Below are 72,089 nucleotides of genomic sequence, written 5' to 3' on the forward strand. Positions count from 1 at the left end.
CAGTTTCGATGGTCGCGATGGTCACGACCATCGCGGCCATCAAACTGCACGCTCGTATAGGCTGTGGGTGGTGACCCACAGCTATACGAGCATCCAGGAGGACGCTCCATAGTTATGGAGGACGGCCCTCATTCAGAGCGTGCGCTCTGCTCAGAGCGTACGGCTCTGAATGAGGGCCTTTGTCCAGATCACATTTCCCATAACAATTATGGGAAATGTGATCTGCTTACTAAAAATAAGTGATCCTTAGGGGTTGGAGTAGAATTTTACGAATTCTGAGCCTGATTCAGAGCCGGACGCTCTGAAAGAGCGCTCGCTCTGAATCAGGGCGTTTTTTTTTTTGGGGATCGGCCTCCTGGCCACACGCATAGGTGTGGGTGACCACCCTCAGCTATAGCGAGCGGCCAGGTTGATGGTCGCGATCGTCAAGACCATCGTGACCATCGGGCTTGCGACAAGACCCTTGTGATAGGGTCTTGTGGCCGCAAGCACCAGAGAGCTTTCAGTCGGCTCCATCGTGCGCATGCCCAGTGGGCAAACATCGACCCGGTTGCTTGTGACCGGGTCTGAATCATACCCTCTACTGCAATTGCAGAAGCGGTGAGGGGATCTATTAATGAGTGTGTTTGTGTGTGGTCTATTAATGTGAATCTGTGTGTGTGTGGGATCTATTAATGTGAATGGGGAGATCTGTTAATGTGAATGTGGCAGGAGGAGATCTAATATTAATGTCAGTGTGGCAGAGCAGAGATATTAATGTCAGTGGGGGGGGGGGCTTTGGTGTCAGCGTATAGTAAGATGTGTTATTATATGATCACTTGTGCCGGTGACCACAACAAATGTCATCTGAAATGCTGTGTTCTCATCTATATATTACAAAAATGAAAGTTGAAGCATTTTAATTAGAATGGTTGTGGAGGGGCATATTCTTATTATTGTCCACATTTCCTTTTGCCCGTCTCCATATGGAAATGTACTGACACCAATTTGCCTCCATGTCAGTAATACAGAATATTTTGTTGACTTACAGTGTCACGTGTCAAGTGTTTACATAAAGTCATTGTAATTTAATTTGGTCTAGAACACACCCAATTGGCAATAGATATGCCCATAGGCAGATTTAGACACGGCTTTTGGGTGGTGCTGGCCACACCCCTCAATGGCGCGGCTTGCTACTTCCATAAATAATCTCCCTGAAACTACTTTTAAAAAGTAGGCAAGTATGATCTGCAGATATATCTGCTCATCATGCTGTGTGTACACTTGCTACAGTTTCTGCGTGTGACTGACATCACAGCTGGGCGGGCAAATTTAAATGCCCGCCCAGTTGTGACGTCAGGCACAACAAATCGGGCCGACGATTGGTAAGTGTGTATGCACTTACCAATCATTAGATAGGACGGCGGATTGGCTGGACAACTGATCCGTTGTCCTAGTGGGTACCCACATTTAGGATGCTCAGGTCAGTGCTCCACCTACTAGAGCCAGCTGCCCTACCACCTAGGCGTAATAGTTTGACATCACAGGTTTAGGGAGCGGGGTCAGCACAGGGTGCACTGCCGCCCTGTTACAGGGCTGTTATAGTGTGTGTATTAAGGGTCTATTTACTAAGCAGTGTTAGGAGACAGAGTGAAAAGTGATAAGGAAGTGATAAGGTGCCAGCCAATCAGCTCCCAACTCTCATCTCACAGGCTGTGTTTGAAAAATGACAGTTGGGAGCTGATTGGCTGGCACCTTATCACTTTCTTATCACTTTTCACTCTGTTGCTAACACTGCTTAGTAAATAGACCCCAAAGTCTCTTGGAAACATCTTAAAAAAGACACCTTCTTGTGTGGGATACACTGGTGATATCTAATTAAACATTAATGAACAACCTTTAAGAGTAAAAGGCACATACATGTCCCCGTATTTGTGTGTGTGTATGTTCTCATGCAGTAGGCAGTCTTGGCTGGGAATATCTCAAAGTACAATATATCAAGAAAGCTCTCCAAACACATAATCAGTATTTCAGGGAAGCCGCTCTCTAATCTTCAGTTAAAGATAAAATTCTGCTGCCAATTGTAGATAACACTGCTCCAGGAGTAATGGATCTATCATAAAATTGACAAGAACGATGAAACCTGAGAACCTTAAATGGATTTTAGGGATATATATATTACTATACAGAACAAGGCAATCTCCCTTTTAAAACGCATCAAGATATCACACACCACATTACTATTGATATACAAGATGCTAAACCTATAACTGTAGTACAGTATTATGGAAAACAGAGAATAGTACATATCTTTCCTTTATACTGATGATATTATTATGGAGTTTAGAGGATAACCCCACATTAAACCCAGAAAATATAGCTTTATCGAGAGCTAAAAGGGTAAAATGTAAATGCAGAATATAAATGTAGAATTTCACTACCTGGAGTACAGTGATTCACTCAATCATTAAAGTTCATATCTATGCCATAATCAGTGAAGTCTGCCCTTGATGGAAAACATGTCATACTATCTGCAAAATAAAACTGATTAAGCAGGAGTATAAAAAACATTATACAGAATGTAACATAGTGAAATTACAAATGATGCCAGTCAATTGAGATTTATTCTCCGACCCCTGTCCCAGTACACTTTTATGTCACCCTAAGGTGTCAGCGTACAATGTGGCTATAGGCTGTGACAGCATCATATAAGGTTAATGAAAAGCAAAAACAAATTTGATTATACTGCAAACATGGAACCTTGACATACCTCTGGCCACGAAACCATGTGCATGTGTAGCATATCCGCCTCATAAACATGCACAGGCTCTGGGTTTCAGCAACCCTTTTCCAGATTTTACTATAGCCATAGCGGTTAATTTACTAAGATGGGAGTTCTATTAAGAAGTGATGTTGCCCATAGCAACCAATCAGATTCTACTTCTCATTTATCTAGCACCTTCTTTAAGATAATACCTGGAATCTGATTGGTTGTTATGGGCAACATCACTTCTTAATAGAACTCCCATCTTAGTAACTTTACCCCATAGTGAGTGAAAATATACGACTACTTCACTGGCAAAAACTGGTGTCTTTCAGTTTTTAACGCAATACTAGGCTGCTGCAAATAGTTGTGTCTCAATATCAGACCCTATGAAGATGCCCGGCTTGCTCATTACAGTCCTGGATTTCTACCTCACAAAATTATTTGCAACTCATCCCCTCCTGCCCACCGCCATACAGTAACTCTTTATAGTAACCGTGCCCACGGCGTCCCATCTATAAACAAAGATAACTATAAATATTTAAGACTAAAGCTGGGTACACACTGTACAATTATTACTTTAGATCATACTTGCCGACAATCAGCTCCCTCCCTCCGGGAGGGAGCTGATTGTTGGCTAACAGCGGGGGACATGGCCGGTCACTGACATCACATTTGGGCGGAGCCGTGGTGGGGCCGCATGATCGCGTCATCGTGGCCCCGCACCCTCTACGCAATGCTGTTATTTTCGGCATTGTGAAGCAGGGGACGGGGCCATGATGACGCGATTCAGCACGAATCGCGTCACCGGCCCCCCTGCTGCGGGGGTTTCAAGTGTATTCTGGGGGGAGGTCGGGAGGGCTGGGGGATTCCAGGAGGCTTGCCTGCCTTTCCGGGGGGGCGGAAGCGGCACCCGAAAATCAGGAGGCTCCCAGCCAAATCGGGAGGGTAGGCAAGCCTGCTTTAGATACGATGAACTCACAATTTTTCCTTGCAAGGAAAACCTCCGATATTCATGCGCACAAACTATACAATTGTTTCTTCCAATACTAATATTTATCTGTCCTAATGATTAGATGGGAAGATCATGTCCGAGCACAAGCTGCACAGATATCGGTCATCAGTGTGTACACACTGCAAAATGTTTACAACACTGTGACCAGATTTTTGCATCTTATGAGCATCTACCAGTATGAAGATGCGCTCATGCGATGAGATCTCTTTATCTGCTATAAATGGGAATTGTACGTGCTCGTGCACAACCGAATGTCACTGGGTCAATTCTAGTTCGTTGGAGGTCTTCCTCCACTTCAAGGTCATTCTCTCTTACTCATGGCATCCCTCCCCGCGGTGTCACCTGGTGTGGGGAGGGACACTGTGCGCACGGTGGAGCCGCGCGCAGCAGAAAAGGGGTGTGGCCTCACGGGATAGGGTGTGGCCTAATGGGACGGGGCGTGGCCTCATGGCCCGAACCCCGGTGGTCCTGTTCTTGTTACTGCAGGAGGGTGCAGAAGGTGCCTTGTGGCAGTGCCAGCTCCCTTACAATGTCAGCAGCCGAGAGCTGCACTCAATGCTACAGTGCAGCACTCTGCTCCTGTCACTGAAGAGAAGTCTGCACCTTGGTGTCACCCTTCGTCATGTGACACCCGTGTGCGGGCCACACCCCCCTTGTGACGCCACTGCTCTTACTAGAATTCTGATTGAATTCACCCTCGTTAAGCAATTCTTCAAGTGTCCCATCTTTTCTCAGTCCTTCAATTCCTGCTGTCTCCTTGCTACATTCAGCACACGCCTTCACCTCCCTTCCTACCACTGACTTTGCCTCCATTTTCACTTCCAAAATATAGGCCATAAATCACAAAATCATCTCCTCCCTCGTTCTATCATACTATCCTCCAGTCTGCATAGCCTTAAACAGGTGCTGAAAACCCACCTTTTCATAAAAGTATATCTTTTCAACACGTAATCATATCACCCATAACCCACCTCACCTTCCTGCCTCCTCCATATCATCCACTCTTGCATCTTGCTATAAGCTCCCCTTACACTAGCTCACTTCTTGTGTCATCCTATCCCTTTAGATTGTAAGCTCTAATGAGTAGTGCCCTCTTCCCGCCTGTTCTCACTAACTACTTTGCTTACACACCAGCTTCACTCTACACCTCCTCCTTGGGCTCTCTGCCCCTGCACTCCACTCCACTGCATTGTTTTCCCACTCCCTTCAGAGGCTCTAAACCATACTTACCTACCTTTATTAATCTCTTCCCGGGAGAAGCCCGGGTAAGAGAAGCAGCAGGGGGCCGACGGGGGCGGGGCCTAACGATCCGCGTCATTAAGCCCCGCCCCCTCACAGTAAAACTGCCGCGATTGGGTAAAATTTACATAGGGGGCAGGGCCAAATGCTGTGATTCATGCAGAATCACATCTTAAGCCCCGCCCCCTTCACGGAGACCCGCGATCGCCGCGGATATTCTCCTCATTCTGCCCACTTCACTAGGAAGTGAGCAGAATGCAGGAGAAATGCCTACCCTTCCGGGGGTGCGGGGGGTTACCCGAAAAATCGGGAGCCTCCCGCGAAAACCGGGAGGGTAGGCATGTATGCTCTAAACCTGTTAGTTGCGCCCACGTTAATGGTACTGGATTCAGCTTACACTGAATATTCTCCTTGCATTCATTGCTTCCGTGCCTGTGTTTAGAGTTGTAGCATTGTTTTTACTGTAGTGTTTACTGTATTGTACTGTTTTGCCATGTACTGTCTTATTGTATGCCCTCTGCATGGTCTGCGGACCACATGTGGCTGCCTATAAATAAAGTATAATGAAGATGCTGATGATAATAATAATAATAATAATAATAATAATAATAATAATAATATTACAATCCACTGTCAGACCATAAAATTCTAAAATGATCTTACATATAATTCTATAATGTGGACCCAGCTTTAGTTGATCGCACATCAAATGTTTATTAATATATAAAATAGACATAAATAAAAACAATAACATTTCAAATGAGGGCTCAATTTGCATGAGTGCATCTGTTAGATTAATGTATGGATTCTAAAAGTATGTTTATTACTTTTTTATATGTCTAATAATTATAAGCAAACACAGAGGCAGGGACTGATAAGAATGGCCAAAATATTCTCTGTGAAGTACTGTAGAATATTTTGTACTATATAAATAACTTAATAAATGAATACATTTAAGTAAACTCTGTATGTAAATAACATATCTTGACATAGAATAATACAAGAATATGGATTGCTATTTCAGTGAGACATTTGTTTTTTTCCAAAGTAATTTTAAATTCAGTTTGTAAGTTCAGTTTGTAATTAATAAAACTGTTAAATATAGGAACACTGGGCCTGATTCAGAGCCGCTCGTAAGCGGCCACTCGTTCGCTCCGAGCGATGTTCGCACAACTGCGTATACGTATGGGTTGTAATACGCATGCACGAACCAGTCATTGCGGTCGGAAATTGTGTGCTCGCAAAATAGCGAATGCCTGCTAATTTGAGTGACAGAATGAGGCGTTTGTGGGTGATAACAGGGGAAGGTGCTTGAAAACGGGGAGAGGAGATCCGAACGCAGGCGTGCCAAAAGGTCAAAACGGGCGTTTTAAGGGTGTGCATAATTAACAAAGCAGCGTCATCGACCACGTCACTTGGTTGTTTCTTAGCCTGAACAGTTCGCATGATTGCGGTAGGAAAATCCTACCACAAGCACTGCGAGCAGTTCAGATGCCTTTCGATGTACTCGATTAATCAAATAAATAGCGGAGATGACGTAGGATGTGAGCAGCCAGGGGGCGTCTTTACAAAATAGCTAGCGCATATTTCATTCGCTCGCTCAGACATAGAGGCGTCAACAGACCGCAAAGAGCAAGCGCTCAATTTAAATAGCCGGCCCCTTTTACTGAACGAGCGAGCGCAAATAGCGTCCGGCTCTGAATCAGGCCCTTTGTAACTGTGACTTAAGTGCATGCCAGACCCAGCAGGGCACCAAACATTTGATGTCACAAGAGAGATGTTATATGTAATCAGTAACCATGGTTACATAGTTTAGTGAAGTGGAAGCAAGATATATATATATTATATTAGGGGTGTGCAACGGCCACTTTTCGTGTTTTTGTGTTTTGGTTTGGGATCTGGATCTTTCTTCGTGTTTTGGATCTGGATTGGTTTTGCTAAAACCACCCTTCCGTGTTTTGGGTTCTGGGTTTTGTGTTTTGGATCTGTATTTTTTTTTTAAAAAAGAATAAAAACAGCTAAAATCACAGAATGTGTTGTTTTTTCTGCTCCTATGCTATTATTAACCTCAATAACCTTAATTTCCACTCATTTCCAGTCTATTCTGAACACCTCACACCTCACAATAATGTTTTTATGTCCAAAAGACTATGCTAAGCGACACGAGTGGGTGGCACAAACATGTGGCCCATCTAGGAGTGGCACTGCAGTGGCAGACAGGATGGCAGTTTGAAAAACTAGGCGCCAAACAGTACATAATGCAAAGAAAAAAAAGAGGTGCAAGATGGAATTGTCCTTGGGCCCTCCCACCCACCCTTATGTTGTATAAACAGGACATGCACACTTTAACAAACCAATCATTTCAGCGGCAGGGTCTGCCACACGACTGTGGATGAAATGATTGGTTCGTTTGGGCCCCCACGAAACAAGCTGGCAATTAATCTGTCCCTGCACAAACTGGCTCTACGGAGGCAAGATGTCGTCCTCATCCTCCTCATCCACCGATTCCTCACCCTCTTCAGTGTTGTGTACATCCTCATCCTCACAGACTATTATCTCGTCCCCGCTGGAATCCACCACCACAGGTCCCTCTGTACGTTCTGGAGGCTGGTCTCCCTGGAAGAGTTGATAATTCATTTTTCTGAACATCATCTTCTCCACATTTTCTGGAAGCAACCTCCTACACCTTTTGCTGACAAGGTTCCCGGCTGCACTAAACACTCTTTCGGAGTACACACTGGAGGGGGGGCAACTCAGGTAGGTACGGGGGCCTCCAAATTGCCTCTTTTTCCTGCCAGTACATGTACGGACTGTCTGACATGCCTACTTGGATACTGTCACCGATGTAATCCTTTAACAGACAGACGCACGCTTGTCGCTGCTGCTTTGAGGATGCAGGTGTGGCTACAGCCCACACAATTCACAAAGACAGAAAAAAAATAATTTTTTATTTTTTGTGGAGCGCACTTTGAGGGTTACACCACCCTTTAACAGACAGACGCACGCTTGTCGCTGCTGCTTTGAGGATGCAGGTGTGGCTACTGCGCATACATTTCACACACAAACAGAAAAAAAGAAGATTATTTTATTTTGGTTGGAGCGCACTTTGGGCATTACACCACCCTTTAACAGACAGATGCACGCTTGTCGCTGCTGCTTTGAGGATGCAGGTGCGGCTACAGCCCACACATTTCACAAAGACAGAAAAAAAAAGAAGATTTTGTTTATTGTTTGTGGAGCGCACTTTGAGGGTTACACCACCCTTTAACAGACAGACGCACGCTTGTCGCTGCTGCTTTGAGGATGCAGGTGGAATCTAGACGGGATTTGGAACCGGGGACACACTACCTCCATCAATTGTCTAAATCCCACTGCACTAATGGCGGATACCGGACGCACGTCTAACACCAACATAGCAGTCAAGGCCTCAGTTATACGTTTTGCTTCAGGATGACTGCTGTCGTACTTCATCCTCCTCGCTAGGGACTGTTGGAGGGTCAATTGTTTAGTAAAAGTAGTGGTGTTCCTACTTCCTCTCTGGGATGATGAACAACTCCCAGCAGCAGCAACAGCACTAGGAGGAAGTGGTTCTTGATCTTTCCCTATTTTATTTTTAGCAGAGAAAGTTTGGTCCTCCATTTATGTTATATTGATATATACGTGCGACTAAGGCGCACACAAACACAGAAAATAATTTTTTATTTTTGATGGACACTAGTGCACTTTGTGGGTTACACCACCCTTTAAGAAATGAGCCAGCCGGCCCTTTACTTATGGGACACAGGCGCACGCTTGGCGCTGCTCCTTTGTTGATGCACGTGCAGCCACAGTGCACACAATTCACAAACATAGAAAATATTTTTTTATTTTGTTTGGAGTGCCCTTTGGGGGTTACAGCACCCTTTAACGGACAAGCCAGCCGGCCCTTTACTTATGGGACACAGGCGCACGCTTGGTGTTGCTCCTTTGTTGATACACGTGCAGCCACAGTGCACACAATTCACAAACACAGAAAATATTTTTTTAATTTGTTTGGAGTGCCCTTTGGGGGTTACAGCACCCTTTAACGGACAAGCCAGCCGGCCCTTTACTTATGACACAGGCGCACGCTTGGCACTACTTTGTTGATGCACGTGCTGCTACTGCGCACACAATTCACAAACACAAAAAAATATATTTTTTTATTTTGTTTGGAGTGCCCTTTGGGGGTTACAGCACCCCTTAAAGGACAAGCCAGCTGGCCCTTTACTTATGGGACACAGGCGCACGCTTGGCGCTGCTCCTTTGTTGATGAACGTGCAGCCACAGAGCACACAATTCACAAACACAGAACATATTTTTTAATTTTGTTTGGCGTGCCCTTTGGGGATTACAGCACCCTTTAATGGACAAGCCAGCCGGCCCTTTACTTATGACACAGGCGCACGCTTGGCACTACTTTGTTGATGCACGTGCTGCTACTGCGCACACAATTCACAAACACAAAAAAATATATTTTTTTATTTTGTTTGGAGTGCCCATTGGGGGTTACAGCACCCTTTAACGGACAAGCCAGTCGGCCCTTTACTTTTGGGACACAGGCGCACGCTTGGCGCTGCTCCTTTGTTGATGCACGTGCAGCCACAGTGCACACAATTCACAAACACAGAAAATATTTTTTTTATTTTGTTTGGAGTGCCCTTTGGGGGTTACAGCACCCTTTAATGGACAAGCCAGCCATCCCTTTACTTATGGGAAACAGGCGCATGCTTGGCGCTGCTCCTTTGTTGATGCACGTGCAGCCACAGTGCACACAATTCACAAACACAGAAAATATTTTTTTATTTTGTTTGGAGTGCCCTTTGGGGGTTACAGCACCCTTTAACGGTCAAGCCAGCCGGCCCTTTACTTATGACACAGGCGCACGCTTGGCACTACTTTATTGATGCACGTGCTGCTACTGCGCACACAATTCACAAACACAAAAAAAATATTTTTTTATTTTTTATGGAGTTCACTTTGGGGGTTACAGCACCCTTTAACGGTCAACCCAGCCAGCCCTTTACCTATTACACAGGCGCACGCTTGGTGCTACTTTGTTGATGCACGTGCGGCTACAGCGCACACAATTCACAAACACAGAAAAAATATTTATTTTTTTGCACTTGGGGGGAGCACCCCTGATGGACAGAGCACCCCCTGGACAACACTACAGCACCCCTTTAGGACTGGGACACTGCACAGGACTTTGGAGTGGACACAGCCCCTATGGACAACTGACTGCACAACACAGTCCAGCCAGCCCCTATGGACTTTGGAGGAGTGGACACAGCCCCTATGGACAACAGCAGCACAGCACAACACAGCCAGCCCCAATGGACTTTGGAGGAGTGGACACAGCCCCTATGGACAACAGCAGCATAGCGCAGCACAGCACAACACTACACTGCACAGCCCAGCCAGCCCTAACTCCCTCCCTCCCTCTTCACTGTCCACAGCCGAGTGAGAAAATGGCGCAGACGCGGGTACCTTATATAGAATCCAAAACCCGCGAGACACGGAAGGCGGGATGATGACGTTTTGCCTCGATTTCAGATCCGAGTCAGGCGGGAAAAGTCGAGCCTGACTCGGATCAGCCTCGGATCATGGGGGCTCGGGGGGGTTTGGATTTCAGAAATCCGAACCCGCTCACCCCTAATATATATATATATATATGTATATATATATATATATATATATATATATATATCACACACGAGACAACGTGTTTTCTTGTTATATTCTGTGCTTAGAATCAGAACTCGCTACTCATGTTACATTGAAGATTAAATACAAATATTTTTTACAAAAAATATAATACAAATTCTGGCTGTGTTGATCCAGCAGAATTTTAAACAAATTCCCAGTTAGGCACCTGTTAACCTCACAATGGGATGGGAGATCTTACTTGATCCCACAACATCTAATTTGTTTTCTTGGGTGAATCAGCCCAGTTTTGTTATGGTATGTAAATTACCTGGTTTATAAAACCATTGAAATTGTATTTTACAAAGGAATGACAGGCCTACTTTAAAAAGTTACATTTTCTCAGTCATTCATTTTCACCTGTAGTTAGCAATTGGAAAGTAATGGCCATTGGAAAATCAAACTAAAAACAATGCGTCTTTCTGGCATAAAAATCAATATGAGTTAGATGTAATGTCTCCTTATGATTTAGGATGGTGAATGGTAGACTTCTGTTTCAAGACTCAAATTAATTTTGAAAGACTTCCATTCATTAAGTGCACTGGAAAAGCTGTTACCGTGCATTGTACTCACTGTCACTTTACTAGGATGACGGAGAAATGCGCATATATTAAGTTGTACTGTTTCCGAATAATGATCCCTGAGTTTCTACATTAACAAGTTTGTAGAAAATACAAACAAAGGCCATTTAGAAAGGACTTATGTCAGCTTACTTGTTCCAGATTGAATCATGGCATTTAACAGCAAATATAAAAGGCATAAAGAATCAAGCTCGAGATTTAAAGGAGAAGTGCTTTAAATTATTATATGACAACATATGTAATTGACGGCTATGGGCCTAAGATGAGGTAGATCAGGTCTGGCCAACATGCGGCCCTTCAGCTGTTGTAAAACTACACATCCCAGCATGCCCTTCCACAATTTTAGCATTCCCTTATAGTAAAACTGTCAGGGCATGCTGGGATGTGTAGTTTCACAACAGCTGGAGAGCAACAGGTTCGCCAGGCCAGGCGTAGACAATGTTGGGTAAATGACAACAGCATCCCCTTGTGTGTCTGGAAAACAAATGGGAAATTGGTTCCTGGTCCCTCAATGCTGGAATACTGCCTTAACAGTACATCTGTGCTGGTCTAATTACTAATACTGTTGTGAAACTGATGGCATGTCATAACAACCATCCAATCAGAGGCCTTCAATCTACCCCATTTGGATATTGTGCTGGCACTGATGACTAGAGAATACACTTTTGGCTCAAGGGGTTGGAGCACCCTATGCCGGTACATTAAAGGGCGCCCTTACATCTCGCACGGCAAAGCCACGTGCGGCTGAAAATGGGGGCATGGCCTAATTACCATAGGCCACGCCCTCATGTGCCATAATGTAGGGGGCGTGCCCGCATGGCACGCCTCCAAATAATGTTAGGCTGGGGGAAGCCTCACTAGCTGGGCTTCCCCCAAGCCATCTCCCATCATGCGCGCAGCATCCATTCAGACTCTGGCACCGTTTTCTAACTCATAGGCTGGCTGCTGGCACTGACAGGTAGGCTGTATGTGGTGGGGTGCGGCATGCTGGCACATAGTCACACACAGCCTGCCCTGCTAGTACCAGCAGCCAGCCTTGGTGATGCATTCACTTACCGTCTCTCCTCCGCACGGCCGCCCTCGTCGCCTCGTCCAGGCCTCCACGACTGCCCAGTGCTGCTCAGCTTCAGGGTTGCTGATTGAGCCCCACTCGTGACTCGTTATCCAGTCACTTGTCGTCTCGTCCGTCCGTCCGCACGGCCGCGCTAGCTGGTGAGCCCGGCATGACAGTGACAGCCAGGGTCGGGCTAGCCAGGCAAAATGCCGGGAGAAAATCGTCGCGCCCTCTGTAGGTGGCGCCCTCATGCGGCCGCTCAGGTGGAACATGCCTGGACCTGGCCCTGGCTGCATCTCAGTAGTAAAATGTTTCTAATGAACCTTATGCTACTCAGGGGAGAGAGACATGTTAATTTCTGAGTATGTGTGACACAATAGGCTTACCTTGACAGGATACTGTTCTAGTCCATACACTGTACAGTACTTTCCAAGGATCCCACAGACTCTTTAAACAAATATATCACCTAAAACGCACATTCAATTCATTTAAAAATATGTTCATACATTTTGACAACTGCACACACACTGCTGGGTTTAAATGTAAACCCCTTTCAGCATGTTAAATCATGTTTGCAGGTTTTGCATTTGGTAAAATATAACTACTGTAAGTAAACGGCATTGGGGAAATCTTGCCATCACAATTTACTTTTTTGGAACTTTTTAGATACAGAGGTAGAGTTACTAAAGCTTCTTAAACAGACAAATGGTGTGTTGCCCATAGCAACCAATCAGATTATGTCTATCATTTTCTATAATGACATATAAAATGATAGCTATAATCTGGTTGGTTGCTATGGGTAAAACCAGTAGTTGTCTGTTTTAGAAGCTTTAGTAAATCTACCCCACAGTTCCTTATATTGTCACATTCATAGGCATGTTCATATATTTTTGACAGTTAATTCCACATGTCTTATATATTTATGTGAATATTTGACCTCTATAGAGGCAGTTGATACATGAATATAAAGTATATTGGTTTCCTATGAGCTATTACGGTTGATTATTCTACAGGAAAGTGTGTGCATGTGCATATATTACACTAACCTTACTTGCTGAGTTGTAACCTATGGCGATTTTATCCTGAGCACATACTGAGTGCATTCATTTCTAGCATCATTAATCACTTTGTTTGACACTTAATAAATCATTGGTGCTGTGATCCTAATGAGGCAGTTTTATGATTAGTAGAAAATATTGTATATATAAAATTGAATCTTTTTATCAAAAGGAGAAGACTTGTCTACTAAGTTTGCACCCAGAATTAATTTGCACTAAATTCACTTCACTTTAGTTTTTCATTTATTAAACAGGTACAGACAGTAAGTATTGGATAGTGCAATCAATGTATGGCAGAGTTATTTTTTAATTGATTGTCATAAATAAATCATTTAGTGTATGGAACAGAATACTATTTCAAAAGATCACTTTAGATTTCTGTAAACAGACACATTTTTCTGTCATACAAAGACACAAACACTGCCTTTAAAATCTAACATTTGTTATAAACTAGGGGTGAGCGGGTTCGGACTTCTGAAATCCGAACCCCCCCGAGCCCCCCCGATCCGAGTCCGATCCGAATCAGGCTCGACTTTTCCCGCCTGACTCGGATCTGAAATCGAGGCAAAACGTCATCATCCCGCCTTCCGAGTCTCGCGGGTTTTGGATCCTATATAAGGTACCCACGTCGGCGCCATTTTCTCACTCGGCTGTGGACAGTGAAGAGGGAGGGTGGGAGTTAGGGCTGTGTAGTGTAGTGTAGTGTAGTGCTGCTGTTGTCCACTACTTCAAAGTCCATAGGGGCTGGCTGTGTTGTGCTGTGCTGCTGTTGTTAATAGGGGCTGTGTCCACTACTTCAAAGTCCATAGGGGCTGGCTGGACTGTGTTGTGCAGTCAGTTCTCCATAGGGGCTGTGTCCACTCCAAAGTCCTGTGCAGTGTCCCAGTCCTAAAGGAGTGCTGCAGTGTTGTCCAGGGGGTGCTCTGTCCATCAGGGGTGCTCCCCCCAAGTGCTAAAAAAATAATATATTTTCTGTGTTTGTGAATTGTGTGCGCAGTAGCCGCACGTGCATCAACAAAGTAGTGCCAAGCGTGCGCCTGTGTCATAAGTAAAGGGCCGGCTGGCTTGACCATTAAGGGTGCTGTAACCCCCGAAAGTACACTCCAGTCCAAACCAAAAAAAAAATTATTTTCTGTGTTTGTGAATTGTGTGCGCAGTAGCCGCACGTGCATCAACAAAGTAGTGCCAAGCGTGCGCCTGTGTCATAAGTAAAGGGCCGGCTGGCTTGACCGTTAAGGGTGCTGTAACCCCCGAAAGTACACTCCAGTCCAAACCAAAAAAAAAATTATTTTCTGTGTTTGTGAATTGTGTGCGCAGTAGCCGCACGTGCATCAACAAAGTAGTGCCAAGCGTGCGCCTGTGTCATAAGTAAAGGGCCGGCTGGCTTGACCGTTAAGGGTGCTGTAACCCCCGAAAGTACACTCCAGTCCAAACCAAAAAAAAAATTATTTTCTGTGTTTGTGAATTGTGTGCGCAGTAGCCGCACGTGCATCAACAAAGTAGTGCCAAGCGTGCGCCTGTGTCATAAGTAAAGGGCCGGCTGGCTTGACCGTTAAGGGTGCTGTAACCCCCGAAAGTACACTCCAGTCCAAACCAAAAAAAAAATTATTTTCTGTGTTTGTGAATTGTGTGCGCAGTAGCCGCACGTGCATCAACAAAGTAGTGCCAAGCGTGCGCCTGTGTCATAAGTAAAGGGCCGGCTGGCTTGACCGTTAAGGGTGCTGTAACCCCCGAAAGTACACTCCAGTCCAAACCAAAAAAAAAATTATTTTCTGTGTTTGTGAATTGTGTGCGCAGTAGCCGCACGTGCATCAACAAAGTAGTGCCAAGCGTGCGCCTGTGTCATAAGTAAAGGGCCGGCTGGCTTGACCGTTAAGGGTGCTGTAACCCCCGAAAGTACACTCCAGTCCAAACCAAAAAAAAAATTATTTTCTGTGTTTGTGAATTGTGTGCGCAGTAGCCGCACGTGCATCAACAAAGTAGTGCCAAGCGTGCGCCTGTGTCATAAGTAAAGGGCCGGCTGGCTTGACCGTTAAGGGTGCTGTAACCCCCGAAAGTACACTCCAGTCCAAACCAAAAAAAGAATTATTTTCTGTGTTTGTGAATTGTGTGCGCAGTAGCCGCACGTGCATCAACAAAGTAGTGCCAAGCGTGCGCCTGTGTCATAAGTAAAGGGCCGGCTGGCTTGACCATTAAGGGTGCTGTAACCCCCGAAAGTACACTCCAGTCCAAACCAAAAAAAAAATTATTTTCTGTGTTTGTGAATTGTGTGCGCAGTAGCCGCACGTGCATCAACAAAGTAGTGCCAAGCGTGCGCCTGTGTCATAAGTAAAGGGCCGGCTGGCTTGACCGTTAAGGGTGCTGTAACCCCCGAAAGTACACTCCAGTCCAAACCAAAAAAAAAATTATTTTCTGTGTTTGTGAATTGTGTGCGCAGTAGCCGCACGTGCATCAACAAAGTAGTGCCAAGCGTGCGCCTGTGTCATAAGTAAAGGGCCGGCTGGCTTGACCGTTAAGGGTGCTGTAACCCCCGAAAGTACACTCCAGTCCAAACCAAAAAAAAAATTATTTTCTGTGTTTGTGAATTGTGTGCGCAGTAGCCGCACGTGCATCAACAAAGTAGTGCCAAGCGTGCGCCTGTGTCATAAGTAAAGGGCCGGCTGGCTTGACCATTAAGGGTGCTGTAACCCCCGAAAGTACACTCCAGTCCAAACCAAAAAAAAAATTATTTTCTGTGTTTGTGAATTGTGTGCGCAGTAGCCGCACGTGCATCAACAAAGTAGTGCCAAGCGTGCGCCTGTGTCATAAGTAAAGGGCCGGCTGGCTTGACCGTTAAGGGTGCTGTAACCCCCGAAAGTACACTCCAGTCCAAACCAAAAAAAAAATTATTTTCTGTGTTTGTGAATTGTGTGCGCAGTAGCCGCACGTGCATCAACAAAGTAGTGCCAAGCGTGCGCCTGTGTCATAAGTAAAGGGCCGGCTGGCTTGACCGTTAAGGGTGCTGTAACCCCCGAAAGTACACTCCAGTCCAAACCAAAAAAAAAATTATTTTCTGTGTTTGTGAATTGTGTGCGCAGTAGCCGCACGTGCATCAACAAAGTAGTGCCAAGCGTGCGCCTGTGTCATAAGTAAAGGGCCGGCTGGCTTGACCGTTAAGGGTGCTGTAACCCCCGAAAGTACACTCCAGTCCAAACCAAAAAAAAAATTATTTTCTGTGTTTGTGAATTGTGTGCGCAGTAGCCGCACGTGCATCAACAAAGTAGTGCCAAGCGTGCGCCTGTGTCATAAGTAAAGGGCCGGCTGGCTTGACCGTTAAGGGTGCTGTAACCCCCGAAAGTACACTCCAGTCCAAACCAAAAAAAGAATTATTTTCTGTGTTTGTGAATTGTGTGCGCAGTAGCCGCACGTGCATCAACAAAGTAGTGCCAAGCGTGCGCCTGTGTCATAAGTAAAGGGCCGGCTGGCTTGACCATTAAGGGTGCTGTAACCCCCGAAAGTACACTCCAGTCCAAACCAAAAAAAAAATTATTTTCTGTGTTTGTGAATTGTGTGCGCAGTAGCCGCACGTGCATCAACAAAGTAGTGCCAAGCGTGCGCCTGTGTCATAAGTAAAGGGCCGGCTGGCTTGACCGTTAAGGGTGCTGTAACCCCCGAAAGTACACTCCAGTCCAAACCAAAAAAAAATTATTTTCTGTGTTTGTGAATTGTGTGCGCAGTAGCCGCACGTGCATCAACAAAGTAGTGCCAAGCGTGCGCCTGTGTCATAAGTAAAGGGCCGGCTGGCTTGACCGTTAAGGGTGCTGTAACCCCCGAAAGTACACTCCAGTCCAAACCAAAAAAAAAATTATTTTCTGTGTTTGTGAATTGTGTGCGCAGTAGCCGCACGTGCATCAACAAAGTAGTGCCAAGCGTGCGCCTGTGTCATAAGTAAAGGGCCGGCTGGCTTGACCATTAAGGGTGCTGTAACCCCCGAAAGTACACTCCAGTCCAAACCAAAAAAAAAATTATTTTCTGTGTTTGTGAATTGTGTGCGCAGTAGCCGCACGTGCATCAACAAAGTAGTGCCAAGCGTGCGCCTGTGTCATAAGTAAAGGGCCGGCTGGCTTGACCGTTAAGGGTGCTGTAACCCCCGAAAGTACACTCCAGTCCAAACCAAAAAAAAAATTATTTTCTGTGTTTGTGAATTGTGTGCGCAGTAGCCGCACGTGCATCAACAAAGTAGTGCCAAGCGTGCGCCTGTGTCATAAGTAAAGGGCCGGCTGGCTTGACCGTTAAGGGTGCTGTAACCCCCGAAAGTACACTCCAGTCCAAACCAAAAAAAAAATTATTTTCTGTGTTTGTGAATTGTGTGCGCAGTAGCCGCACGTGCATCAACAAAGTAGTGCCAAGCGTGCGCCTGTGTCATAAGTAAAGGGCCGGCTGGCTTGACCGTTAAGGGTGCTGTAACCCCCGAAAGTACACTCCAGTCCAAACCAAAAAAAAAATTATTTTCTGTGTTTGTGAATTGTGTGCGCAGTAGCCGCACGTGCATCAACAAAGTAGTGCCAAGCGTGCGCCTGTGTCTTAAGTAAAGGGCCGGCTGGCTTGACCGTTAAGGGTGCTGTAACCCCCGAAAGTACACTCCAGTCCAAACCAAAAAAAAAATTATTTTCTGTGTTTGTGAATTGTGTGCGCAGTAGCCGCACATGCATCAACAAAGTAGTGCCAAGCGTGCGCCTGTGTCATAAGTAAAGGGCCGGCTGGCTTGACCGTTAAGGGTGCTGTAACCCCCGAAAGTACACTCCAGTCCAAACCAAAAAAAAAATTATTTTCTGTGTTTGTGAATTGTGTGCGCAGTAGCCGCACGTGCATCAACAAAGTAGTGCCAAGCGTGCGCCTGTGTCATAAGTAAAGGGCCGGCTGGCTTGACCGTTAAAGGGTGCTGTAACCCCCAAAGTACACTCCAGTCCAAACCAAAAAAAAAATTATTTTCTGTGTTTAGCCGCACGTATATATCAAATCGATATAACATAAATGGAGGACCAAACTTTCTCCGATAAAAATAAAATAGAGAAAGATCAAGAACCACTTCCTCCTAGTGCTGAAGCTGCTGCCACTAGTCATGACATAGACGATAACATGCCATCAACGTCGTCTGCCAAGGCCGATGCCCATTGTCATAGTAGAGGGCACATACAATCCCAAATGGCAAAGTTCAGGAAAATGACCTTGAAAAAGACATTTAAATCAGCTGAAGAGAAATGTAAACTTGCCAATATGCCATTTACGACACGGAGTGGCAAGGAACGGCTAAGGTCGATCCCTAGTATGTTCATGACTAGTGGTTCAGCTTCACATGACGATGGAAGCACTCCTCCCACTAAAAAAATCAAAAGAGTTAAGCTGGCAAAAGCACAGCGAAGAACTGTGCTTTCTAAGAAGATATCACAAATCCCCAAGGAGAGTCCAAGTGTGGTGGTGGTTGCGATGCCTGACCTTCCCAGCACTGGACGGGAAGAGGTGGCTCTTTCCACCATTTGCACGCCCCCTGCAAGTGCTGAAAGGAGCACCCACAGTCCACTTGCTGATATGCAAATTGAAGATGTCACTGTTGAAGTACAACAGGATGAGGATACTGGTGTAGCTGGCGCTGAGGAGGAAGTTGGCGAGGAGGATTCTGATGGTGATGTGGTTTGTTTAAATCAGGCTCCGGGGGAGACAGTTGTTGTCCGTGGGATGAAAAAGCCCATCACGGTCATGCCTGGGCAGAAGACCAAACATTCCACCTCTTTGGTCTGGCAATATTTCTATCCAAATCCGGACAACAACTGTCTTGCCATATGTACCATATGTAAAGGTGAAATAAGTAGGGGTAGGGACGTCAACCACCTAGGAACATCCTCCCTTATACGGCACCTGCAGCGCGTTCATAAAAAGTTACTGTCAAGTTCAGAAACTTTGGCTCAGACCGTAAGCAGTCCAGGGACACCTAAATCCCGTTGTCCTGTTGTATCCAAGCGCCTGCAAACCACACCGTCAACTCCCTCCTCGTCAATTTCCTCCTTAGTCAGGATCGGAAGTAGTCCTGCAGGCAATATCACTGGCATGACTGACTCTCCTATCCGGGATTCCTCCGGAGGATCCTGCATTGCTACGCCTACTGCTGCCGCTGCTGCTGTTGCTGCTGCTGGGAGTCGTTCATCATCCCAGAGAGGAAGTAGGAACACCACTACTTTTACTAAACAATTGACCCTCCAACAGTCCTTAGCGAGGAGGATGAAGTACGACAGCAGTCATCCTGAAGCAAAACGTATAACTGAGGCCTTGACTGCTATGTTGGTGTTAGACGTGCGTCCGGTATCCGCCATTAGTGCAGTGGGATTTAGACAATTGATGGAGGTAGTGTGTCCCCGGTTCCAAATCCCGTCTAGATTCCACTTCACTAGGCAGGCGATACCGAGACTGTACAGAAACGTCAGAAAAAGTGTCCTCAGTGTCCTGAAAAATGCCGTTGTACACAATGTCCACTTAACCACGGACATGTGGACAAGTGGAACAGGGCAGACTAAGGACTATATGACTGTGACAGCCCACTGGGTAGATGTATCACCTTACGCAGCAACAGCAGCAGCGTCACCAGTAGCAGCATCTCAGAAACGCCAGCTCGTTACAAGGCAGGCTACGCTGTGTATCACCGGTTTCAGTAAGAGGCACACCGCCGACAACCTCTTAGAGAAACTGAGGGAAATCATCGCCCAGTGGCTTACCCCACTTAGACTCTCCTGGGGATTTGTGATATCTGACAACGCCACCAATATTGTGCGGGCATTACATCTGGGCAAATTCCAGCACGTCCCATGTTTTGCTCACACAATAAACTTGGTGGTGCAGAATTTTCTGAAAAGCGACAGGGGCGTGCAGGAGACGCTTTGGGTGGCCCGAAAAATTTCTGGCCACTTTCGCCATTCAGCGACTGCGTGCCGAAGACTGGAGCGCCAGCAAACACTCTTGAACCTGCCCCGCCATCACCTGAAGCAAGAGGTTGTGACGCGGTGGAACTCAACCCTCTATATGCTTCAGAGGATGGAGGAGCAGCAAAAGGCCATACAAGCCTATACATCCACCTATGACATAGGCAAAGGAGGGGGTATGCACCTGACTCAAGCGCAGTGGAGAATGATTTCCGTGTTGTGCAAGGTTCTTCAGCCCTTCGAACTTGCCACACGTGAAGTCAGTTCAGACACTGCCAGCTTGAGTCAGGTCATTCCCCTCATCAGGCTTTTGCAGAAGCAGCTGGAGAAAGTGAAGGAGGAGCTAAGACGGAGCGATTCCGCTCGGCATGTGGGACTTGTGGATGAAGCCCTTTATTCGCTTTGCCAGGATTCCAGGGTGGTCAGTCTGTTGAAATCAGACCACTACATTTTGGCCACCGTGCTCGATCCTAGGTTTAAAGCCTATGTGGTGTCTCTCTTTCCGGTCGACACAAGCCTGCAGAGGTGCAAAGACCTGCTGGTGAACACACTGTCAGCTGAAGCGGAACGTGACACGTCAACGGCTCCTTCTTCATTTTCTCCCACAACTGGGGCTGCCAGGAAAAAACTTAGGTATCCTAAGCAACCCGCTGGTGGTGATGCAGGGCAGGCAGGACCAAGTTTGGACATCTGGTCCGGACTGAAGGACCTGGCAACAATTTCTGACATGTCTACTGTCACTGCATATGATACTGTCACCATTGACAGAATGGTGGAGGATTACATCGGTGACAGCATCCAAGTAGGCATGTCAGACAGTCCATACCTGTACTGGCAGGAAAAAGAGGCAATTTGGAGGCCCCTGTACAAACTGGCTCTATTTTACCTGAGTTGCCCCCCCTCCAGTGTGTACTCCGAAAGAGTGTTTAGTGCAGCCGGGAACCTTGTCAGCGAAAGGCGTAGGAGGTTGCTTCCACAGAATGTGGAGAAGATGATGTTCATCAAAATGAATTATCAGCTCTTCCAGGGAGACCAGCCTCCAGAAGGTACAGAGGGACCTGTGGTGGTGGATTCAAGTGGGGACTTGTTAATACTTTGTGAGGATGAGGATGTACACACTGAAGAGGGTGAGGAATCGGTGGATGAGGAGGATGAGGATGACATCTTGCCTCCGTAGAGCCAGTTTGTGCAGGGCCAGATTAATTGCCAGCTTGTTTTGTGGGGGCCCAAACGAACCAATCATTTCAGCCACAGTTGTGTGGCAGACCCTGGCTCTGAAATGATTGATTTGTTAAAGTGTGCATGTCCTGTTTATACAACATAAGGGTGGATGGGAGGGCCCAAGGACAATTCCATCTTGCACCTCTTTTTTTTCTTTGCATTATGTACAGTTTGGGGCCTAGTTTTTCTAACTGCCATCCTGTCTGCCACTGCAGTGTCACTCCTAGATGGGTCACGTGTTTGTGCCGCCCACTCGTGTCGCTTAGCATAGTCATCCAGCTACCTCGGTGCAACCTTTTGGACATAAAAACACTATTGTGAGGTGTGAGGTGTTCAGAATAGACTGGAAATGAGTGGAAATTAAGGTTATTGAGGTTAATAATAGCATAGGAGCAGAAAAACCTACAAATTCTGTGATTTTAGCTGTTTTTATGCTTTTTTTCAAAAAAATACAGATCCAAAACACAAAACCCAGAACCCAAAACACGGAAGGGTGGTTTTGGCAAAACCAATCCAGATCCAAAACACGAAGAAAGATCCAGATCCAAAACCAAAACACAAAACACGAAAAGTGGCCGGTGCACACCCCTATTATAAACCTTTGCTATCATCCACTGAACAAAGGGGGTCATTCAGACCCGCTCGCGAGCGACAGTATGCTCGCAAGCGGGTCGATGTTCCCCACTGCGCATGCGCATGACGGAGGGAGCTCCGTCATGCGCATGCGCGAGACCCGGACTGCGCAGCCAAGCTGTCGCTCCGGGTCTCGCACCGAAGGGGGCCTGCTGTCGATGTTGATTGACGCGCTTTGGTGGGCGTGCTGGGGGCGTGCCTGCCAGACGGAGGCGTTCCCATGGGAACGCCTACCGTCTGAAGCCGGCCCCACTGACATCACTAGTGATGTCAGTGGGAGTGATTTTGGCAGGGTCTCCGTCGCAAGCCCGATGGTTGCGATGGTCAAGACCATCGCGACCATCATCATGGACGCTTGCTATAGCTGTGGGTGGTAACCCACAGCTATGTGAGCGTCCATGAGGACGCTCCAAAAAAAGGTAGGAGGGCCCTGATTCAGAGCGAGCGCTCTGGTCAGAGCGTTCAGCTCTGAATCAGGCCCAAAGTTTTATGCATGAGACATACCTAAGGCTACAAATCCTAACATGGGCACACAGAGGGGAAAGTGGGTATGAATACATGGGCCCTGGTCTCCCTAGGGGATGAGGAGTGCAGGAGAGGCATAATCCCTGTGACCAGTATTGGTGGGGGCTACGGCCCCCACCAATACTGAAGGCCACCTGATGTCTTTGAGGCCCTGATCCATAGCCACAGACAAAAGGGTATTTCCTCTGAGGTTTACCTTCTTTTAAACTGGCCCTCCTTGGATGGGAAGGCAGTAAACATTAACTAGTTTTGTCCAGGCATATGGATTACTCAATCTAAAATACAAGTTCCCTCATATAAAACAGCTACTAATAACATTGACAAAAATGTATATAAAAACTATCGCCATCATCGTGCTTTATCTTATATATAAAATTCATGTTGGTCTGGTTATGCATTCGGACACCCCTGCATTAATTGGGATGAAACCAACGCGAGGGGGTCCAGTTGGATCCTAGCCATGTTTTAAGGGGGTTAGGGACCAGGTTGGACCTCCCATTGGTGTACGCTGGGTAGAACTTTGACCCGGGGAGTCTGTTAAGCCTTCCAGTGGATGGATTTGAACAAAAACTTCACAGAGTGTTAGCATTGAAGAGATACTAGGGGGTTAGGGTCCCAGTCGGACCTCCCGTTGGTGTACGCTGGACAGAACTCTGACCCAGGGAACCTGTTCTAGGCCTTACATTAGCTGGATTTGGATGAAAACTTCACAGAAGGGTGGCAGTTGATCTGAGATGTCCTCAGCAATCATCTCTTTTATGTATTCATATTTGCCTACTTTTATATCTGCCTTTTGGGGAGATGCAGATGCCTGGTGCCGTGCATTGACGTATCAATAATGGACATGTGCAGTAGACTCTGGCACAAAGCCAGAGTCTACTGCACTGCCAGAGAGGAGGGAGCCTGAACAGAGGCCATACACTGGCCACCCCCTCTCTTAAACTGCCCCTGTGGCAGTGCCATTTGCGTTATTAGGTGGGCAGGACAAGGCGTACAGAAGATTGGTATGTCCCTGAGCACTTTGGAAGCCAGTCAGATTTCTTCTAGTAGTCTGAGAGATTGACTAATTGTCAGTGAGTCTCCTGGGCAGGATGAGACTCTGGATAAAGTGCCAATAAAGATCATTTACTAACCCCAATATATGCGCAAGAGAAGGGTGTTTCCTTTTTGTGTAAATGTACCTATTTGACAGACTTCAATATAAGTACAGTAGGTGCTTGTTCACTTCCTGCATTTGGGAAATGTCTCTGTGCAAACCCTTTGCAGGCCACATCTCAGGCCTATGTATAGGCACCTCTCCAATATCCACGTTTTTTTAAGAATGTGTAAAAAACACAAGTAGCTTTGTGGGAGAGGAAGTTCTCGTGCTAATGTCTAGGGAATACTTCCCTGAAGATGGAATCTCCAGCTCTTTTCTGGCTGAAGGGACAAAGAAAGCAAGCATGCCAGACAGCCACATTAGGAGCTAACAGCAACAAGGTGCCACCTCAGTAATCTTTACTAGCCAAGCAATAGATGGGAGTGCACGGGCTGATATGTGGTGGTGGTGGTGGAGAGGAACAGCCAGGTACATGGTGGCGATGGAGAGGCACAGCCAGGCAGGGTCAGATTAAGAGGCACATGTGCCTGGGATTGAAAAAAATCAATTGCCTATTTTGAGAAGTGGAGTAAGTGTGACCAGTGATGTGTGGATGTGGTCAGTGCCATGTGGGCATCTACACCCCCGACTCTATCAATCCCAGTGTCTCCTACAGGTTAAGCAGAAGAATTTCATAATTTGTATGATTAAAATAGAAATACAATTTTAATACTTATGATTTATGCCTGATCGGGGGGCCAGCTTGGCGTCTAGTCATTATCATGATGTCATAATGATGGGCCTATTTTTATGTAGATGCCCGGGGCTGTAGTCCTATACATTGTTAATCTGGTCCTGGGACTTGGTGGTGGTGTAAAGGAACAGCCAGGTACATGGTGGTGGTGATGGAGAGGAACAGCCAGGTACATGGTGGCGATAGAGAGGAACAGCCAGGCACATGGTGGTGATGGAGAGGAACAGTCAGACACATGGTGGTGATAGAGAGGAACAGCCAGGCACATGGTGGTGATAGAGAGGAACAGACAGGTACATGGTGGTGGTGATGGAATGAAACAGCCAGGCAAACAGTGGTGATGGAGAGGTACAGCCAAGTACATGGTGGTGGTGATGGATAGGAACAGCTAGGTACATGGTGGTGATTGAGAGAAACAGCAAGGCACATGGTGGTGGTGGAGAGAAACAGCCAGGTATATTGTGGTGATGGAGAGGAACAGCCAGAAACAAGGTGGTGATGGAGAGGAACATCCAGGTACATGGTGGTGATGGAGAGGAACATCCAGGTACATGGTGGTGATGGAGAGGAACATCCAGGTACACGGTGGTGAAGGAGAGGAACAGCCAGGCACACGGTGGTGATGGAGAGGAACATCCAGGTACATGGTGGTGATGGAGAGGAACAGCCAGGCAAATGGTGGTGATGGAGAGGAACAGCCAGGCACATGGTGGTGGTGATGGAGAGGAACAGCCAGGCACATGGTGGTGGTGATGGAGAGGAACAGCCAGGCACAAGGTGGTGGTGATGGAGAGGTACAGCCAAGTACATGGTGGTGGTGATGGAGAGGAACAGCCAGGCACATGGTGGTGATGGAGAGGAACAGCCAGGCACTAGGTGGTGATGGAGGGGAACAGCCCAGGCACATGGTGGTGATAGAGAGGAACAGCCAGGTACAAGGTGGTGATAGAGAAGAACAGCCAGGCACATGGTGGTGATGGAGAGGAACAGCCAGGCACAAGGTGGTGATGGGGAGGAACAGCCAGGTACAAGGTGGTGATAGAGAAGAACAGCCAGGCACAAGGTGGTGATGGAGAGGAACAGCCAGGCACACGGTGGTGATGGAGAGGGATACAAAATGGTGCATGGTAGTGAAGAGATTACAGCTGGTACATGGAGTTGATAGGGACACAAGCAAGTACATGGCAGTAAAGGGGGCACAGGCTGATACAAAGTGACAAATAGGCGGCAACGTCTGGTGCAATGTAGTGCACAAGCTGATGCTTATTTGTACTATATTGTACTGGCAGATACGTGGGGTACAGACCTTTACTATTTAATTATGTGTCACAGGCAACTACAGTATGGTGATGGAAGTACAAGCTTGTTCAGTATGGTGATTGGGGCATAAACTGATGAAATTATGGACAGCAAAGACTAGTACAGAGTGACTAGGACGTAGGCTGGTATAATGTTTTTGGGGCACATGCTGGTACAATATAATGGCTGCACAGACTGGTATAATTTAAAATTACAGATCCTGCTGTATTGGTAGTTATCAGTATTATACAATAGGGTAAAGGTTTTTGGTCTCCGCTGTTGTATCCAAAATACCTACAGTAGTTCGAGCCCTGATGGTAGTATGTGGCAATACTAACTACACTCTCTAGAGGGAGTAATCCTGGCCCTAGATACTGGGTATTATACTGAACTACTGCATTACGGAACCTGGAAAAGGTGTGTTATATGCTGGACAAATGTGGTGCTGTTAGTTAGAAATGCTGTTTGATAAATCTACATTATAGTCTAGACAGTTGGGGGCTGCATAATATACTGATCTGGTTCAGTATTATGTTGGTATTATTTGCTGGCCATTTTTTAAATATGTTGCCTTCTGGGAAGAGCATATACATGGTACCAAGCTTCATACAGTACCATTGTGTACAGGGCCGTAGCTAGGGTAGTGCGGCCGGTGCAATCGCATAGGGCACCACAGGTCAGGGGGCGTTGTTTTGGCCTGTCAAATTTCTGTTTATTATCATTCTTGCATGTAGCTTCCTCTTATTTCATCCCCAGCATCTCCTGACCTATCCTATCTCTTCCCTGGCCCTTCCCCATGAGGCCATTCCCCTTTTTTGGGTGTATTATGTCCCTTTGAAAAATGAGGGGGGCGCCAATGCTCTTTCTGGCACAGGGCACCAAAAAGTCTAGCTACGGCTCTGATTGTGTACATTGCTGTTCCTCATATGAGATGTGGTGAGAACCTTCCAGCGATACAATAACTGATTGTAGGAAGAAGCACTGGGTGACACCAGCCTCCTGAGCACCTTCCTGCCTTCACTAAAATGGTCTGAAGGCTAAAAAAGAGAATTTTCATGGACACACCGACAATTTTGCATATAACCTCAAGCTCTGATTTAAAAATAGTTTCTCTACTGCAGTACTGTACTCTAGTAATATATTTGTATGTATGCATGTAGGAACAAATGTGAATGGTAAGATATTCTCTGTAAAGCGCTGCGGAATATGTGTGCGCTATATAAATAACGGGTAATAATAATAATGTATGTATGTATGTATGTATGGAGGTGGTGGTTGGATGGCTGGTATCGAATTTCGTCCTACCCTACCCACACCATGAAGCTCATGTGAAATTTCATTTCTGCCTGTACAAGGTGCAATCCTGCTCGTACATTTAGCAAGGAATGTACATATTTGCCCACTTCCTCACTGGAGCTTGAGCAATATTTTGCACATACCTGACTCCATACTTTATTCTATATTGCTAAGCAATGAACTTTCCCATACAAACAGATACAGTACAATCCTAAAAAAAGGAGCATGATGTCACACTAGAAGGATAATGTAATTTTCTCTGTGGGCCCATAGATTTATAAATGTCCTTTACAAAGTGTAATGACCAGTACATTTAGTTTAGCTCATATTATTTTCCAGTAGAGCAGAAAGAACAAATAGGTAAGCTATCTTCTGGAAATATGACCTAAATGGGTCAAAGAAAGTCGGTGGAATTGACAGTTATCCAAGAACTACTTCTCTTATTCCATTGATGCTCTTCATGCTCTCCAGGGTCTTTTTGAATATGATTAACTCATCAAGGTGAACCCAAAGTTCATGTCACACTATTTCCTCAGTCTTTCACAATTGTCTGGAGGTACGGATATACTGTACCTTGGAATGTCTGTTACAAGCTATAAATGCTAAAACTACAGATAAAAGCCCTGTATACCATATGCATTTATCAGTTGTAGGAATTTGATAAAAGCTTGTTAAAATGTACAGAGCTTGTCAACACTGCTATTCGTAACTATGGCAGTTCTGGATAGAAAGATTACAATGGGGAGAGGATGCAATTTTGCGAAGACCTGCTCTTTCCTCCACTGTGATTGGATGACCAGTGATATCTACCAATCAGTGTGCTACTGCTGCTGCACGCTGCATGTCTGTGTCTGAGAGCAGACAGAGCGTACTGTCCATCAGCCCTTGTACATGATGCATGACCAGTGGTAGCCGGATTGCACACCCCCTGAAAACTATGAGGCAATTATCTTACGTTCTTCACTTTTTTAAAGTGCTTCTGTCACTTAATACAATGAAGACAGCCATTTTGTGTTCTATTCATGAAGATAAAGTAACACTAAGAAATTAAGAATCATGTAACAAATTCCTGTAGTGATCTGCCTTGATCTGCCTAGACTTGAGCCTAGGTCCCCAAGTTAGACCCAATTCCAGCAGTCTCCAAGTTAGCCTTGATTCTGCTGATTTACAATTTAACACTGAAACTGATGGTCAACTAGATGCTATTTCTTTTAGGCCTTTGGTTGTCTTATGGACATTGCCCTTTTACAGTAATAAACCATGATGGAATCCGCTATGTAACTGTTGCCAAGCCTGGTAGGCTAATCTTTGTGACTGTAATTGATCCCTGTGGGTTCATTTTGTTGCAGTAGTCTACACTGATGGGTGCCATAATGTACCCAAACCTGACCCTGATGGCCAACATTTGTACCTATTAGCTGCTTGGGGCTCTGCTTCCAGGGTAGCCATTTACGATTGTGATTTTTTAATGTCTGTCTATGAGACAACTGTATCACTCATTGGCTGTTATAGTGATCTGACCTGAGCTTTGCTTGTGACCGAAATTTTATTGTATGCCACCTGCCAAGCCAAAACTGCCTGCGCCCAGATTATTCTCATTTGCTGCCTGATCTGGTCTATGACCTGACCATTCTTGGATTGCTATAACCCAGTATCCCTTGCTTGTTAGGGCATTAGCCTTCAATAGCTCTATGTCTGCACTCACTTCCATGAAGTCCCCTCTATGACATGCCCAAGACATGAGGGTACCAGAGAGTAAATTAAACTTCTACAAGCTTACTATGGGGACAGTCTGATGGATATTGGATCACTCATCCTTTTATTGCTGTCCAGACAGCAATCCAGCTCAAACATCACCCTGCTTTTACAGATATGTCCCAGCACAAAGAGAAATAGAGTTCTTGTACAGATGATGTGGTGTATATGGTTCCCTGTGCAACCTACCACCGGAATACATATACAGCAATGGGAACTATATACACCACAGATGAGAGCTACCCAATGCAGTACTTCTTCTTGCTGCCACTCCCTCAGCAGTACATCTGGAACAGTAAACGCCATCCATTATAGCACGGGTTCCTGTTGTTATACCAGCCCAGGTTCCACATTGGTATCTGCTGAATAAAAGTTGGGGTTATCCTCTCTGTCTACCTTGATTTGTGGCCTTTATCTCTATTTAGAAGTAGTTTCTTTCCCAGTTTAGCAGCTCTCAAGCAGTTCAAAATATTCACAAGTGGTGTGTGTTTCCATTTTAGCTACCTTTATCTCTTATAATAGTGTTTGGCCCAACCATGGTCATAACTTAATAATGAGAATAAGGCGATAGTCTTTATACATGTCACTTTTGTATGTGTGAATATTTTTATATTGTGTGTATTTGATCATTTTTTAATATATAGGATGCCCTCTGTCTACCTGAATTTCCTGATCACCGTTATAAAAAAACAAAAAACCTGTGCTCTTGCTAAATGAAAGAGGCAGCCTTAGCAGGGATTTCCCCTCTCCACCTCTTACATCGCACTGAGATATTTCATCCTTCAAAAATGAAATCTTTATTTTATGCATGTGGGCACAATATGACATGCATGAGTATGCCCAGACTGCTTTTAGGTAGAGGCTAAATAATTCCGAGAGGTCAATCCCTTGCGGCATGTGTAAATGCAGCTATATACTGCACTTATGGTACCTCAGAATTTGCTGAATTTTGGCCCTCATTCAGAGCCGGACGCTCTGAATGAGGGCCGTCCTCCATAATTATGGAGCGTCCTCCTGGACGCTCGTATAGCTGTGGGTCACCACCCACAGCCTATACGAGCGTGCAGGTTGATGGCCGCGATGGTCTTGACCATTGCGACCATCGCCACCGCAAGGCCCAGAGTGATTTTGGCTCTATCAGAGCCAACATCACTCCCACTGACATCACTAGTGATGTCAGTGGGCCGGCTTCTGACGGTAGGCGTTCCCTTGGGAACGCCTCCGTCTGGAAGGCACGCCCACCAAAGGGGGCGTGCTGTCAATCAACATCGACAGCACGCCCCCTTTGATCAGACACAACGAGCAAAGGAAAGTCCTTCGCTCGTCGCGTCTGGCCCTTGCGCACGACAGAGCTCCCGCCGTCGTGCGCATGCGCAGTGCACACCATCGACCCACTTGCGAGCGGACAGCTGCTTGCGAGCGGGTCTGAATCAGGCCCTTTGTTCACAGCCCCATGGGGCTACAGTATGTACAAAAATCTGCGAGTCCAGAGTGAGTTTGGGCAGCAATGGGCCATTGCTGGCATTTCTAAGCTGTTGCAATGTCAACTCGCCCCTCTCACAGTAATTGGATTGAACCCTAAGAATAATAGAATTCTTTATTGACTATACTGAGCCACCACTTCTCAGCAGACTTCTCTCTTAAAAAACATACTTAACTTTGATAAACCTGGGACCTGTAAAATCTGTCTCCCAATCTTGGTTTTAAATCTTTCTACATCTCTCAAAAGACAATGTTGACTTGCAATGCCATGACATTAGTGGATAATAAGACACCAGCTGATAAAACAGTATTATAATCCAACAGAAATTCAGTGGCTGAACTGATGGTTTATTGACTGGTAATTTTCTGAGTCAGCAAGGTTGTGGCAATCTATAAAGTCTCAGGTGTCCCACACTGTATAGACCATATACACACACAGACTGACGAGGCCCAGATCTAAACAGCTGAACAGAAGAGTGAGTCCTTGGTTACACCAATAGGTACTTTTCCGTGTCCACAACACTATATATATTAGGGATGAGTCCGAACCAGTCCAAACAGCGGGGATCCGAGTCCACCCTATCCGCGGCTCGGGTGTTCCCTTCTGACTCGGATCCCACTGCGAGGCCGAACGTCATCCTCCTGATGTCGGATTCCTGTGAGAGTTTGTGTCTACATAAGGCACCGAGACCGGGACTCAGCGCCATTTCACTCCCTTTTTCTGTATGCTGCGCACTGCTCTGCTGATAGCTGGCTGGGTAAAGGGACTCACAAGTGGCTGTGCTGGCAAAGTGATTGTGTAAGGGGGCACACTGCACGCTGATGTATGCTGCGCTATACTCTGCTGTTTAAGTAGCTGTGTCCAGAGACTCACAAGTAGAGTTGTGCACCGACCGCCGTGTTTTGGTTTTGGATCTGGATCTACCCTGGTTTTGGATCTGGATTGGTTTTGCCAAAACCTCACTTCCGTGTTTTGTTTTCATGTTTTTGGATCTGGATTTTTAATTAAAAAATCATAAAAACAGCTAAAATCACATAAAATGGGCCTGTTTTTGTTAATACAGTATAATTAACTTCAATAGCATTTATTTCCTGTAATTTCCAATCAATTTTGACCACCTCACAATATTATTTGCTTAATCTAGTTAAGTCCAAAAGGTTGCATCCAGCTAGCTGGCTAAGTGACACAGTGGGTGGCTGTAACATGTGGTAGTTCAGTTTCTAATTTCCAACATGGATACAGTGTGTTATACAGTGTGGGTTGGATACAATAGTGCACTTACTGTGACAGTAGTGTCGGCAGAGCGGGGTTGCTGAGGTGTCCTTAGTACATGGAATGGCAGTGCTGCTGTACTGGCAGTGTCCTCAGTGAAGAGTACTGGTGATGTCGGCAGTGCGGGGGTGCCAGCGGTGTCTTTAGTTCAGGTTTGCTGGCTGTGTCGGCAGTGCGGGGGTGCCAGCGGTGCCTTTAGTGCAGGTTTGCTGGCTGTGTCGGCAGTGCGGGGGTGCCAGCGGTGCCTTTAGTGCAGGTTTGCTGGCTGTGTCGGCAGTGCGGGGGTGCCAGCGGTGTCTTAGTGCAGGTTTGCTGGCTGTGTCGACAGTGTGGGGGTGCCAGCGGTGTCTTTAGTGCAGGTTTGTTGGCTGTGTCAGCAGTGCGAGATTGTTCTCAATGCAAGGTGCCGGCGGTGTCGGAAAAGCAGGGGTGCCACCAGTTTCCTCCGTGCAGGTTTGCTGACTGTGTCGGCAGTGCAGGGATGCTGGTGGTGTCATCACTGTGGGAATGTCGGCAGTGTCGACAGTGTGGGGGTCGCTGACGGTGTCATCGGTATGTTGGGCAGCAGTGCAGGAGTGTCGGCAGCGGGGGATGCTGCCAGTGGGGGTGCTGGCGGTGTCGGCAGCGGGGGGTGCCGGCGGTGTCAGGCGGCAGGGGATGGCGGGCGCCATCTTATTTTCTTCCTTTGTAGTGTTTTCAATGGGCTTAACGCTGATAGGCTGAGAGCCGTGACAGATGGCTCTCTCAGCCAATCAGCGTTAAGCCCCCTGAAAACAAAACCTGCGCTCGGATCGCCCCGGATCCCTGAAATTCGGGTGGGTCCGGTTCTCAGGGAACCAGACCCGCTCTTCTCTACTCACAAGTGGCTGTGCTGGCAAAGTGACTTGTAAGGGGGCACACTGCATGCTGATGTATGCTGTGCTATGGTCTGCTGATTACGTGGCTGTGTCCAGACTTACAAAAGGCTGTGCTGGCAAAGTGACTGTGTATAGGGGCACACTGCACACTCCCATTTTGAAAAAACAAAATTCTGACCCTAACTCTCTTTCAAATTACCGTCCTATCTCCCAGCTCCCTTGCCCCTCCAAGCTACTGGAGAGACTTGTCTACACTTGCCTCACACACTTTCTTAACATTCACAACTTATTGGACCCACTTCAGTCTGGCTTTCATTCCCAACACTCCACTGAGACAGCACTGCCTAAGGTAGTAAATTATCTGGTCACTGCCAAGGCTAAAGGCCATTACTCAGTTCTAATTCTTCTAGATCTCTCTGCTGCCTTTGACACTGTTAACCACTCTCTTCTCATACAAACACTACAATCCCTAGGTCTTCAAGACACAGCCCTTTCTTGGTTCTCATCCTACCTATCTAATCGCTCTTTCACTGTTCGCTTTTCTGATTCTACCTCCTCTTCGCTACCTCTATCAGTGGGAGTACCACAAGGCTCAGTCTTAGGTCCTCTGCTTTTCTCAATCTATACCACCTCTCTTTGCAAACTAATCAGCTCTTTTGGTTTTCACTATCATCTGTACGCGGACGATACTTAAATTTACCTATCCTCCCCTGATTTGTCACCATCTGTGCTGGTCCGTGTCATTGAATGTCTCTCTGCTATTTGATCTTGGATGTCATCTCGCTACCTCAAACTTAATATATCCAAAACAGAATTAATTATATTTCCACCAGCCAATAGTAGTTACCAAACTGATATCTCTATTATTGTTGACAACTCGACAATCAACCCCATCCCACAAGCTCGCTGCCTAGGTGTCAACCTTGACTCTTAACTGTCTTTTGTTCCCCACATTCAATCTGTCTCTAAATCCTGTTACATACATCTAAAAAACATAGCCAAAATTCGACCATATCTTACACAAGACACTGCAAAAACTCTAATACATGCACTCATTATTTTCCGCATTGACTATTGCAATAGTCTCCTTATTGGTCTTCCCAAAAACAGGCTCTCCCCACTACAATCCAATTTGAATGCAGCTGCGAGGCTGATCTTTCTCACCAAACATTCAGTGTCTGCTGATCCACTCTGTCAGTCCCTTCATTGGCTGCCGGTCTTCTACCGTATTCAATTTGAAATACTTACACTCACACATAAAGCTATTAACCAAACCACACCAACATACATCTCTTTACATATCTCAAAATATCTTCCAACCCGACATCTCTGCTCTGCACAAGATCTGCGTCTCTCATCCCCACGTATTACTTGTTCCCATGCACAGTTACAGGACTTTTTTTGGGCTGCACCCACCCTGTGGAATGCCCTCCCATGCACAATAAGACTTTCCACTAGTTTCCAAACATTCAAGCGTTTTCTGAAAACTCACCTCTTCAGACAAGCGTATCAGATTCCAGGACTACCAACATAACCTTTTACAGCTCCCTATCTAACTCTCTTCTTATAGTAAACACCTATTACATCTTCTTTCTTCAATTTAACATCCTCCTAACCCTAGGACAACTTTCCAGTGTGATCGGACTATACAGCCCACCAAGAACATCTGCAATCGGTCTGGGCCAATTTGCAATATATAGCATCGATCCTTGTGTATCAACACCTATTTGCCTACAGATTGTAAGCTTGCTAGCAGGGCCCTCTTAGCTTTATGCTTGTCTTTTACTTGTGTCTTTTATGTATGTCTGTCTGTCTTTAACAACCCAGTAAAATGTTAATGTTGATTCAAATTGTAAAGCGAAACGGAATTTGCTGCGCTATATAAGAAACTGTTAATAAATAAATAAATAATGTATACTGCGCTATACTCTGCTGATTAAAGTGTCGAGACTCACAAGTTGCTGTGTGTACAAAAAAAAAGTAAAAAAAAATAAACAAAACTTTAAGTTTAAAAAAGTTAAAAGTTAAAAAAAAAACTAAAAAAAACCCTTATTATTAGGTGCTGTACCCCATTGTGTATAGAGGCACCATGACTCCTTGGACCATAGTCCTCTGTGTATAAAGCACCGTGACTCCTTGTGCCTTAGCCCTCTGTGTATAAAAGCACCGTGACTCCTTGGGCTGTAGCCCACTGTGAATATAAGCACCTGTGATTCCTTGGGCAGTAGCCCTCTGTATATAAAAGCACCGTGACTCCTTGGGCCCTAGCCCTCTGTGTATAAAAGCACCGTTACTCCTTGGGCCTTAGCCCTCTGTGTATACAAGCACCGTGACTCCTTGGGCCATAGTCCTCTGTGTATACAAGAACAGTGACTCCTTGGGCCATAGCCCTCTGCTTATAAAAGCACTGTGACTGCTTGGGCTTTAGCCCACTGTGTATACAAGCACTGTGATCTCTTGGGCAGTAGCCCTCTGTGTATAAAAGCACCGTGACTCCTTGGGCCTTAGCCCTCTGTGTATACAAGCACCATGACTCCTTGGGCCTTAGCCCTCTGTGTATACAAGCACTGTGACTTCTTGGGCCTTAGCCCTCTGTGTATACAAACACTGTAACTCCTTGGGCCTTAGCCCACTTTGTATACAAGCACCATGACTCCTAGGGCAGTACCCCTCTGTGTATACAAGCACTGTGACTCCTTGGGCCGTAGCCCACTGTGTATACAAGTACTGTGACTCTGCTAGCTGTAGCCCACTTCCCATGGACAATTCCATCTTGCACTACCTTTCATTTCTGCCACTGCTGCGTGGCAATGTTTCATAGACGTGCTTTAAACTGTGGTGTCTATGCCGCTCACTGCAACCTTTTGGGCCTGATTCAGAGTTGGAAATAGAGAGAGAAATAGCAAATAACTGTGTACCTGGACAAACCATGTTGCAATGGGTGTAAATACATAATTTTTTTTTTGCATGTAGGGTAAGTACTGGCTGCTTTTACATGTAGCCCACAAATACTGCACAGCTTTATTATTACTCTATAATTAACATGTCAGTTTGGACACAAATGTAAATCTCTCTGCACATTTTAAATCTCACTCTATTTCCAAAGCTGAATCAGGCCCTTGATGAAAACAATATTGTAAGCTGTGAGGTGGTCTAAATTGACTGTAAATGACTGTAAATTAATAGAGGTTAATAATACTCTAGGAACAAAAAAAGCCCAAATTATGTGATTTTAGCTTTTTTTTTTTGTACATTTTTGTAAAAAATCCAAATCCGGACGACGAACGTCGGTGTTATTATGCTTTGATACTATGGACTAAAAGCCTTTTTTACTGCAATTCAAAGACTAGCGAGTGCACCCCTAATTATAGGAACTATGAACGTTGGATGTGGACGCGTCTACACCATACTTTGGTAAACACCCCGGCACATTGGCTGTATATATGAGTTGTGCGAACACACCATGAAATTATATATCTATATATATATACAATGCAGCAAAACAGCGGCACTCTGGAGACTTAAAAAAAGGTGCAAACAGGTGTCTTTTCTAATCAAACAATGGAACAGATTATATATATATGTATATATATATATATATATATATTAGGGGTGAGCGGGTTCGGTTTTACTCGGTTTTACTCGGTTCTTATCGCCACTTTACCGCAAATTTGGCTCGATTTTATTCGCTATCCAAAACACATGTTCGGCGACAGCCAATAAAAAGATCCGGGTAAAACCGAGTAAAACCGAACCCGCTCACCCCTAATATATATATATATATATACATTAGAGATGAGCAGTTCGGATTCTGTGGAACCGCTCCGAACATTGGGGATCCGAGTCCACCCGAACCCTGTTCGGGTGTTCACCGCCTCACTCGTATCCCCGTTCGGGGCCGAACGGCGGCTGCCTGATGTCGGATTCTCACTAGAGAATCCGACATCAGGTCTCCTCACGTGTAGGACAGACCGCTGTGATAGCGCTCTGCTCTACACAGAACAAACACACAGCCGCAAGCGGCAGCTGTGTGTTTGTTACAGCAGCCAATGAGAGTCACACAGACTTCCGGCTCCCTCCTCAGCGCGTGGCAGCAAAGCGGACGGCGTGGGAGCGGGGATTCAGGTAAGTTGTTTTTTTTTTTTACATGTGTAAGGGCCGGGGGCGCTACTGGGGGGGGTCTGCTACTGGGAGGGTCTGCTACTGGGGGTGCGGGGGCCCTGCTTCTGGGGGGGCCATACTACTGGGGGGGCCTGCTACTGGGGGGGGGGCATACTACTGGGGGGGGCTACTACTGGGAGGGCCTGCTACTGGGGGGCCTACTACTGGGGGGGCCTGCTACTGGGGCAGCCTACTACTGGGGGGGCCTGCTACTGGGACAGCCTACTACTGGGGGCCATACTACTGGGGGGGCCATACTACTGGGGGGCCTGCTACTGGGGGGGCCTGCTACTGGGGCAGCCTACTACTGGGGGGTCCATACTACTGGGGGGGCCTACTACTGGGGGGGCCTGCTACTGGGGCAGCCTACTACTGGGGGGCCATACTACTGGGGGGCCATACTACTGGGAGGGCCATACTACTGGGGGGGCCTGCTACAGGGGCGGCCTACTACTGGGGCAGCCTGCTACTGGGGTAGCCTACTACTGGGGGGGCCTGCTACTGGGGCAGCATACTACTGGGGGGGGCTGCTACTGGGGGCCATACTACTGGGGGGGCTACTACTGGGGGGGCTGCTAATGGGGGGCATACTACTGGGGGCCTGCTTATGGGGGCATACTACTGGGGGCATACTACTGGGGGCCTGCTAATGGGTGGCATACTACTGGGGGGGCCTGCTAGTGGGGGGCATACTACTGGGGGGCATTCTACTGGGGGGCATACTACTACTGGGGGCACTGCATAGGGGACCCTACTACTAAGGGGACTGCATAGGGGGCACCACTGCTGGGGGCATTGGGTAAGGGACACCACTACTGTGGGCATTGTGTAAAAGGGGCACTACTGTGGGCATTGTGTAAAAGGGGCACTACTGTGGGCATTGTGTAAAAGGGGCACTACTGTGTGTCGTAACATAAATAAGAGACACTACTTTATTGTGTAATGTGAATCAGGCACTATGTGCGGTGTAATGTGAATAAGATTGTGCACTGTGACTCCTTGGGCTGTAGCCCACTATGTAAACAAGTGCTGTGACTCTGCTGGCCGTACCCCACTGGGTGGGTGCACTACTTTTCATTTCTGCCACTGCTGTGTGGCGTGTGGCAATGTGTCATAGATGTGCTTTATACTGTGGTGTCTGTGTCATTGTGCCGCTGCTTTGTCGCTTAGTAACCAGTCAGCTCACTGAAACCTTTGGCCAATAATGTTGAAAACAATATTATAAGCTGTGAGGTGGCCTAAATTGACTGGAAATTAATGTTATTGAGGTTAATAATACTCTAGGAAGAAAAAAAGACCAATTTTTGTGATCTTAGCTTTTTTTGTCAACTTTTGTAAAAAAATCCAAATCCAAATCCAAAGCCAGTCACCGCAGTTTGGCAAATCCAAATCCAACGACGAATTAGAACCAAATCCAAACAATGGTCCGGCGCACATCCCTAATATATATATTTAAAATTCTAGCTCCAGTACCCAGAAGTCTGTGATCTGTCTCTCCCTAGGCAGCCGGCTCCCACCCTCAGTGGGCTGCGTTTTTGGACACCACTGAGCCACACCTTCTGTACAGGAACCACCACTAGGGACTTGTACTTGTCTTGGCCGGCTCCTCTGTTCTCTTTAGTGACTGCCCTCCAGTATTCTCGTTACTGAGGACAGTGCTGCAGCCTTCCCAGATGACAGGGAGCTCCGCCGATCACCGCACATAACGGGTCCCTGAACAGCAGGTACACCAGCACTTGTGTAATGGGTCTCCTCAGGTAGCAGCTTCCCTCTTTACTGCAGTCTCTGGACTCTTCTCATTGCTCACAGCAACAGCTCCTCTTTGGAGCATAAGGCTGAAAATAATTTAGACTTGCCAAGAACAGTGCGGGGGACACCGGTATGGAGCCCCGCTCACAACTCCTGGACGACCGATTGTGATGATCTTTAGCCTAAAATCTGCCTTGGAAAATTACCTATACAATGGTGAAAACAACATCACAATCAGTTTGGTAGTTGCAGAGCTTGTTGCAATCAGACAAACAAACTAACAATTAGACCTTTTAAATTCTAAGTATTATATAAGTATTATAGAAAGAAATAAATGGTCTGGGTTTGGCACTCCACTATGCATAGAACAGTTCTGACCCAGGTGCCCACCAAAATAATATCATAAAGGGCGGAATTCAATTCTTTATAGGCGCTATCGCGCCCGACGGAGCTATTCAATTCTTGCTCCCGTCGGGCACGATGAGCTGCCAGCGCTACATTTCAGCTCGCAGCCCCAGGGGGGTGAGAGCTGAAATGTGCGAAAACTGACATGTTTGGGTGCCCAAACCACTTTTCGCGATCGCGCCCAGCACTTTGGTCGGGTTTAGCTGCTTTACGCGGCTAAACCTGACCTCTATGTGTGCGTTCAGCACGAAAATCTTGGACAATTGTATAGCGGCCCGCGATCTCCTGTCACTTTAGACGGGAGATGCGGGCCCTGAATACAATTGAATTCCGCCCAAAGTGTAGATAGTCCAAAGTAGCGGCACTCATGGGACTGTTAATAAAGATACAGACACTCACGCCAATGTTTAGGATTGAATTTGACTTGAAGGAATGTGAGTGCCGCTATTTTGGACTATTATATATATATATATATATATATATAGATATATATATATATATATATATATATATACTGTATATGTGCACCAGACCATTTTTGCTGGATTTGAATGTGGCTCTGATTCGTCGTCCAGCTCTGGATTTGGATTTGCCATACCTGCCGTGAGTGGTTTTGGATTTAGATTTTTTACAAAAATTGACAAAAAAAGCTAAAATCACATCATTTGGGATATTTTTGTTCCTAGAGTATTATTAACCTCAATACAGTGCCTTTATACACAGAGGGCTAAGTCCCAAGGAGTTACGGTGCTTGTATACACAGAGGGCACAGGCCTAAGGAGTTACGGTGCTTGTATACAAAGAGGGCTAAGGCCCAAGGAGTTACAGTGCTTGTATACACAGAGCGCTACAGCCCAAGGAGTCACGGTGCTTGTATACACAGTGGGCTACGGTCTGCAGAGTCACAGTACTTGTATATGCAGTTGGATACGGCCCAAGGAGTCATAGTGCTTGTATACACAGTGTGCTAAGGTCAACAGAGTCACAGTACTGTGGGCTATGGCCCAAGGAGTCACAGTGCTTGTATACACAGTGGGCTATGGCCTGCAGAGTCACAGTGCTTGCATACGCAGAGGGCTAGGGCCCAAGGAATCACTGTGCTTGTATACACACAGGGCTAAGGCCCAATCAGTTATGATGCTTGTATACACAGTGGGTTAAGGCCCAAGGAGTCACGGTGTTTGTATACACAGAGGGCTAAGGACCAAGGAGTCATGGTGCTTGTATACATAGAGAGCTACGGCCCAAGGAGTTATGGTGCTTCTATACACAGAGGGCTATGGCCCTAGGAGTACAAGGTGCTTGTATACACAGTGGGCTACAGCCTGCTGAGTCACAGTACTTGTACACACAAGGAGTCACGGTGCCTGTATACACAGTGGGGTACAACACCAAAAAAAGATGTTTTTTTTTTTTTTTACTTCTTAAACTTTTAACTTTCTTGAAAGTTTTCTTTACTTTTTTAAACTTTTTTTTTTACACACAGCCACTTGTGAGTCTCTGGACACAGTCACTTTAATCAGCAGAGTATAGCGCAGCATACATCAGCATACAGTATGCTCCCTTACACAGTCACTTTGCCAGCACAGCCACTTGTGAGAGTGGGAGTGAAATGGCGCCAAGTCCCGGTCTCTGCATCTTATGTAGAGGCGAACTTTTGTGAGAATCCAACGTAAGGAGGATGACGTTTGGCCTCGCAGTGGGATCCGAGTCAGGCGGGAACACCTGAGCTGAGGCTCGGGTGGACTCGGATCCCCGCTGTTCGGAGTGGTTTCCGATTCTGAACACACCAGCCCTGGGTTCTGTGGAATTAGCCGAAGCTAGTTTATTGTGCACAAAAAGAAAAACATTAAATAAAATCCTAACCCATCTGGGCTCTAACTAAACACAGAGGTTCCCTCTCTCATCAGTGGTAGGACCTAATGCCCCTACCTCAAACAGAGCGGTCAATTAAATCACAATGGAGCCTATTTATTAACATTATTTTTACTAAAATAAAGTGAAAAAGGGTTTTCACACCCTTTCACATTATTTTAGTGTTACATAAATTTACTAAAGGGCAATTGGAGAATAGGAGTAGAATTCGTAAAATTCTACTCCAAACCCTAATTATCACATATTTTTAGCAAGCAGATCGCATTTCCCATAATTGTAATGGGAAATGTGATCTGGCCAAAGTTACTAAAAATATATTGGTAAAAAATACCAAGGGAAGCCTTGTGATAATAACCCCACCTGGAGATAGCGTTATCCAGGGATTCCACCAGATTCCTCAACTCGTGGTCTGTTCTAACAGGCAGAGCAGAGCCAGATACTGGATCTCAGTGATCAGCTGTTTGGTCTAAACAGACCACATGCTGATCACTGCAAAAAAAATATATATAGAAAAAAAAAAAAAAAACACCTGAGTAAGGGCAGGTGATCAGTGATCGGTGATGTCCTCCTGGGCTCCGGTCAGCTGGTCTCCCTGCTCCTACACTGTGCCCTGGTTAGCTGCTGCATAGAGCAGCTGTCCGGACACAGTGCAGGATGGGAGACTAGCTGATCAGAGCCCCGGAGGACATTGGAGATCACCAAAGGTAAGTGTGAGAAGCTGGGAGAAGGGGGGGTTGCGATCGTAGGTATGCGGTCACGTGGGGGAGATCGCGCGGGGGGGCTGGAGCAGTGGTCGATGGCGCATATGCATGGACACATACTCACTGTATTTTTTTCATGAAAATACAGTGAAAAGTATATGAAGGGGATTTGCAGGGACAGAGCTTTATCACAAGCTCCGTCCCTGCATGCGGATGTTAGTACATCCATGTGATATTTCCTAAATTCGTAGTTGGAAATATCACACTACAATCTTCATTTTAAATGCCGATTGTAGTAAATAGAGCTCAATGTCTCTTAACAGGCCTGCTGCCTCTTTTCCCTAGGTAGTGAGACATTGGAAAACCCCTGACACACTTTATCAGCTTCTTACAGGTGCAAGCGCTAATTAGCCTGTTCTCAGGCTAAAGACCTGAAGACCCAAAATGGGCCTAATGGATTGAACCTGCCCTCTCTCTCCAGCCACAACCCTGTTACCCTTCGGGCATGAGCCTGGCTGAGGTGGTTACTCGCGCCTATGGATTACATCACTCAGGAGTTTCTCAGAGGCACTGGGAAGCACTCCTGTCGTCAACGTGTTTCATATCACACTGGATACTTTTTCAAGGATGTTGCACTGCTCAGAGGTGGCCGTATTTATTTGAAATCAAATGGAAAAACTTTATTGTTCTTCATAAAATGGACACCCAGGTCCGGAAATTTAATTTAACATTGGTGGTAACCACATGGTTGTGGTTGCATGCATTGCTTTGTGAAAAAAAATGAATAAACTCAATGAATATAAATAATGTGAGGGTAATGTATTTTCAGGAGCTTAGCAGTATTGCGAATATACATTGGACATATTAATAAGATAAACTTGTTTATATAAATATATAAAAATATGTATAAAAGTAGATATAAAATATAAAATATAAAAAATTTGGATTTTATATAAAAAATTCATATATAGTAGTGGTTTATGTAAAAAATTAAATAAAGGAAGAGGAAGAAACATATGGAAATTTTCCAAGGGTTGTCGGGAATAGAAGGGTATGGATTATAAATATATTAAAGATTAAAGACATTTATCAACACATTTTACGTCAAAACCATCATTGGAGAAAGACCAAAGATTATTTACACAAAAGCAAGAACCTGAAGCAAGAACTAACAATGAGCTACATACCACTAGAAGATAAAAAGAAACAAGAAATAAATGGTTTTTCCAGTGTCTAACATACAAAGAATGCAAAAACCATGCTCAGCACTCAACAAAAAGAATAGAAGATTTCCAATCTAATAAAAATTTTAAGTGCATGCATTGTGACTTTTTAAGATAAATACATATTTACACATATTATACAGCGTTCGTTTATACACATTATTTAGCCACTATCTTTAACTGAGCCATTATTCATATAAAATCAGCGCGGATAATTCATTTTATTCTTTTTCTGTCTAGCACTATTGAACCTTAGGACTAGTACTAGAGTTGATCCTAGTTCCGCTTCAGCTAAATGACCTTGATGTGACGTCAACTGAGGGCAGAAGTGCGATTCCATGCCCTGACAGTGCTGTTATTTTATATTGTCTCAACTGTAGTATCGGCCACCAAAAGTAGAAATTTGTACCCCCGCGGGCCCACAGCGGGCTCACAGCGCTCGCCATTCATCGGGCAAGGTGGTTTGCTTCGCTCGCCACAGTTTACTATTCCCACTCTAAGGGAAGGATCCTATTAGCCGTTATTATCCTCGTTTTTCACCGATGTTTTCTTTCCCCCTATCCTATTATTTCAAACTAAATAATAGGAAATTTCTTCAGAAAATACATAGGATCCGTGAAATGTACACGGACCTATGTGTTTTCGCCATTCTCGAGACACATCAGGTCCCGAAAAAAAGCCCCAATAATGCTGGCGTCGGGAGGACTTCTGGACTAATTGGATTGCCCCGGGGGATCCATTAGAACCTGAACAATGCTAGGGGCTAATTGGATACAGCCCTATATCTATGTCTACATGGACATGAGGGTCCTGTAGCTGAAGGGACTAACCGCAACCCTAGTACTAGTATTGTAGCTAGCCTCCATTTTCTATACTGTGTATGACCTGCTGACAGGCTGCCCGTAGGGTGTTCTCAGTCCTGACAAAGCTTAGAAGAACTCAAAGATGAGCTTCTTATACCCCTTTCACATTGCCATGAAATAACCCGGGTTACTACACATGAACGCACAGAGTTACTGCGCAGTGTGAAAGGGGCCAGTTGAAATAAACCAGGTCGAGAGACCCCGCATCTCAACGGGTAACCCAGGTCACTGGTAGCCTGGGTTGAGGCGACCTGGGCTCCATTCACTGCATAGGGAGAGACGGTGCTTGGAGAGGAGATCATCTCCAAGCTGCGGCTCAGCAGAGATGGCAGTGACGTCATCAACACAGCATTAGTGCCAAGTCGGGACGCCAATCAGAAAGGGGTCTCAGGTGGGTCGCACCCAGGATCGTCGCGTGCACAAATCCCGGGTGCGACTATAGATGTGTGTCGACTCTCGTGTTTTTGGTTTTGGATCTGGATCGCCCCTCGTTTTGGATCTGGATTGGTTTTGCCAAAACCTCACCTCTGTGTTTTGTTTTTCGGTTTTGGATCTGGATTTTGTCTTAAAAAATCATAAAAACAGCTAAAATCACATAAAATGGGCCTGTTTTTGTTCCTACAGTATTATTAACCTCAATGACATTTATTTCCACTCATTTCCAGTCAATTTTGACCACCTCACAGCTCACAATATTGATTTTTTTCATCTAGTTAAGGGCCAAAAGGTTGCATCCAGCTAGCTGGCTCAAAACTGAGTGATAAATAGAGTTGAGGACTGTGCAAAGATGATGGTTGGGGTACTCCTTGAGGATTGAAGAATTGATAGTTGATAGTTGGCGCAGCCACTTGCTGAAGTAAGAAGAGTTGGCGCAGACACTGGCTGAAGTAAGAAGAGTTGATACTTTATAATTGGTGCAGCCACTGGTGGAAGAATTGATAGTTGGCGCAGACACTAGCTGAAGAATTGATAGTTGGTGCAGCCACTGTCTGAAAAATTGATAGTTGGTGCAGCCACTGGCTGAAGAATTGATAGTTGGTGCAGCCACTGACTGAAGTAAGAAGAGTTGATACTTGAGAATTGGTGCAGTCACTGGCTGAAGAATTGATAGTTGGCGCAGAGACTGGCTGAAGAATTGATACTTGATGCAGCCACTGACTGAAGAATTGATAGTTGGTGCAGCCACTGGCTGAAGTAAGAAGAGTTGATACTTGAGAATTGGTGCAGCCACTGGCTGAAGAATTGATAGTTGGCGCTGACACTGGCTGAAGTAAGAAGAGTTGATACTTGATAATTGGTACAGCCACTGGCTGAAGTAAGAATTGATAGTTGGTGCAGCCACTGGCTGAAGAATTGATAGTTGGCGCTGACACTGGCTGAAGTAAGAAGAGTTGATACTTGATAATTGGTGCAGCCACTGGCTTTTCCACATTTTGGGGAAGTAACCTCCTACGACGATCACTGATAAGGTTCCCGGCTGCGCTGAAAACTCTTTCAGAGTACACACTGGAGGGTGGGCAACTTACGTACAGCAAAGCCAGTTTGTGTACGGGACTCCAAATTGCCTCTTTTTCCTGCCAGTAGTGAAACGGACTGAGTGACATGCCTATTTGGATGCTATTCCTAAAATAATCATCCATCATTCTCAGAATGGTGACCGTATCAGACAAAGTCACAGTAGACATGTCACTCATTGTAGCCAGTTCTTTCAGACTCAACCAGATGTCATGAGATTTTGCTGACTGATCTGCATCACCACCAGCAGTGGGTCTCTTAGGAATATTTCGTTTTTTCCTGGCAGCTGTAGAAAATGAAGGAGGAGATGCTGCCGTGTCACTTTCCGCTTGAGCTGACATTTTTTTCACCACCAGCTCCTTGCAACTTTTCAGATTTATGTCCGTCGGAAAGAAAGACACAAGGTATGACTTAAACCTAGGATCATTTATGGTCGCCAAAATATAGTGATGTGATTCCAAGAGATTGACGACCCTTGGAGCCTGTCGTCGAAGTGAATGAAGGGCTAGATATACAAGTCCGACATACTTAGCGGAATCACACAGTTTCAGCTCCTCCTTCACTTTCTCCAGGTGCTTTTGCAAAAGTCGGATTAGGTAAATGACCTGACTCAAGCTGGCAGTGTCTGAACTAACTTCACGTGTGGCAAGTTGAAAGGGTTTGAGAACCTTGCACAACACGGAAATTATTCTCCACTGCGCTTGACTGAGGAGCATTCACCCTCCTCTTCCTATATCATAGGCTGCAGTGTAGCAGTGGATGGCCTTTTTCTGCTCCTCTATCCGCTGAAGCATATAGAGGGTAGAATTCCACCTAGTTACTACCTCTTGTTTCAGCTGATGGCAGGGCAAATTCAACAGTTCTTGCTGGTGCTGCAATCTTCGACATGCAGTTGCTGAATGTCGAAAATGTCCAGCAATCTTTCAGGCCACCGAGAGCTTCTCCTGCATGCCCCTGTCATTTTTAAAAAAAATGTTACACTATTAAATTCATTGTGTGAGTAAAACATGGGATGTGTTCGAATTTGCCCACATGTAATGCTGGCACAATATTGCTGGCATTGTCAGAAATCACAAATCCAGAGGAGAGTTCAAGTGGGGTAAGCCATTTTGCAATGATTTCCCTGAGTTTCTCTAAGAGGTTCTCAGCGGTATGCCTCTTAGTGAAACCGGTGATGCACAGAGTAGCCTGCCTCTGAATGAGCTGGCATTTGTTAGATGCTGCTGTTTGCACTGTTGGAGGCAATACACCTACCCAGTGGGCTGTCACAGTCATGTAATCTTTAGTTTGCCCTGTCCCGCTTGTCCACATATCTGTGGTTAAGTGGACAGTGGGCACAACGGCATTTTGGAGGACAATAATAAGGTTTTTTTTAATGTCCTTGTACAGTTTGGGAATTGCTATTCTGGAGAAGTGGACTCTAGAAGGGACACGGTAGCGGGGACACAGGACCTCCATTAACTGTCTAAAACCCACTGCATTAATGGACGCACATCTAATACCAGCATAGCTGTTATGGCGTCAATAATCTGTTGTGCAACTGGGTGTTTGCTGTCAAACTTGTTCGCCAATACAAAGGATTGTGTGACAGTCAATTGTTTGGTTGAACTTGAACTACTAAAAGTAGACTTCTTCCTGGTCCCCTTCTGGGATGAAGATCCACTTATAGCAACAGCAGCAGCAGGCGTAACACTCAAGGATCCTTCTGAGGAACAACAGATAGGAGTCAGTTCTTATGACAGGGGTCTTCAACCTTGGCCCTCCAGCTGCTGTGGAACTACACATCCCAGCATGCACTGCCATAGTTTTAGCATGCAGTTATATCTAAAAGGTGGTAGTGCATGCTGGGATGTGTAGTTCAAAAGCAGCTGGAGGGCCAAGGTTGAAGACCCCTGCCATATGATATTGGATGCTGGACTACTTCATGAATGAGGGTGTTGATGATGATGCAGGTGTTGGTGGTGGAGATTGCATATGCTTGGATCCAGATAGAAGGGAGCGGCTAGGTGACACTGGACTGATTGTTGTTTGTTTTTTCTTTCCAATTTGATGAATTTGCTGCAAGTGACGTAACAGGGACGAGGTTCCAAGACGGTTAAGGTCCTTACCTCTACTCACTGTTACATGGCAATGGTTACAAATGGCTTGGCAAAGGTTGTCTGGATTTGGGTGGAAATGATTCCACACATGAGATGTGGATTTTTGGTCCTTTGCCCAGGCATGGCAACATTGGGATTTTTCCCACCATGAGCAATCACTGTTGCCTAATTTACAATTTTTACACAAACATCCTCACCATCAACATCCTCATCATCCTTGTTGTTATCGCCAACTACATAAATATCTTCCTCATCCTCCTCGTGCAATTCCACAGAATCATCCTCTATTTCTACTTCAGCATATTGACTTGTGCTGCTCATCCCCACATTTGCAGAGGGCATGCAAATGGTGGAAGTAGGATCCTCTTCAAGCACAGTATTAAAAAGGTCAGGCTCACAAATGGCAACCGTGGACACACTTGGACTCTCCTTAGGGATTTGTGATTTTTCGGAGCACACAGTTGGTTCCGGTGTCTTACTCGTCTTAACAATTTTAATTTTTTTTGTACCTCTCCTACAAGCAGAGGGGCTTAAATCATCACTAGAACCACTAGTCATAAATAATAAAGGCCAAGGCCTTATCCTTTCCTTGCCACTTCATGTAGTGAATTGCATATTGCCAATTTTTTGTTTCTCTAAAGATGACAGCTTTAGATTTTTTTTCTTTAACAGGGTAAAAGTTTATTTTTTTAGCCTTATTTTTTGGCCTGACTTAAGCCCTGGAACATCGGCCTTCATAGATGACGTTGACGGCCTTGCATCGTCATCATGACTGCTGCCGGCAGCTACAAGACTGGTATGTGGATCCTGCTTTCCTGTCATGTGACTGTCCTCCATACTCACTGCGGTCTTACAGCAGTGTCACCACGCAATTATAGCGAGGCTAACGCACACAACCAACCACACACACAAAAAATTGTTTTTATTTTCTCACTGGTGGTGTGGCTAACACGCACACACAATTTTTTTTTCATTTTCACACTGGTGGTGTGGCTAGCACGCACACACAAAAAATTGTTTTTATTTTCTCACTTGTGGCGTGGCTAACAGCCACACGCACACACAAAAAATTGTTTTTATTCTTTCATTGGTGGTGTGGCTAACACGCACACACACAAAATTGTTTTTATCTTTACATTGGTGGTGTGGCAGACTAACACGCACACACCAAAAAATTGTTTTTATTTTTACACTGCTGGTGTGGCAGGCTAACACGCACACACAAAAATTTTTCTTATTTTCACACTGGTATTGTGGCAAATTAACACGCACACACCCAAAAAATTTTTTCACACTGGTGTGTGGCTAACACGCACACACAATTTTCTTTTTTTTTTACACTGGGGGTGAAGAAGGGCACCCCTGATGGACAGAGCACCCCCTGGACAACACAGCAGAACAGCCAGCCCCTATGGACCACAGCCAGCCAGCCCCTATGGACAGGACAACCAAACAGCCAGCCCCTATGTACTACAGCAGCCAGCCAGCCCCTATGGACAGGACAACCTCAAAACAGCCAGCCAGCCCATTTGGACAACAGCCAGTCCCTATGGACAACAGCCAGCCAGGCCCTATGGACAGAACAACGTCAAACAGCCAACCAGCCCCTATGGACAACAGCCAGCCAGCCCCTGTGGACAACAGCCAGCCAGCCCCTATGGACAGGATAACCTCAAACAGCCAGCTAGCCCCTATGGACAACAGCCAGCCCCTATGGACAGGACAACCTATTATGCACAGCAGTGTAGCACAGCTCCCAGCACAACCTCACTAATCACAATTATGCACAATTATGCACCCTCCCTCTCCACTTTCCACAGCCGGAATGAAAAATGGCGGCGATTGCGGGACCTTTATAGAATCCAATACCCACGAGAATCCGATAGGGGGATGATGACGTTTTACCTCGTTTTGAGATCCAAGTCAGGCGGGAGAACCCGTGCCGATTTGGATCTGCCCCGTATCTGCTAAGTTCGGGTGGGTTCGGTTCTCAAGGAACCGAACCCGCTCATCTCTAGGTGCGACCTGCCATTAGCGATGTGAAAGGGGTATTAGAGAGCTGTAACCTGTATTTTTTGCAGTTCATTAATATTATGAATATAAAACTTTTTCCATGATAACCCCTTTTTAATTGAAAATAAAATATTGCCACGTGTGACCTTTGTGAGAGCGACGTTAAGAGCTGTATCATCTCTCTTTCAGAGTATGCAGTAAAATAAATTCATGTATTTAAGGTTTCTGTGACACGTGCGGTGTCTTTGGCACTTTGTGAAGATTAAGTAGGTACATTATAAAATAACAGGATTTCCGTACTCCTAATCCCCTTTAATCTCCAATAATGTGACTTTAACACACATAAATAATTTTAGGGCTGATGATAGAGTAGTGAGCAGGGTTTTTTTCCGTATCAATCACTTACTTTAAAATACTTTAAATGATTGTTTTTATTTTATTTTTTTACTTTTTTTTTTTTCATTTAAAGCTTAAAGCGATCAGAATTATCGTCTGCCCGGAAGCTAATACTCAGTGACAATAAGCTGCAGATGCACAGCTCGGTGTCAGATGCAGTCACGCACTCCTTTTTGTAGTCAAAATAACACTGGGTTTTATAAAACGTATTAAATTATGATGGCAAGAGTCACAAAACTTTATTCTTCCAGCCTACTGATTTCAGTATATATGATGAACAATGAAGTTAAGCATTTTAGTTTTAATTGCATTTAAGAATTTGCATGTTAAGTACTATGCTTTGCAATGACAGAGTCGATATATCATACCTTGGGTACACATTAGAACGAGGTAATGAACGACGGAACGTTCCCTCGTTACGTCGTTCATTATCTGCAACGGGCGCTGCATGCAATATCGTCCCTGGACGCTTGGACGTGCAGCACGGCTGACCAGATGATACCGCATGTGACCACAGGAGCGCGCATATTGGCCATACACACTAAGCGATGTGTCCGATATTCGTTCCGATTCGTCCAGAAACTACATATCGTGCTGACATCGTCTCAGTGTGTACCCAGCTTTACAGTTTCTGAGCAAATGGGAAGGTTTGAAAAATAATATTTGACATTAGCAAGTTGCAGGCTACCAAATAATAGCAAGTATTTCTGAAAACTGGTGCACAGATAACTGAGCAAGGACGGTGTTGCAATCTAGCACTGGGAATGTGTCAGAAGACTGGCCATTGTGTGCTGCCTGGTGCCCTGGAGTTGCTCTGCATCGCTGCGTGCTCTCTATGGCATGACAACCCTGTGCGACCGCACTGTTTGAAATCAGATTGTGAATTTTATCTTTTTAGTGAAGGTTAGAAAATAAATGATTGGTGGCTATCATTTACACAACAGTGTAGTCAGAGAACCATGGATCCCAATGCAATTACTGTATTTTTATATGGTTTCCAACCATCCTGGAACTTCCACATAACCGTGTGAATAAAATAATAAAATACCCATCTACTGCAACCGCAGAGAAAAAAAAGGTAGCACCAAGATAACTTAAAAAAGATATACAATGTAATTATAAATTTCCTCTGTTGGCGCTGTGAATATAATGACTCCAAATGAACCTAAAAAATAGATATTACAAATAATAGTGCAATATGTTAAATATCAAAATACATCCCCCCCAAAAAAACAGACTTTACTAATTTGTCCTGAGTTTGGTCGAGAACAAAGTTATGCTGGGAATCGGGAGAGATTTGAAAAATGAAACTTGCAAATTTACTTAGAATCGAGTTTGGCTGAATCGATTTTTTCGATGGTGAATGAGATCGAGTTTTCTCTGGTGAGTCCCCTGTGTCTGACCACAGCCAAATATCAGTGAGATGGGATGGGTATGAGATCCCGGTGGTCAGAATCCAGATGCCGGCATCCAGACAGGGTTAGGATACCGATGCCTGTCGGTTAGTATCCTAACCCTCCCCCTTTCCCTACCCTAACCTTCCTTCCCCAGTACCTGAACCTAACCTCCCCCCTAGTGCCAAAACATAGCCATCCCCTCCCCCTAAACCTAACCCTCCCCCCTTTTGTGCCTAACCCTCTCCTTAGTGCATATCCCTAACCCTCCCCCTAGTGCCTAACGCTAACCCTCCCCCTTACCCCGATACTTTCCGGCACCGGTATTCTGAGCGCTCGGGATATTGACCGCATCTCCAGTGAGATACGTGTAGGCTGCATGTATTTTGTGTAAAAAAAAAAAAATTATTTTGAAAAAAAATTATGTAGGTTTCCCCTCCAAAAACAAAACCAGTCCTGGTTCTAAAAATACAGGGAACAAATGTGTAGGGGGTCCCCCGTATTTTATAAACCAGCACTGGTCTCTGTGAGCCGGTCCTGGTTTTAAAAATATGGGAAAAAAATGGCATGGGGGTCCCCGTATTTTTAAAAATAGCAACGGGCTCACACTGGCTGGAGTGTAATACAACAGCCAGGGGACACTTTCACTGGGTCAACCCAGAAAAACTATAAACACTCCAAACTAGTCAGCCCAGGCAGGGGATCCCAGGGGAGATGGGGACTCTCAATAAAGGGGTCCCCCCTCTCCTAAGCACCCCAGGGCTCTTCCCTGCACCCCTTGCCAGTGGGTGCAGGGTTAATAGTGTTAATAATAGATGTATGTTATTGTTTTTTACAGTGGGACTACAGGTGCCAGTGTGCCTGTCGTTTGGCACTTGTGGGTACCCCCACTGTAAAAAAAAGTTAAAAATAGACAGTACACACACACCGAAGATAGTATAGTTTGATTACACACAAAACACACACAAACACACTGCATACATACAAAAAAAAAAAAAACGAGTAGTCCGACCCACGGACATTGGAGAGATGTATGTGTTTCCACATACATCCCTTCCCTGGCAAATGACGGAGACCTCGTGGGTTACGTCAGTTGCCAGGCCACCAGTCAATCAGAGGGCGCTCTAGAGTAAACGCCCGCTGATTGGCTGTGAGCCACATGACTATCAATCAACAACCACAGTCAGGGCCAGACTGTCTATTTGGCACTTCTGGCAAATGCCAGAAGGGCAGATGGCCAGATGGACCGGGCCAGCGTCAAACCCTGGCTGAGCAGCTCCGCCTGCTGGCCCTCTGCTTGGCCGGGGATACTGAAAGACGGGGGTGTGCCGTGAGGCCAGGCCCTGCCTGAACTGCCCGGCTCAAGAAAATCCTGCCTTCTGCCGGGGATTGGGAATATGCTCGGGGGAGGGAAGGAGCGCGGCAGGATGGCGCTGGGCGCAGAGAAGCCTAGCACGGGCCCTGTAACCAATAGATGAGTCAAAACGTGCCACACACCCAACATGTGTATTAAATACTATTACTTTAACAAAGGAAATATAGGATCCTCTCAGTATCTTTTCAGACTTATTTTATCCATGTCTGAAAAAGAAAACATAAAACAATAATCAATGTTGTCCAGGCAATGTAGCAAAACAATCTTCAAATTTTCCAGGCAATGTAGTAATCTTGAAGATTACTTTACTATATTGCCTGGACAATTTATTGTAACTTCCGTTTGACATCAATAAGGAACGTATTGTATAACATTTGTGTATACTTTGAAGTTTGAGCCCACTTTTAATAGTAGCGCCCGGAAAAATAGATGGTTTCATAACTTTTTTTTTGTCTACTTAGCCTTGAGCCCGGCATCTCTAGCACCATGTGCCTTTTCGAATGGTTTTAACAACCATACATCACCACACATTGCCAACAGTTTGGGTTGTTCCCCTTCAGGTGCCCACACACATACCGTTGTGCACACGATCAGCCGATGTGTACGATTTCCCTTGAAACTCTCCCCGGCAGCTCTGCACACGATCTCCACACGATATGCACACAATTTGGTGTCCAATCTTCATACGATCTCTCCTGCAGTCAGACTTTTCACTGTGTATTGTATCCTAGATTGTCAGATCTGCCCTACAGCACGGTAGATCTGACAATGCGATGTGCGACCAGCGGGGACGCGCATCGCATCGTGATCGTGAGTGGGGACTCACGATTTCGTCCATATTTTACATGATCTGTCGTTCCAATGCGTCGGAATCGGCCAGATCGGGTATAATATCGCTATTTGTGTGGGCAGCTTTAGACTGGCAGTTTGGGCTTTCACCGCTGGGCACTAAATCCTGGGGCTTGGAGAGAGAGATTGTGGGCGTTGCGATGTGATGTTTGTTGGTTTCAAAAGCACACCAAAAATGAAACTTTAGTAATTTTACCATCTGGTGTAAATTGCAAACCAGGCCGTGAATATAGAGAGCTAGTTATTGTCATAAAAAGATAAAACATAGCACAAACAGAGATATAACAGGCTGCTATGGAAGTAATGCATTTAAGTAATGTAGACAGTAGTGTAATAATAAGACATTAGATACTGCTCGTCTTTTTTTTCAACCTCAGGAACCCTCTATAATCTGTTTGAGCGCCATCTTTCAAATATTGTAGGAAGCTCTCACACTTGGGTGTACATAGAAACACTTTAGCAGGCTGTATGCATTTGTGTCTTTCTAGTGGTGTTTAATGAGCCCATAAAGCTGAGTGTTTGTACCAAAGAAATTACCAGCTTCCCCGCGGCTGTCTGTCAGAGTAATGCTGTCAGACTGCAATAACCTAAATAAATCTTATAAACTATGTGTGCTACAGAGGTTCATAAATAGTAGTTTATATATATACAGTAACTGAAAGTGCTTGTTACATCCTTATTGTTACTTCAAGTTTTGGTGTTTCCTGTGAAGTCCAATCTTTCAGACAAGTCATTATTACAAGATAAAATAAACTAACATTATCCAGTTATCTGTTTACTGCCATGTACTAAATATATCATTTATGAGATGGCATTCAAAGAAAACAATTATCAAAATCTATATTTTAATGGTGTAATTTAAGATTAATGCAAAAGGAGCCCCCCCCAAGAATATATTTTTTTGTGTTGTAGAGAAAATTTCCTTTAATATGTTGTCAAATGGCTGTTTATTCATAAATTCCATCTGAAGTTTGTCACTGCACCTTGCCACATTTCTGCGACAGCTTCATTTCATATCCTGAGTTGTTAGTGTTAACAGCAATGTGACAGCAATGTATGTTACTGAATGGTATTTTACACATTTAAAAAACAAAGTTAGTTTTCCAAGAGCAGAAGTGAAGATTACTATATACTATACAATGCTTTCGTTTTTTTTTTTTACTGTGGACCTACACAGGGACGGAAACATTGATAACTGTAGGGCGGTCAACAACAATTGTCCCCACAATGCTGTTATAATTAGCTTTGCACCAGATTGAATCTGATACTGGTGAGAACTACAGATGTGCGCTGACTACCGTGTTTTGGTTTTGGATCTGGATTTATCTTCGTTTGTGTTTTGGTTTTGGCTTTGGATCTGGGGTTTTTTTTTTTCCAAATTGATAAAAAGTTTTTAAAAACAGCTAAAATCAGGTAATTTATGCAATCCAAAATCCAGAATTTGAACCGCAAAAAGATCAGAACCACGATTTATCCAGATTCACAAAATTTGTATGGATTTGGATTTCTGAAGAACCGAGCCACACTTCTCTAGTGAGAACATTTGAGTCATTGGTGCCTCATTTGAGTAAATGGCAGGTACTCCAATAGCAGATAACCCAGTCTGCTTTTTTTCGGGATACATTTGCTTTCATGCTCTAATTTATTTAGTACTAATATCTATTCCCTTTCAATAGATGTAGACAATGGTCTAATTCAGCATAAACTGCTACGGAGCACATGGGTTTCCACTAGGGGTGAGCGGGTTCGGATTTCTGAAATCCGAACCCCCCCGAGCCCCCCCGATCCGAGTCCGATCCGAATCAGGCTCGACTTTTCCCGCCTGACTCGGATCTGAAATCGAGGCAAAACGTCATCATCCCGCCTTCCGAGTCTCGCGGGTTTTGGATCCTATATAAGGTACCCGCGTCGGCGCCATTTTCTCACTCGGCTGTGGACAGTGAAGAGGGAGGGTGGGAGTTAGGGCTGTGTAGTGTAGTGTAGTGTAGTGTAGTGCTGCTGTTGTCCACTACTTCAAAGTCCATAGGGGCTGGCTGTGTTGTGCTGTGCTGCTGTTGTTAATAGGGGCTGTGTCCACTACTTCAAAGTCCATAGGGGCTGGCTGGACTGTGTTGTGCAGTCAGTTCTCCATAGGGGCTGTGTCCACTCCAAAGTCCTGTGCAGTGTCCCAGTCCTAAAGGAGTGCTGTAGTGTTGTCCAGGGGGTGCTCTGTCCATCAGGGGTGCTCCCCCCAAGTGCTAAAAAAATAATATATTTTCTGTGTTTGTGAATTGTGTGCGCAGTAGCCGCACGTGCATCAACAAAGTAGTGCCAAGCGTGCGCCTGTGTCATAAGTAAAGGGCCGGCTGGCTTGACCGTTAAAGGGTGCTGTAACCCCCGAAAGTACACTCCAGTCCAAACCAAAAAAAAAATATTTTCTGTGTTTGTGAATTGTGTGCGCAGTAGCCGCACGTGCATCAACAAAGTAGTGCCAAGCGTGCGCCTGTGTCATAAGTAAAGGGCCGGCTGGCTTGACCGTTAAGGGTGCTGTAACCCCCGAAAGTACACTCCAGTCCAAACCAAAAAAAAAATTATTTTCTGTGTTTGTGAATTGTGTGCGCAGTAGCCGCACGTGCATCAACAAAGTAGTGCCAAGCGTGCGCCTGTGTCATAAGTAAAGGGCCGGCTGGCTTGACCGTTAAGGGTGCTGTAACCCCCGAAAGTACACTCCAGTCCAAACCAAAAAAAAAATTATTTTCTGTGTTTGTGAATTGTGTGCGCAGTAGCCGCACGTGCATCAACAAAGTAGTGCCAAGCGTGCGCCTGTGTCATAAGTAAAGGGCCGGCTGGCTTGACCGTTAAGGGTGCTGTAACCCCCGAAAGTACACTCCAGTCCAAACCAAAAAAAAAATTATTTTCTGTGTTTGTGAATTGTGTGCGCAGTAGCCGCACGTGCATCAACAAAGTAGTGCCAAGCGTGCGCCTGTGTCATAAGTAAAGGGCCGGCTGGCTTGACCGTTAAGGGTGCTGTAACCCCCGAAAGTACACTCCAGTCCAAACCAAAAAAAAAATTATTTTCTGTGTTTGTGAATTGTGTGCGCAGTAGCCGCACGTGCATCAACAAAGTAGTGCCAAGCGTGCGCCTGTGTCATAAGTAAAGGGCCGGCTGGCTTGACCGTTAAGGGTGCTGTAACCCCCGAAAGTACACTCCAGTCCAAACCAAAAAAAAAATTATTTTCTGTGTTTGTGAATTGTGTGCGCAGTAGCCGCACGTGCATCAACAAAGTAGTGCCAAGCGTGCGCCTGTGTCATAAGTAAAGGGCCGGCTGGCTTGACCGTTAAGGGTGCTGTAACCCCCGAAAGTACACTCCAGTCCAAACCCCCCAAAAAATTATTTTCTGTGTTTGTGAATTGTGTGCGCAGTAGCCGCACGTGCATCAACAAAGTAGTGCCAAGCGTGCGCCTGTGTCATAAGTAAAGGGCCGGCTGGCTTGACCGTTAAGGGTGCTGTAACCCCCGAAAGTACACTCCAGTCCAAACCTAAAAAAAAATTATTTTCTGTGTTTGTGAATTGTGTGCGCAGTAGCCGCACGTGCATCAACAAAGTAGTGCCAAGCGTGCGCCTGTGTCATAAGTAAAGGGCCGGCTGGCTTGACCGTTAAAGGGTGCTGTAACCCCCGAAAGTACACTCCAGTCCAAACCAAAAAAAAATTATTTTCTGTGTTTGTGAATTGTGTGCGCAGTAGCCGCACGTGCATCAACAAAGTAGTGCCAAGCGTGCGCCTGTGTCATAAGTAAAGGGCCGGCTGGCTTGACCGTTAAGGGTGCTGTAACCCCCGAAAGTACACTCCAGTCCAAACCTAAAAAAAAATAATTTTCTGTGTTTGTGAATTGTGTGCGCAGTAGCCGCACGTGCATCAACATAGTAGTGCCAAGCGTGCGCCTGTGTCATAAGTAAAGGGCCGGCTGGCTTGACCGTTAAAGGGTGCTGTAACCCCCGAAAGTACACTCCAGTCCAAACCAAAAAAAAATAATTTTCTGTGTTTGTGAATTGTGTGCGCAGTAGCCGCACGTGCATCAACAAAGTAGTGCCAAGCGTGCACCTGTGTCATAAGTAAAGGGCCGGCTGGCTTGACCGTTAAGGGTGCTGTAACCCCCGAAAGTACACTCCAGTCCAAACCTAAAAAAAAATTATTTTCTGTGTTTGTGAATTGTGTGCGCAGTAGCCGCACGTGCATCAACAAAGTAGTGCCAAGCGTGCGCCTGTGTCATAAGTAAAGGGCCGGCTGGCTTGACCGTTAAGGGTGCTGTAACCCCCGAAAGTACACTCCAGTCCAAACCAAAAAAAAAATAATTTTCTGTGTTTGTGAATTGTGTGCACTGTGGCTGCACGTGCATCAACAAAGGAGCAGCGCCAAGCGTGCGCCTGTGTCCCATAAGTAAAGAGCCGGCTGGCTCATTTCTTAAAGGGTGGTGTAACCCACAAAGTGCACTACTCTCCAGCAAAAATAAAATAATATTTTCTGTGTTTGTGTGCGCTTTAGCCGCACGTATATATATCAATATAACATAAATGGAGGACCAAACTTTCTCCGATAAAAATAAAATAGGGAAAGATCAAGAACCTCTTCCTCCTAGTGCTGTTGCTGCTGCTGGGAGTTGTTCATCATCCCAGAGAGGAAGTAGGAACATCACTACTTTTACTAAACAATTGACCCTCCAACAGTCCCTAGCGATGAGGATGAAGTACGACAGCAGTCATCCTGAAGCAAAACGTATAACTGAGGCCTTGACTGCTATGTTGGTGTTAGACGTGCGTCCGGTATCCGACATTAGTGCAGTGGGATTTAGACAATTGATGGAGGTAGTGTGTCCTCGGTTCCAAATCCCGTCTAGATTCCACCTGCATCCTCAAAGCAGCAGCGACAAGCGTGCGTCTGTCTGTTAAAGGGTGGTGTAACTCTCAAAGTGTTCCAAAAAATAAAAAACTATTTTTTTAATGTGTTTGTGACTTGTGTGCGATGTAGCCACACTTGCATCCTCAAAGCAGCAGCGACAAGCGTGCGTCTGTCTGTTAAAGGGTGGTGACACCCTCAAAGTGTGCTACAGAAACAATTAAAATATTGTTCTTTTTTTTTCTGTCTATGTGAATTGTGTGGGCTGTAGCCGCACCTGCATCCTTAAAGCAGCAGCGACAAGCGTGCGTCTGTCTGTTAAAGGGTGATGACACCTCAAAGTGTTCTACACAAACAATTAAAATATTGTTCTTTTTTTTTTCGGTCTTTGTGAAATGTGTGGGCTGTAGCCGCACCTGCATCCTTAAAGCAGCAGCGACAAGCGTGCGTCTGTCTGTTAAAGGGTGGTGACACCTCAAAGTGTTCTACACAAACAATTAAAATATTCTTCTTCTTTTTTCTGTCTTTGTGAATTGTGTGGGCTGTAGCCGCACTTGCATCCTCAAAGCAGCAGCGACAAGCGTGCGTCTGTCTGTTAAAGGGTGGTGTAACCCTCAAAGTGTGCTCCACAAACAATAAAAATATTCTTTTTTTTTTTCTGTCTTTGTGAATTGTGTGGGCTGTAGCCGCACTTGAATCCTCAAAGCAGCAGCGACAAGCGTGCGTCTGTCTGTTAAAGGATTACATCGGTGACAGCATCCAAGTAGGCATGTCAGACAGTCCGTACCTGTACTGGCAGGAAAAAGAAGCAATTTGGAGGTCCCTGTACAAACTGGCTCTATTTTACCTGAGTTGCCCCCCCTCCAGTGTGTACTCCGAAAGAGTGTTTAGTGCAGCCGGGAACCTTGTCAGCGAAAGGCGTAGGAGGTTGCTTCCACAAAATGTGGAGAAGATGATGTTCATAAAATGAATTATCAACTCTTCCAGGGAGACCAGCCTCCAGAACGTACAGAGGGACCTGTGGTTCCAGCAGGGACGAATTAATACTCTGTGAGGATGAGGATGTACATAACACTGAAGAGGGTGAGGAATCTGTGGATGAGGAGGATGAGGACGACTTCTTGCCTCCGTAGAGCCAGTATGTGCAGGGACAGATTAATTGCCAGCTTGTTTTGTGGGGGCCCAAACGAACCAATCATTTCAGCCACAGTTGTGTGGCAGACCCTGGCGCTGAAATGATTGGTTTGTTAAAGTGTGCATGTCCTGTTTATACAACATAAGGGTGGGTGGGAGGGCCCAAGGACAATTCCATCTTGCACCTCTTTTTTTTCTTTGCATTATGTACAGTTTGGGGCCTAGTTTTTCAATGCCATCCTGTCTGCCACTGCAGTTTCACGCCTAGATGGGTCACGTGTTTGTGCCGCCCACTCGTGTCGCTTAGCATAGTCATCCAGCTACCTCGGTGCAACCTTTTGGACATAAAAACACTATTGTGAGGTGTGAGGTATTCAGAATAGACTGGAAATGAGTGGAAATTAAGGTTATTGAGGTTAATAATAGCATAGGAGCAGAAAAACCTACAAATTCTGTGATTTTAGCTGTTTTTATGCTTTTTTTCAAAAAAATACAGATCCAAAACACAAAACCCAGAACCCAAAACACGGAAGGGTGGTTTTGGCAAAACCAATCCAGATCCAAAACACGAAGAAAGATCCAGATCCAAAACCAAAACACAAAACACGAAAAGTGGCCGGTGCACACCCCTAGTTTCCACATCTCATTTATGCTCAATTAGTTCATGGCCAGATTTCTTCAGTTGTAACAAGTTAAATATGACAATTAGGAATATGCTGCCTTCAATCAGCTACAGACGATTTACTCCAGAAAAATAAAACTGCTCGTCTGCTTTCTTCTTCAGCAATCTAACGGTACTTATCCTCACAGCACGACAAGCTACGCAGTTCATGGGTATTTATCATCTCAGTGTAACTTTCCCTTCCAAAATAATTGCATATGCTTATAAAACTGTTCAGATTGATTATATATTTTTCACATTACTAATTACTAGCTCGCAGAGGAGTATGGGTAATGTGTTGAGCAGGAGCAATTCCTATAGACTCTTGTGACACCCTAGTAATTACACACAATTAAACAATAGTCAGCATTGGTTTAAATTCAGCCTCGGACCACCAGACAGATTTCTATTAAGCACATAGGAAAACTAATGTATCGCTAGAATGTTCTCTAGCACCAACATAATAATTTTTGGCACTATCCTCTTTTCAAAGGGAACAGTTACTTTACCATATTCGTCAGTTCATTTTTCATTCATCATGAAAAGAAAGCATCTCTGACTGTACAGGTGGGAGTGCTGCCTCTGTACCCCTAAGGACATAGTCTACTGAGCCTGATGCTATATCTCACCCTGATACAATATGTATGAAACTGCTTTGCATTGTGAGACTACAGTACAGCCAGTGAGACCAGTGTGGGTTACCAACAGCGATAGCACTGATATTCCAGCAGTGACAGGTTGATGTATAATCTCTACATTATCCCTTTAATAACTTCCCTGATATTCTAGTATAAAGTTGTACCCACTTCAGTTGGGTGTTACTTGCCCCTATACATAGACTAGATATGACCGGGTTCGGATCTCAGAGATTGGAACCCACCCGAATTTCGGGGATCCGGGGTGATCTGAGCGAAGCCGGCTATATCGTGTCTGTACGTGTCCATCGAGTTCCTGCCAATTGTGTTTCTGCATGTCTATGTCTGTTTCTGCCTCCGCTTCGTAGATAATCAGCCTGCACTCTCATTCCTCCATTTATAGTTCTGTAGTACTGTGAGCAATGGTGATCTCCGGGTCGAACTGTCCCTGCAGCCTTGCCGCTCATGCAGCCACAGCATGCTATCTCACAGCCTGAACACACTTCGGCTCTCAAGCCACACCTCGGCTCTCTTACAGCCTGAATTCACCTCCGTTCTCAAACGTACCTCGGCTCTCAAAGCCGCACCTTGGCTCTCAAGGACCCACCTCGGCTCTCAAGCCAACACCTCGGCATTCAAGGCCACACCTCAGCTCTCAAGGCCGCACATCACAGCGTGAATACCCATCAGCTTTTAAGTTGCACCTCGGCCCTCAAAGCCGCACCTTGGTCCTCAAGGCCGCAACTCAGCCCTCAAGGCCGCATCTCACAGCCTGAATACTCATTGGCTCTCAAGCTACACCTCGGCCCTCAGGCCGCATCTCACAGCCTGAATACATATCAGCTCTCAAACCGCATCCTGGCTCTCAAAGTCGCCCCTCAGCCCTCAAGACCGTACCTTGCAGTCAGAGTACTCATCAGCCCTCAAAGGCCACATCTCAGCTTCCAAAGACCCACCTCGGCACTGTAGGCCACATATCACAGCCTGAATACACATCGGCTCTCAAGCCACACCTCGGCTCACAAAGCCGTATCTCAGCCCTCAAGGCTGCATCTCACAGCCTGAATGCACATCGGCTCTCAAGCCACGCATCGGTTATCAAAGCCACACCTAAGCCCTCAAGACCGAACCTTGCAGTCAGAGTACTCATCAGCCCTCAAAGACCACATCTCAGCTTCCAAAGCCGCACCTTGACTCTGTTGTACAATCCTTGTCAGTGTCCACACCAGCTGCTTTAATGTCCTGTGGCCTTCAGGATAGCCATAGTTCTAAGACTCTTACACGGTGATTCCAAGGAGACAACTATTAGGACATTAAACTATGTGACATTTATCTTATACCTCCAATCAGCAGGCTCTTTCTATTTTTTTCTGGATTAGAGAGAGATTCTTTGTAAATATTTTGATCAAGCTACTTACTTCCAATTCCCTACATAAAGTACAGTAGTTCTATCACCCATCTCAACAATGGGGAGCCTGACACAAAGTTGTACAGAGCCTAAGGAGTATTCCATAAGAAAGCAAAAGAAAAAATGAACACTAGAGGACATGGTGATAGTAACAAGTTATGGTACAAAAAGAATTAGAGTGCACACTTACTGTACGGCGCTACTAGTGCAGGTATGCATTGGTACCATGTGCATGCTGGCGCTCTTAGTACTACAAACACCAGCATGCAAGTATACTCATGGACTGTCAGGGTTTGGTTCCACTTGTAGTGACATGTGCTTGTAATATGTCTGGACAATATCACCCAATGGCCATGGGTACCAGGAGGACCCCAGTTTTATGCAGCATTGGCCTGGTACTCTCTAGGTATGGGCTGATTTTTATGATCAGGAGTCTGTGATTCCCAATGCAGCTCATCAACTGAATGAGCTGCATTGTAGCAGAAGTCGAGCAAGGGAAATACAGTCACTCTTCAGGTAGTTAGATTTTGCTCCAGGAGTAGACACAAGAAACACCTACTGGACACTCTAAAAATAATTTTCAGGAACACACACTCACAGGTAAAGGGGATAATTTACTTGGCATGTTTATTAAGATCCAAGCCCTGTAGTCTATGGTCTAGAACATTGTGATTAGTGTGTGGAGTTTGTAAATTATTTCTCATAACATTGATTATGAAAAAGGGTATTGAATGAGTGGTAACATGGATGGGGAGGGGGGCTTTGTGCAAAGGCCTGAACTGTGCAGTAGATAACTTCTTTTTTAATGCTGTTTTCATTTTACATTATATACTGCAATTTTAGGCTGGTGCTACATTATAACCAGGATAGCTGGTATGGGCACATGCTCGTTAAGCTACACCCCTGATTGTCTCTTATAGTATAAATTATTAAAAATTAAATTTTTGGTGGAGTTTTTCCAAAACAAATGCAGCTGCTGAAATTAACTTTTCTATGATTAAAAAAAGCCTACTATACTACAGGCAAACAACATGTTTAGCATCTAGGCAAATTATTATTAGTCATAATCATTAGCAATCACAGTTAATTACCGTGAAAGAATAACTTGGAAACATTTCCATAATTGCTATGGAGTGTCGTTATATTAATTGTTTCAATATCGAAATATATATTTTTTAAAATTATAATTAGATACTAGGATGACACACGTTATGTCTAGAAATAAGCACTAACAGCCATTATCAACCTGGGTAAACAAATAAATACAAATAAATGTAATGAATATGACTGGCGGTTAATTTGAATAGTGTTATCTAGAAGGAATTAATAGTTAAAGGGAACGTAGACAATATAGATCTTTGTTTATTTATATAGCACCAATCATATTACGCAGCTCTGTATAGAGTATGAAGAATATTTTGCATTATACAACCCAGAAGAAACTCATGCAAAACACTGGAGTAGGGGATACAAACTCCATGCTGTTAGGGCTCTGGTTGATCATCATATTTAAATGATGTCAAAACATGTCAACATGGGCCTGTATATGGCAGTATATTATACCACTTCTCCTACTACTTTTAATTTTAATGTTATTCAATTGCATTCACTTACATTTTACATACTGCCACTTCTTAAAAAGTCTTTCAGTCTCTGCCACAGGGCAAACTGCAAGTGTTATAGCCCAATACGCATGAGTATGTAGTGTGAGCTTTCTCACCTCACATGGGGCCTGATTCAGAGGAGCGCGCTGTTTGCGAGCGCACGCTCTGAATCAGGGCAGGGATTTTTTGTCGGCCTCAATGCCGCTCGCTAAGCTGCGGGTGACCACCCACAGCTTTTACGAGCGGCCTGGCAATGGTCGCGATTATCGCAACCATCGGGCTTGCGAGGAGACCCTGTGGTAGGGTCTCTGCTCTCGCAAGCCTGAGTGGACCTCCTACTCTAATAGAGCATACAGACATTATGAGTGATGTTAGTAGGGCCGCCCACAAACGCCAGGCGTTCCTAAGGGAACACCAGCGTTTGTGCAGCCACCCCCCTCCTCGCCTACAAATTGGGGCGAGCTGTCAATCAACATCGACTGCCGCCCTGTCTTGTAGCGAGACCCGTTGCGACAGAGCTGCCGTCGCAGTACAGGTCTCGCGCATGCGAGACCTGTCAAGAATCAAAGAATCAAAAAGAAGCACACAATCACTAGCAATGCAAGATTTCAATGGTGACCTTGTAATCATAAGGGTCTACTCAGACTGAAATGTGTTAGGACCATCAGACAAGACACTAGGGGGTATATTTACTAAAGTGAGAGTTTTTAGAAGGGGAGATGTTGCCCCTAGCAACCAATCAGTTTCTAGATATTATCTTTTAAAATGTTCTAGTTAAATGTTAAGTAGAATCTGATTGGTTGCTATGGGCAACATCTCCACTTCTAAATGTGTAACTTTAGTAAAAATACCCCTAGGAGGTATATTAACTAAAATGCTGTTTTTTAGAACTGGAGATGTTGCCCATAGTCAGTATCAGATTATGGTCTACTTGGCCCTGGAGCTGAAATTTATGAAGGGCCTATTGTGTGCTGCTGCAGGGGGTGTGACCAGTGATGTGGGGGTGTGGTCTGCTTAGTGGTGGAGTCAGGGCGGTAGCAGTGAGGTAGTGGTTGCCACGGACGGGTTCATGAAGGTAATGCAAAGAGGCAGTGGTGGGCATGAAGGGGTCAGGAGGTAGTGCAGAGAGGTAGGGGTGGGCATAGAGGGGTCAGTGCAGAGAGGGTGGTTCAGGGGCTGGCTGGCAACTTTTAGCCTGGGGGGCAAATGCATGCAGGCGGCCCTGGCAGAGGAGTAGCGTGTGAGCCAGGGTGCCCGAAGAACGTGCGTGCTACGGCGCCCCCCCCTCAAATGTTTCAGGGAGGAGGTGGGTCCATATGGGATTAATGTAAGGTAAAAATAAAGATTAGGGGCAGCCCCCTGTCGTAGTGCCCATATGCAGTGCCCCCGTGTGCCACAGGAGAGAACACCCTTATGCAGGCCTCCAGTAGTGCCCCCAGTAGTGATCCCCCCCTATGCAGTGCCCCTTGTGCCCCCATTAGTAAGCCCCTTATATAGTGCCCCCAATAGTGGTCCCCCCTGTGCAGTGCCCCTTGTGCCCCAAGTAGTAAGCCCCTTATATAGTGCCCCCAATAGTGGTACCCCCTATGCAGTGCCCCTTATATAGTGCCCCCAGTAGCAGTCCACCCCCCCATGCAGTGCCCCCAATAGTGGTAACCCTTATGCAATGCCCCTTAAATAGTGGCCCCAGTTGTAGTCTCCCCCTATGCAGTACCCCCAGTATTGCCCTTTATATAGAGCCCCCAGCAGTGGTCCCTCAATGCAGTGCCCCCAGTGGTAGTCCCCTCCCCCTATGTAGTGCCCCTAGTAGTGGTCCCCTCCCCCCTATGCAGTGCCCCTAGTAGTAGTCCCCCCCTTGTAGTGCCCCCAGTAGTAGTAGTACCCCCTTGTAGTGCCCCCAGTAGTAGCCCCCCCTTGTAGTGCCCTCAGTAGTAGTAGTCCCCCCCTTGTAGTGCCCCCAGTAGTAGTAGTCCCCCCCTTGTAGTGCCCCCAGTAGTAGTAGTCCCCCCCCTTGTAGTGCCCCCAGTAGTAGTAGTCCCCCCCCTTTGTAGTGCCCCCAGTAGTAGTCCCCCCCTTTGTAGTTCCCCCAGTAGTAGCCCCCCTTGTAGTGCCCCCAGTAGTAATAGTCCCCCCTTTTAAGTACCCCCAGCAGTAGTAGTCCCCCCCTTGTAGTGCCCCCAGTAGTAATCCATCCCCCTGGTAGTGCCCCCAGTAGTAACCCCCCCCCAGTAGAGAGAGACTTAATATAAAAAAAAAAAATCACTTACCTGAAACTCCCGCTCCTGGTCCCGCCGCTAACAGCTCCTCTGGCCGCTTTGCGTGGGAGAGACGTCATTACTCATGGCGTCTCTCCCATTACCCACTGCGGGAGCCAGAAGATGGCTCCCGCAGTGGGAGCAGCAGCAGCCGATGAGAGTCTGACAGACTCTCAGCGGCTGCTGATTACAGTAAACACACAGCTGCCGGCTCTGGTGGCTGTGTGTTTGTGCTGTGTAGTGCTGACCGGACGGAGTCCGGTCAGCGCTACACACGTGGTGCAGTCTGTGTCACAGTGATACAGACTGCCCGCAGCCCGTATGACGCTGCGGCCCGGGTGGGGAACATGGCACCCTGCCCCCGGCCCAGCCCGCCACTGGGGTGGTTGACATGAAGGATTCAGGATGGTAGTGCAGAGAGGTAGTGGGCATGAAGGGTTCAGGGTGGTAATGCAGAGCGGTAGTCGTGGGCATGAAAGGTTCAGGGGGTAGTGCAGAGAGGTAGTGGTGGACATGAAGGGTTAAGGGTGATAGTGTAGAAAGGTAGTGGGGGGCATGGAGGGGCCAGGGGGTAGTGCAGAGAGGTATTGATGAACATGGAGGGGTCATTGCAGAGAGGTAATAGTGGCATGAAGTGTTTAAGGGTGGTAGTGTAGAAAGGTAGTAGTGGGAATGGAGGGGTCAGGTGGTAGTGCAGAGAGGCACTGGTGGGCATGGAGGGGTCGTGCAAAGAGGCAGTGGTGGGTATGGAGGGGTCAGGGGGGGTCGTGCCGAGAGGTAGTGGTGTGAATGGAGGCGTCAGGGAGTAGTGCCGAGAGGTAGTGGTGTGAATGGAGGCGTCAGGGAGTAGTGCCGAGAGGTAGTGGTATGAAAGGAGGCATCAGGGAGTAGTGCACAGAGGTAATGGTGAGTATGGAGGGGTCAAGGAGGTGGTGTAGGAAGGTAATGGTGAGTATGGAGGTGTAACACCCCCAATTTGGTGGGATGTCACTGAGTGGATCGTACCTGCTTTTCTTCTGGAACCTGCTTGGGCGTGGATCGGTGCAGTTCCTCTTTCAGGCTCCTCCTATCAGAGCAGAGAGACAGGAGACCCCGCAGAACCCAGCGCAGAAACCAGACCAATATAAAGAAATGGGGGTTTATTACTCTGGATCACTTTTCTACTAGGACAATTCTAAATCAACATTAGATCATGCAATATTGTCGCAATGCAAAAGGTACACATACAGGATATCACATTAATAAGCTTAGATTCACTCTATACATACTGTATACTTCTAATAAAACCCCAGACTAAACATATGAATGCCAACCTGCTCCCTCTATGTGTTAGAAGTAGTTAAACTAAATATAACAAGCTGTAGTTGGCAGAATCTCGAATGGTTCAACTATAAATTCAATAGAGCACAATATCCCTGGGAGTACTCAGAGGACCTCGTTCAGACCCACTCGCGAGCGGCTGTCCGCTCGCAAGTGGGTCGATGGTCCGCACTGCGCATGCGCACGACGGAGGGAGCTCCGTCGTGCGCATGCGCGAGACCCGACGAGCGAAGGACTTTCCTTCGCTCAGAGTGTCTCATCAAAGGGGGCGTGCTGTCGATATTGACTGACAGCACGCCCCCTTTGGTGGGCGTGTCGGGGGCGTGCCTGCCAGACGGAGGCGTTCCCAAGGGAACGTCCCCAAGGGAATGCCAACCGTCTGAAGCCGGGCCCACTGACATCACTAGTGATGTCAGTGGGAGTGATTTTGGCTCTGATAGAGCCAAAATCACTCCTGGCCTTGCGGTTGAAAAACTCAACCGCAGGCTTTTGCTCGCAGTTTCGATGGTCGCGATGGTCAAGACCATCGCGACCCTCATCCTGCACGCTCGTATATGCTGTGGGTGGTGACCCACAGCTATACGAGCGTCAAGGAGGACGCTCCATATTAATGGAGGTGGGCCCTGATTCAGAGCGAGCTCTCTGGTCAGAGCGTCCGGCTCTGAATCAGGGCCAGAATTCACTGTACAGCCTTTCGTTGGTGCACAAACTTTATAGATGACACTGAAGTGTACTACTGGTATCCAAAATGGTGTCACTGTCTCTGTCTGTGGGGTCACTGCACAGTTCTGTGTTATACACTACTGCTGTATATCCTGCTGCAGGCTCCTCTCACTGTACAGCAGTGTGCTGGCTGCCCTGAGATCACAGGCTTCTGTGTGCTGACTAGGGGTGAGCGGGTTCGGATTTCTGAAATCCGAACCCCCCCGAGCCCCCCCGATCCGAGTCCGATCCGAATCAGGCTCGACTTTTCCCGCCTGACTCGGATCTGAAATCGAGGCAAAACGTCATCATCCCGCCTTCCGAGTCTCGCGGGTTTTGGATCCTATATAAGGTACCCACGTCGGCGCCATTTTCTCACTCGGCTGTGGACAGTGAAGAGGGAGGGTGGGAGTTAGGGCTGTGTAGTGTAGCGTAGTGTAGTGCTGCTGTTGTCCACTACTTCAAAGTCCATAGGGGCTGGCTGTGTTGTGCTGTGCTGCTGTTGTTAATAGGGGCTGTGTCCACTACTTCAAAGTCCATAGGGGCTGGCTGGACTGTGTTGTGCAGTCAGTTCTCCACAGGGGCTGTGTCCACTCCAAAGTCCTGTGCAGTGTCCCAGTCCTAAAGAGGTGCTGTAGTGTTGTCCAGGGGGTGCTCTGTCCATCAGGGGTGCTCCCCCCAAGTGCTAAAAAAATAATATATTTTCTGTGTTTGTGAATTGTGTGCGCAGTAGCCGCACGTGCATCAACAAAGTAGTGCCAAGCGTGCGCCTGTGTCATAAGTAAAGGGCCGGCTGGCTTGACCGTTAAGGGTGCTGTAACCCCCGAAAGTACACTCCAGTCCAAACCCCCCAAAAAATTATTTTCTGTGTTTGTGAATTGTGTGCGCAGTAGCCGCACGTGCATCAACAAAGTAGTGCCAAGCGTGCGCCTGTGTCATAAGTAAAGGGCCGGCTGGCTTGACCGTTAAGGGTGCTGTAACCCCCGAAAGTACACTCCAGTCCAAACCAAAAAAAAAAATATTTTCTGTGTTTGTGAATTGTGTGCGCAGTAGCCGCACGTGCATCAACAAAGTAGTGCCAAGCGTGCGCCTGTGTCATAAGTAAAGGGCCGGCTGGCTTGACCGTTAAAGGGTGCTGTAACCCCCAAAGTACACTCCAGTCCAAACCAAAAAAAAAATTATTTTCTGTGTTTGTGAATTGTGTGCGCAGTAGCCGCACGTGCATCAACAAAGTAGTGCCAAGCGTGCGCCTGTGTCATAAGTAAAGGGCCAGCTGGCTTGACCGTTAAAGGGTGCTGTAACCCCCAAAGTACACTCCAGTCCAAACCAAAAAAAAATTTATTTTCTGTGTTTGTGAATTGAGTGCGCAGTAGCCGCACGTGCATCAACAAAGTAGTGCCAAGCGTGCGCCTGTGTCATAAGTAAAGGGCCGGCTGGCTTGACCGTTAAAGGGTGCTGTAACCCCCGAAAGTACACTCCAGTCCAAACCAAAAAAAAAATTATTTTCTGTGTTTGTGAATTGTGTGCGCAGTAGCCGCACGTGCATCAACAAAATAGTGCCAAGCGTGCGCCTGTGTCATAAGTAAAGGGCCGGCTGGCTTGACCGTTAAAGGGTGCTGTAACCCCCAAAGTACAATCCAGTCCAAACCGAAAAAAAAATATTTTCTGTGTTTGTGAATTGTGTGCGCAGTAGCCGCACGTGCATCAACAAAGTAGTGCCAAGTGTGCGCCTGTGTCATAAGTAAAGGGCCGGCTGGCTTGACCGTTAAAGGGTGCTGTAACCCCCGAAAGTACACTCCAGTCCAAACCAAAAAAAAAATTATTTTCTGTGTTTGTGAATTGTGTGCGCAGTAGCCGCACGTGCATCAACAAAGTAGTGCCAAACGTGCGCCTGTGTCATAAGTAAAAGGCCGGCTGGCTTGACCGTTAAAGGGTTCTGTAACCCCCAAAGTACACTCCAAACCAAAAAAATATATATTTTCTGTGTTTGTGACTTGTGTGCACTGTGGCTGCACGTGCATCAACAAAGGAGCAGCGCCAAGCGTGCGCCTGTGTCCCATAAGTAAAGAGCCGGCTGGCTCATTTCTTAAAGGGTGGTGTAACCCACAAAGTGCACTACTCTCCAGCAAAAATAAAAAAATATTTTCTGTGTTTGTGTGCGCTTTAGCCGCACGTATATATATATCAATATAACATAAATGGAGGACCAAACTTTCTCTGATAAAAATAAAATAGGGAAAGATCAAGAACCACTTCCTACTAGTGCTGTTGCTGCTGCTGGGAGTTGTTCATCATCCCAGAGAGGAAGTAGGAACATCACTACTTTTACTAAACAATTGACCCTCCAACAGTCCCTAGCGATGAGGATGAAGTACGACAGCAGTCATCCTGAAGCAAAACGTATAACTGAGGCCTTGACTGCTATGTTGGTGTTAGACGTGCGTCCGGTATCCGACATTAGTGCAGTGGGATTTAGACAATTGATGGAGGTAGTGTGTCCTCGGTTCCAAATCCCGTCTAGATTCCACCTGCATCCTCAAAGCAGCAGCGACAAGCGTGCGTCTGTCTGTTAAAGGGTGGTGACACCCTCAAAGTGTGCTACACAAACAATTAAAATATTGTTCTTTTTTTTTCTGTCTTTGTGAAATGTGTGGGCTGTAGCCGCACCTGCATCCTTAAAGCAGCAGCGACAAGCGTGCGTCTGTCTGTTAAAGGGTGGTGACACCCTCAAAGTGTTCTACACAAACAATTAAAATATTGTTCTTTTTTTTCGGTCTTTGTGAAATGTGTGGGCTGTAGCCGCACCTGCATCCTTAAAGCAGCAGCGACAAGCGTGCGTCTGTCTGTTAAAGGGTGGTGTAACTCTCAAAGTGCTCCAAAAAATAAAAAACTATTTTTTTTATGTGTTTGTGACTTGTGTGCGATGTAGCCGCACTTGCATCCTCAAAGCAGCAGCGACAAGCGTGCGTCTGTCTGTTAAAGGGTGGTGACACCCTCAAAGTGTGCTACACAAACAATAAAAATATTCTTCTTTTTTCTGTCTTTGTGAATTGTGTGGGCTGTAGCCGCACCTGCATCCTTAAAGCAGCAGCGACAAGCGTGCGTCTGTCTGTTAAAGGGTGGTGACACCCTCAAAGTGTGCTACACAAACAATTAAAATATTGTTCTTTTTTTTTCGGTCTTTGTGAAATGTGTGGGCTGTAGCCGCACCTGCATCCTTAAAGCAGCAGCGACAAGCGTGCGTCTGTCTGTTAAAGGGTGGTGACACCCTCAAAGTGTGCTACACAAAGAATAAAAATATTCTTCTTCTTTTTTCTGTCTTTGTGAATTATGTGGGCTGTAGCCGCACTTGCATCCTCAAAGCAGCAGCGACAAGCGTGCGTCTGTCTGTTAGAGGGTGGTGTAACCCTCAAAGTGTGCTCCACAAACAATAAAAATATTCTTTTTTTTTTTCTGTCTTTGTGAATTGTGTGGGCTGTAGCCGCACTTGAATCCTCAAAGCAGCAGCGACAAGCGTGCGTCTGTCTGTTAAAGGATTACATCGGTGACAGCATCCAAGTAGGCATGTCAGACAGTCCGTACCTGTACTGGCAGGAAAAAGAAGCAATTTGGAGGTCCCTGTACAAACTGGCTCTATTTTACCTGAGTTGCCCCCCCTCCAGTGTGTACTCCGAAAGAGTGTTTAGTGCAGCCGGGAACCTTGTTAGCGAAAGGCGTAGGAGGTTGCTTCCACAAAATGTGGAGAAGATGATGTTCATAAAATGAATGATCAACTCTTCCAGGGAGACCAGCCTCCAGAACGTACAGAGGGACCTGTGGTTCCAGCAGGGACGAATTATTACTCTGTGAGGATGAGGATGTACATAACACTGAAGAGGGTGAGGAATCTGTGGATGAGGAGGATGAGGACGACTTCTTGCCTCCGTAGAGCCAGTTTGTGCAGGGACAGATTAATTGCCAGCTTGTTTTGTGGGGGCCCAAACGAACCAATCATTTCAGCCACAGTTGTGTGGCAGACCCTGGCGCTGAAATGATTGGTTTGTTAAAGTGTGCATGTCCTGTTTATACAACATAAGGGTGGGTGGGAGGGCCCAAGGACAATTCCATCTTGCACCTCTTTTTTTTCTTTGCATTATGTACAGTTTGGGGCCTAGTTTTTCAATGCCATCCTGTCTGCCACTGCAGTTTCACGCCTAGATGGGTCACGTGTTTGTGCCGCCCACTCGTGTCGCTTAGCATAGTCATCCAGCTACCTCGGTGCAACCTTTTGGACATAAAAACACTATTGTGAGGTGTGAGGTATTCAGAATAGACTGGAAATGAGTGGAAATTAAGGTTATT

This window comes from Taudactylus pleione, unplaced genomic scaffold, assembly GCF_031769625.1.
Source record: "Taudactylus pleione unplaced genomic scaffold, aTauple2 ptg000113l, whole genome shotgun sequence".
NCBI lineage: Eukaryota > Metazoa > Chordata > Amphibia > Anura > Myobatrachidae > Taudactylus > Taudactylus pleione.